At 37.3% G+C, this 72,089-nt stretch overlaps 1 long non-coding RNA gene, 1 other non-coding gene and 1 pseudogene across 3 annotated transcripts; 2 read left to right on the top strand and 1 right to left on the bottom strand.

Annotated features, from left to right (window-relative positions):
* The first annotated feature begins 39,918 nt into the window (after nucleotides 1–39,918).
* Nucleotides 39,919–57,255, top strand: LOC144454313 (uncharacterized). 2 transcript variants are annotated; one of them, XR_013482693.1, is made up of 2 exons: nucleotides 39,919–40,024; nucleotides 57,142–57,255. It is a non-coding gene; the product is annotated as an uncharacterized LOC144454313 (long non-coding RNA). The 2 variants fall into 2 exon arrangements; XR_013482692.1 differs by lacking the exon at nucleotides 57,142–57,255 and adding an exon at nucleotides 41,750–42,071.
* A 1,341-nt stretch (nucleotides 57,256–58,596) lies between these two features.
* LOC110198774 (large ribosomal subunit protein eL20 pseudogene) lies at nucleotides 58,597–59,265 on the bottom strand (annotated as a pseudogene).
* LOC144454726 (U6 spliceosomal RNA) lies at nucleotides 58,623–58,729 on the top strand. Its single transcript, XR_013483228.1, has one exon. It is a non-coding gene; the product is annotated as a U6 spliceosomal RNA (small nuclear RNA).
* Nucleotides 59,266–72,089: the final 12,824 nt, after the last annotated feature.

The raw sequence follows: 72,089 nt of genomic DNA, 5'->3' as shown, positions 1-72,089 counted from the left end.
AAGTCCTTGTTTTAAATAATGACAAATTCAAAATAATGTTACTTGTGATAAGAACCTTTTTCATAATAATTCTTTATCACCTCTGCTAAGCACCAAAAATATAATTATTTTAAGGAGAATGAGAACATATGACACTATCAATAATTTTCACTTCCTCAAAATACATCATAAGTAAAACTTCCATCAGTAGGTATTCTCTACACTGAAACACTACAATAATTTGTGGATTGGCAAAAATGAATGAAGAATTTTAGGAATCCGCAAAACCTGACAACATGAAGATAGCGCAAGAAAACCTGTTTCCCATAAACAAAAAAGCATGTGACCCAAAGGAAAGGGTTTTCTGTTATCAGGTAGGATTGTGTCATAGAATAGGGAGAGCTTTGGATTTTTAGAGAAAGAATAATGGAAAGAATATGTTAGAATTGGAAGGGATATCAGAATGTATTCATTGAGTCTAATGACCTCATTGGAACCTGAGACTACAAAATCCTAGTAAAGTTTAGTCACTCCCCAGAGTCACACAGGGTGTCACAGTAAGGGTCCTTCCTTCTCCGTGCCCTCCAGAATAGGGAACATTCCTGTCTCTTACCATGTGTATTTGTTTGTTTTCGCTTTAAATAGTATTTTATTTTCCCCCAATTATGTATTAAGAAAATTTTTAGCATTCATTTCTTTTTTTTTTTTTTTTGGTTTTAGACAATTGGAGTTAAGTGACTTGCCCAGGGTCACACAGCCAGTTAAGTGTCAAATGTTTGGTCAGAGGCTGGATTTGAACTCAGGTCCTCCTAACTTCAGGGCCAGCACTCTATCCACTGTGCCACCTAGCTGCCCCAGCATTCATTTCTAACAAGATTTTGAGTTCCATATTTTTCTTCCTCCCTATCTCCCTCCCCTCCCCTCTTCTGAAAAGACATGTGCTATTGTGTAAAACGTTTCCATATTCGTCACAATTGTGAAGGAAGAAACAGATCAAAAGGGAAAAAAAAACATGAGAAAGAATAAAGTTAAGTGGAAAAAAATATGCTTGGGTCTGCATTCAGAGTCTGTCAATTCTTTATCTGGATGTGGAAAGCACTTTCCTTCATGAGTTCTTTGTACACATCTTGGATTATTGTGTTGCTGAGAGAAGAGCCAAGTCATTCATAATTGATCATCCCATGATGTTTCTGATAATGTGTACAATGTTTTGGTGGTTCTACTCATTTCACTTTGCATTAGTTTGTACAAGTCTTTCCAAGTTTTTCTGAAACCTGCCTGTTCATCATTTCTTATTGTACCATGGTATTCCATTACATTCATATACCACAGTTTGTTCAGCCATTCCCCAGTTGATGGGCATCCCCACTACTTTGCCACCATGAACAGGGCTGCTGTAAATATTTTTGCACATGTAGGTCCTTTTCCCTTTTTTATGATCTCTTTGGGATACAGACCTGGCAGTGGTATTGCTGGATCAAAGGGCATACACAATTTGGTTGCCCTTTGGGCACAGTTCCAAATTGCTCTCCAGAATGACTGGATCAATTCACAACTCCACCCACAATACATTAGTCCCAATTTTCCCACATACTCTCCAACATTTATCATTTTCCTGTCATATTAGCCAATCTGATTTGTGTGAGATGATATTTCAGAGTTGTTTTATTCTTATGTTTTCTCTTCTTGATCTGTTCTCCAAATCAGTTGTTTTTCTTATGAGATGTTTCACATTCTCTTCTATTTTTTCATTCTTTATATTTTGTTTCATTTTTTCTTGATCTCTTACAACTTTGCTGGCTTCTCCTTGCCCAATTCTGATTTTCAAAGAGTCGCTTTTTTTCCCCCTTAAGATTCTGGATCTCATTTTCCAATTAGTTGACTTTCTTTTCATAATCTTCTTGTTTTTGTTGAATTGTTATTTTTTTAAAATTTTTTCCTCAATCTCTCTCATTTGATTTTAAAAGTCTTCTATGAATTCTTTTGGGGCAGGTGACCATTTGACATTATTCTTTGGAGGAGAAGAGGGTTTCTTTGCTTCAGTATCCCCCTTCCAAAGACGAACCCTGGTCTTCTCTATTCCCATAGTAACTCTCTGTGGTTGAATTCTTTCTCCTTTGCTTGTGCATTTTTACAATTTGTAGTAGCTTAATTTTTGTAATTACCGCTAGCCCTGGGGTATAGGTGATGTTGCCCTTGGCCTCAGAACTTCCTTCAGTTCTCATCTCTGGCCTGGGACAGAAACCAAGACCTCCAGCCTCCTGTGAGTGCCCACAGCCAGCTGCGTTCTTGCCCTACTGCTTCTGAACTCACTGGGCATGTGCTGGTTCCTTCTCATCCCTAGCCACATCTCCACAGCACAGTTGTATCTGGCCTTCCTTGTCAGCAGAAGTTCCCTCGATCTTCCCCAGCTCAGATAACCAACTCCCCTCACTGTCCCAGGGATAAAAGTTCTTGTGGCCAGGGCTGAGGCAGCCTTCCAAAACAGCTAACCCCAGGGCTTGTTGCTTGTTGAAGTGGTCCTTAGTTTGGAGATGTTTACTCTTCACAGAGACCAACTCTCGTCCTGGCATTCTTCTTCAGATCCTCCCAGATTGACCCAGAAAGACCACTGTTCTGTCCCTACTCTTATTTATTTTTGCCACTCTATGTTCACCCTGAGGCTCCATTTTATGTTTTGTGATGGAATTTTCTGACCTACTCTGCTATCTTCCCAGAATCCTCTCAGCACTTCCCTTTTCAGGGGACAAATAGGTCAGTATGCAAATTCTCCTCCTATTGAAAAGTACCCCCAACCACAGAAATCTAAGGTCTGCATAGCTCAGTGATACTGATTTCTTCTCTAATATTTATGATGAGGAACATCCTGGAACTGCCAATGGATTATAAACATAGTGTGTGGGATAAAACATTGTAAGATGATTCTCTATTATTTAAAGTGTGTCTTAGGCCTAAGTATCTTCAGTACCTTGTGAGTACAGAGTTCATGGAAGGGACATGGAGTCATGAGCCTGAGTGAGGAAGAGAAAAGCCCAAAAAGATTAGAAGAGAGACCATCCAGGAACAGTTCTGTGATTCCAAGGGAACTGGGCTAAAATAAGTTGTCTCAGATATAAAAAGAGAAAGTAGATCTCTCCTTTAAAGTATAAAGTTTAATTGTGGATATTTTTCTTTTTTATTTCAACATTGTGAGCTAAGGAGCCAACTGACAGAGTGGTTTATTTTCTTTGAATGAATTCAGAAACCTTTCTTGAAATGGATAAGCGTAATGAGATCTATTTCTGTTGTATGTTGCAACCTCTCCTCATAGCCTAAAGTATATGAATGTTGGTCAATTTACTGGAATTTTATAAAGAACCCTTTCCTATAGCAGATGCTTTGTGGGGTTTAATAATACAACCATGCAGGTGAAGTTGTATCCTCTCTGGTCAACAGGTTCTTGAATTGAAGAGTGATTCAGGAGCATAATTGTAACCTGGTCATTTCCTAAGCTTTCCATGTCAAGACCCACTGGGCTCAAACACTTTAGTGAGTGACATAGCTATTTTATACATTCTTCTTGAACACTCAGAATACTTTGGAAATATATTGACTCAGAACTTTAATTTCAATGAACAGACTGACCATAGAAATGGCCTGAAAACTGATCATCAATAAAGTAGAGGCCTCCTTTGCAAGAACTTTTAAAAAATGGAATGGGATAGGTGTTATGTGCAATTGCTACCATTATAGCAATGACCTCTCTGTTTTATTACAAATATATTTACAAAGGTATTCTATTTTGGATTTTATGCCTTTGTGATTGTTGTTATATTTTGATTTTTTTTTCATAATGCACCTGTAAAGTGTTTAAAATGGTCCGATTCAGTATGTATCTTGGGCCTCAGTACAAAGTTAATTCTAATTAATTTAGAGGGTCAATTAGAAGCTCACCTTTCATATTCTTCCTCTGTGCTTTCCTCAGTAATGACTTGGTTCGTACCTTTGTCTTTTTCATATTGATATTTTCCAGTGATATCTAGATCTACTTCAATCTTATCTGCAATGAAAAATAGTTTAAATGTGGAGAAAAATGAAATTTCAGGCAACTGCCTAAAGTAATAGATCTCTGAAGTGTCATGCAGTGGATGAATTAAGGGAGGAATTTTCCACACTGGGAATTCCTGACACTGATGTCCCTGAACTAAAACCAATAAGAAAAGATTGTTCATTAATTAACATAAACATAAATCAATTACAGGCAATTTCCAATGTAACAAAGGGTTGAAATCTAGAATTTTCTAAGTCAGCACTTTGTAACCAATAGCAAATATTAACAAATCAAAATTGTGGTCATGGATACTGGAGAATTAAAGATAACTAAGGGCACATCCATTGTCTTCAGGCAGCTTATACTTTACTGCTGAAAGTCTCTGGATGATCTACATACTTTTTCCTAATCTATACTATACTGTCACATAATTATTTAGAGTTCCTTTGTCTATGGAAAAGGAAAGTTGCAAAAGGGACCTCTGATATGAGTAGGTTTGAACACTTGTGTGGATCTGGGATAGCATAACAGCATCTCTCCTTGAGAAATTAGAATGAGTTTTCCTGATATGGCAAAGGGTGGCCATTTTAGGGGCAGCTAGGTGGCGCAGAGGATAGAGTGCCAGCCCTGGATTCAGGAGGACCTGAGTTCAAATCCAGCCTCAGACACATAACCCTTACTAGCTATGTGACCCTGGGCAAGTTAACCCCATTGCCTAGCCAAAAACAAAAAAAAGTGGCCATTTTGCATGTTCTAGTGCATGGATCTTTCTTGTTGAATATTCACATGTTAGATTCTAAGTAGAATTATATATTTACTCAATTACAAAGAGACATCCTAAATTTATCATTTTGAAACCTTTTTATAAATTGGACTGATTCTAGCAAGAATCATTTTCCTTAAAATATGGTCGTCTCAACATTGCTCAAGTGACTATAATGTTATGAAAAGTATTACATATGAAAATAAGTTTCAGAAACTCACCCAATGTAATAGGATATTGGGACCTTGAGCATTTTTCCAGAGATTTCTCTTGAGACTCATCACAGATTTCTTTACTAGAATAGAAAGTCAATATATCTAAATGGAAATTCTGGCATTAAATGGCAAATCTACATTAATCTTATTCAAAATAAGGTGGTTTTTTTAAAATTAAGCTTTGTCAACTCTGGAAGGCCCCTTGAAAAGGAATACAGTTCATCTAGGTAATGTCAGTGCTTATGTATACATATCCTATGTATAATCTCCATTTATAGATACATATACATTTGAGATATTCCCTTAGTCTGTGAACATTGCCAAAAATGTTGGCATTTTTAGCAATCCACAGAAGCTGACAATGTACAGATTAATAGCCCAGAAGGCTTGTCAACTATAAAGAAAAAGCATGGGAATCAATATAAGAGGTTGTCTCTATTAGGTAGCACCTTGTCAAAGAGTAAGGAGAGCACTGTATTTGAAGAGATAGAAATATGGAAACCATAAGAGAATGTAGGCAAGGATGTCAGAAAGTGTCCATCGTGCCTGACCCCCTCATTAGGTCAGAAGCCCAGAACAATTAATGATGGCCCCCAGAGTTACATAGAGAATAAGTGTACATGTCCACCTCTGAGGTCCATAGAACACTTCAATTTTATTGATAAAAGGATTTTTTCAATCCAGGAAGAATTCCTCATTCCTGGGCATATTTCCCATCAACATGTCAGATATCTTTTTCTCTCCAAAAGGTGAATTTCTCAAGTGTATCCTTGCTTTTTTCTGCCTGCCAAGCCCTTCATTTTTTAGGAGGTGCCTAGGTCAGTACTTATTTTAGCCTTCCTCACAACCCCTTAGGCTTTGGAGAGCTCAAAGGCATCATTGATTTCTTCTCTAAAACCAGGGTCCTTGTAATGAGAAATATCCTGAAACTGCTCACATATTTTAAACACACATTGTGGGATGGGAAATGGTAGGATAATTCTCTTGTACATATGAAGTCTTTAGTACCTACTAAGCATGAAGTCAGTGAAAGACTCCAGTGAGGCAAGGATTGTAATGAGACTATGAGGGTGGAAACAAATCTGAATGCGTTATTGAACTAAATGCTCTCACACATTCAAATAGTGAAAATAGAACACCTCTTTCAAGCATAAATATTAATGCCTATTTTTTTCTTTTTATTTCAATCTTGCAATGTAAGGAGTAAATTTAGAGAGTGTTTTTATTTTCTTTGAAGGAATTCAGAGCTGTTTCTTGAACATGGAAATATAAGAAATATAATTAGATACATATATTTCTGTTGATAGTGGCTAAATCTGTGATATTTTATACCATGATATTTGTCCTCATATTTAAATTTTACAAAAAAAAAAATCTTTCCTAAGAAAACACATGATCCTTTTGTATGACTGTTAATACACTGTGGGTAGAGATGGCATCCCTCTGGTCTATGTCTGTTGTTCCAAGAGCATGATTAAAGCTCAATCACATTCTAATTAGCTTTCTGACATGAGATGTAATCGACCCAGTCTCCATGATCAGGGACAGGGCTATTCTATATTTTCAATGAACTCTAGGACTATGGAAGCAACACTAGCCAAAGCAATGAGGTCCTATAGAGCCTTGTAATTAATTGATCACTTTATAAAGAGAGGCCCATTTTAATAGACCACTAAGAAATGTCATTGTTGAGATGATACGTCTCTCTGCAGTCCTTAGAGCAGGGTTCATTCCATTTTAAAGGCTAATATTATTTTAACATTACCTCAAGCTGTAAATTTTTCCAGATCATTTACAGAGATCTGGTTATCTTGATCCATATCATACCATTGGACCTAGAGGGCTCTGAAGGAGAGAGTGAGGCTGGTGACTTTGCACAGCCCTCCCTCACTTAAATCCAATTCACTTGCATGTCATAGCATTACCTCCCTGATATTGTGATCCTCTTCAAGAACAAAGGACAAACGACAATCTCTGGGAGCAGTTATAGGAGCTGCCCCACTGGGGACTCAACTGGAACTGGCCAGTTGGGAAATACAGTTCTTTCCTTCTTTCCTTTCTTCCTTCTTTCCTTCCTTCCTCCCTTTCTCCCTTTTTCCTTTCTTTCTTTCTTTCTTTCTTTCTTTCTTTCTTTCTTTCTTTCTTTCTTTCTTTCTTTCTTTCTTTCTTTCTTTCTTTCTTTCTTTCTTTCTTTCTTTCTTTCTTTTCCTTTCCCTTTGTCAACATAGGGTATTATATCCTTACCTGTAGGTGCTCTGCCTAAAAGAATGTAAATTTGATCACTGAAACCTCACAAGCTATCTTAGGGTTTATAGGCTAGATTTCTTTCTTAAGGACCATGCCTTAAACAAAAATCACTCTGGCTTTCATTGATTGGTCAACAGTAGGTCACAGGCCAAGGCCCACTTGCTCATTGTTTAGGCCCCGATTGGCTCAGGGTGAATGCAAATAGCATTTTTTTCTGTTTCAGCCAGAAACTCTGAGGGTCAGTCTTCCCCTTCCAGACTGATTTTTTTTTCACTAGGTAAAAGAAGCCATTATTTGCCTCATTTCTTACCTATCCTTAATCACTGAATGGACATTGCCTCAGTCAAAATAAGACTCATTAAAGACCTTAGCTTAAAAAGGCCAAGGTCTCCCACTACATCCAAGGCCATCTTCTGTCATCCTGCTTTGTATTTTGCCACTGGACCCAGATGGCTCCAGAAGAGAAAATAAGGCTGGTGACTTTGCACAGCCCTCCATCGCTTCAATCCAATTTACTCGCATGTCATGCCATCAGCTCCCTGATGTCATGGTCCTCTTCGAGAACAAAGGACAAACAACAGTAGGAAGTATAATAAGATACATAAATGTCTGTCAACAGCGGCTAAATCTGTGATCTTTTATGCCATGATATTGGTCAGTATATTTAAATTTTATTTAAAAAAATGTTAAAAAAAAACACATGATCACTTTTTTTTTTCTCACTGTGGGTATTTCTGCTCTAAGTTGTTTCAAGGACATAATTAAAGCCCAATCAGATTCTCATTAGTGTTCCATCATGAAAGGTAATTGACCCAATCTCTACAATCAATGACAGGGCTTTTCCATACTCATTGAACTCCAGGACTATAGAAGCCAACTCCAGCCAAAACAATGAGGTTCCATGGAACCTTGTAATTAATTGATCAGCATATAAAGAGTAGTCTATTTGGACAGACCACTAAGAAATGTAATTGCTGGGATAGTACATTCTGCAATCCTTGTATCAGGGTTCATTCCATTTGAAAGGCTAATATTATTTTGTTACCTCATGTTGTAAATTTTTTCAGAAGATTATTTACAGAGATATTCACCCTTAGATTTTGGGGAGGATGAAGGGGTACATCTGTACACACACACATTCAAATGATCTTTTACACTTTGTACTCAGAGGACATTCCTGTCTCATAACATGTATATTTCTTACTAGAAAACTGAATAACTCATTGACGCTGTACATGCTTTAGGCATCTATCAATATAATTTGGTGCGAAGATAACCAAATTCAATGAAGAAGGGAGTTTTGTAATATGGTAATTCCTGATATCAATGCAATCAAGCTTAGCCCATCACCATCCCTAACCTTTTTTCTCTTTTAAATTTTTTTTTCTGACACCTGTTTTAGGGTTTTTCCACCTGCCAAGCACTTGTCTTTTTAGGAGACAAATAGGTCAGTATTTAAACCCTCCTATTAAGGAGTATAACCCCTCCACACACACACCAGACACCTAGGGGCTCAATGATATTGATTTCTTATCTGATACAGTGTACTTATGATGAGCAATTTCCTGAATAGCCTGTCAATTATAAACGGAATGTGTCTGATAGAACAACGTAGGAGAATTCTCTTCTATTTAAAGTATGTCTTGGGCTTAAGAAGTCTTCAGTGCCTTCTGAGCACAGAATCCACACAAGAAACCCGGAGTATTAGCCTGAGTGAGGGAGGAAAAGGACTGAGGAGATTTGAGGAGGGACAATCCAATAACAATCTTGTGACACCAAGCTAATCGGGCTAAAATAAGGTCAGGCTCAGATATAAATAAATAGAATGTCTCCCTTAAATATTAATTCTGATTTTTAATTTTTTTAATATTTTGAGCTAAATAGCCAACTTCCAGAATGATTTGTTTTTGTTTTCTTTTCTTTGAGTGAACTCAGAAAAAAATTCCTGAACATGGACATTCTAGTAAGTATAATGAAATCCATTTCTGCTGTGTATGGCAACCTCTCAGAGTCTTCATGGCCTAGAGTATATAAATGTTGTTAATTTTTGGAATTTAACAAGGAATCATTTTTTTAAACCAGATGCTTCATGAAGTTTAATTGTACGACTATTTAATTGTACCACTACCACAGGTAGAAGTTGTTTCCTTTCTGGTCAACTAGTTCTTGAATTGGATAGTGGTTCAGGAGCATGAACCTAGTCATCTCCCAAGCCATCCATCTTTTTGCACAATGTGTCTATAACCTATTTAAAATGATCTTATGCAGTATGTATCTTGGGCCTCAGAACAAAGTTAATTCTTTTTTTTTTTAAACAAAGTTAATTCTAATTAATTTAGAGGGTCAAATAGAAGCTCACCATTTATATTTTTCTTCAGTGGTTTCCTGAGCAATCACTTCATTGATGCCTTCACTTTTTTTCTGATCATATTTGTTAACGGCAGTTACACCAGCTTTATAATCCTGCAATGATAAAGAGTCTAAATGTGATCTAGAAAATCATTTAGAGAAAATTGAAATATCAGAAGATTTCCTAATATGTTTCTGAAGTGTGGATGAATTAAGTGGATGAATACAGTGGATGAATTAAGGGAGAAATTTTCCACATTAGAAATACCCTATGCTGATATCCCTAACTAAAAGATCAAAACTAATAACAGGAAAGGATAATTCATTAATTATCATAACTGTAAGTCTATTACAGGCAATTCCCAATTTAAAAAGGTGTTGAAACCTAATACTTTTTATGTCAGCACTTTGTAAATCAAAGCAATTATTAAAAAGTAATAATTGTCCTCCAAGAGCTACATTCTATTCCCTAAAAAAAACCAGTTACTCTGGGTGATCTACATTTCCCTAATCTATCATTGTTGTTCAGTCTTTTCAGTCATTTCCAACTCTGTATTACCATTTGGGGGTTTTCTTAGCAAAGATACCGGAATGATTTTCAATTTTTTTCTCCAGGTCATTTAACAGATGAGGAACTGAGACAGAGCAGATTAAAGTGCCTTTGCCCAGGGTCACACAGCTAGTAAATGTCTGAGTATGGATTTGAACTCATGAAAATAAGGATTCCTGTGTCAAAGGCCAATGCTCTATCCACTCGACCACCTAGCTGCTTTTCAACTCCAACAAAATCTGTGATAGAAAGTTCAAATGTGAATCCCCAAATCATTTAGAGCAATGAGAAATGTCAGGCAATTCCTAAAGTAATTGGTCTCTAAGGAGTTGTTCACTGTATGAATTAGTAGGGGGATGTTTCACTGCAGTCTTTTTACACTGATGTCTTGCGGTGGTGTTACCAAAAGAACGCCACTGCCAGCAGAAGAGTATTACTCATCAGTTAGCACAAGTATAAAGCAAAAAAAATTGTTAATTCTCAATGAAAAAGAAAGCTAAAATCTAAAACTTCCTATATAATTATTTTGTAATTCATAACCAATATAGATAAAGCATCGACAGATGCCTTGTTATGCTAAGGAATCATTGAAGAATAACTACAAAGTCTTAGTCCTCAAGCAGCTTGTAGTGCAGTCGTACAATGCTATAAGTAACATTTTACTTGGTTAATCTACAATAGTCTACTTAATCTATACTATCACTCATTATAATCATTCACAGTTCCCTGGGAGTCCATCGCCTATTGATACTGAATTTTGCAAAAGGACCTCTAGTGTGGATCAGGGATTGAATAGCAGCAACTTTTCTTTCAGCAATTCAGAAACTGAAAACTGATAATCATAAAAGTGGAGGCCTCTTTTGAAAGAAATTTTTAAAAAATGGAATGTGATAGATTGTTATTTGCAATTATTCTCATTGTAGCAATGACCACTCATTTTTAAATACTTGCTATATTTTACCTTAATTTTTGAGGGTTTTTTCCAAATATATTCATAGAGATATTTTACTTTGGATTTTGTATTTTGGTGATTGTTGGTTTATTTTGAGTTTTTTGCACAATGCGCCTATAAACTGTTTAAAATAGTATTATGCAGCATGTATCTTGGGCCTCAGAACAAAGTTAATTCTTTGGCCAAGGGTAGCCTTTGGATATTCCAGTCCATGAACTGTTTTTGTCAAAGATTCATCTCTTAGAGGCTAAATATGATTATGTATTATTATTTTAATGAGTCTTAAAGCATTTCACTTTAAAAACATTTTCTAGATTAAGCTGCTATTGGCTAGAATCTCTTTCACTAAATTACAGCTGACTTTTAGTATTGTTCCCATGACTAGATAGATATAGAAAGATACAGATATAGATGTAGATATACATATATACATGAAATCTGTAAATGTAAATATCATTTTAATAAACTCACCATTTTTCTTATGCAGAGAGATGTTTAAATCTTTTTCCATCCTGTGTACACACGATTTTTTCACAGACCTTCTTTGAAATGGAAGTAAAAATATTTAAATAGAAATTCTAATTATAAAATTAGATGAGAAAAGGACCTATTTTATAATGATTCTGTATTATCTCTTGAATGCCCCTTGAAACATAGTCAAGTTCATTTTGAGACAGTCAGGATTTTTCACTCCAAAATAAGTTTGTGCCACTTTCTCTACCTATATCATATGTTTCTCTATTTCTAGGTTTCCTTGACATTTGAGAAATGAAATGTGTGTGTATGTGTGTGTGTGTGTGTGTGTGTGTGTATTATATATATATATGTATATATATATTACATACACACATATATGTGTATGTATATATGTATATATACACATTAATGTATGTGTATAGTGTGTGTGTATGTGTGTGTATGTGTGTGTGTATATATATATATATATATATATACATATTATATGTATATATAAAATCAGTCCAGATTTTGAGAAATCTAGTCAAATGGGCAATGTAGAGATAGCCTAAGAAGTACTCCTTACTATTAAAAAAGAGAAAAAAATAAAAAGCACAGCAACCAATGACAAGATTTTTTTCTCCTGTCAGGTATCACTCCATCACAGAATGGGGATAGCTTTAGATTTTTAGAGGTATGCAGAATGGATATGATTTGCTAGAGATATAAGCGATGTCAGAAAACGTCCACCAAGTTTGACACCCTCATTGGATTCCTGAGACAAGTGAAGTAGAGAAGTTAAGGGACTCCCGCAGAATCATGTAGGAAGTAAATAAGGGTCCACTTCAGTCCCAAAGAACAGTGAGGGACATGTATATTTGCTGTTTGAAATACTTTTGCTGTTGAATAAGTTTCTGAAACTCTGTATGGTAGGCATCTATCAGTATCGTTTGGTGAGAAGCTGCCTGTACTGCATTTGTAAAGGGAGTTTCCTGATCTGGCTATTCCTTATATTGATGCAGTCATACGACCCATCCAAATCCATTATCTTTTTTTTCCTCTTGTTTCCTGTTTCCCTGCCTGACGCGCCCTTCCTTTTTCTCTGGAGTGCTTGGGCAGAAACTACTTCCTGCTCCTTTCCACCATCTCTATTTGGTGTCTCCCTGTATATCACAGATAGGAAACTAGACAGAGCTGCCTAAACAAAAGTTTGTTCTTCCCTGTAAACCTTTTGATCCTCCTCTGCTATGAATTTAACACCGCTTTTCTGAGCTGCAGTTATGAATGGAATGACCATATGAATCAAGAGAGCTTGGTGGAAAACTGATCAAGCTGCTCCCAGGGCCATAATTCATTCACTCACTTCTCCTTCCTTATCCTGAAAAAGAAGAATCCCATTTATTGCACTACTGATTCCTTTCCTTGGTTTTGGTCCTAGGCCTTTTGGCTTGTCTACCACATTTCCTACTTTAGAGTAGCTACTTTAGAGAATAATTAGCAGGATGTATATTCTCAGTGAGTTCACCATGCAATTTTGAAAAATCCTTGAGCTCAGTTAACTGAGGAGGGAAGTTGCTCCACCCTGAAAAGAATGCGAGCAGAGAAGGAAATAACAAAAATATGTTGCCCAAATAATAGTAGAAATGCAATTAGTAGAATCAGAATCATAAAAATCATTTGAAAAATATAGGAAACTGCAACCTCATAAAGCTTGCATGGTTCAGTGACATTATTTTACTCTTCTGAATAATGATCAAAATTGTGAGCAACATCTCGAAACTATAGCTATACTATAAGCATAATTTAAAGAAGGTGACCCCATAGGATAATTTTTTAACCTATTAAAGGATGACAGATACTGAAGAGATCCTCAATACATTTTAAGTATATAAAATCTTGGCTACTTTATTGAAACCATCTGAGGTTCAGTAAAGTCATCTGTAAAATGAAGAGGACTAGATTAGATCATAGATATCTTTGGGTGTTTCTGAATCTAATCATTTTATTAATAATGTCTCCATCCCTCTGTCAATGTCTGTTTATGTCCTCTTTCTTTCTCTGTTTCCTACAAAGATTTAATAATTGAGGCTTGATAGGAACAGAACATACTAAAAACAACAATGAGTCTACTACCATGTGTATACCAAGGCTGAGATCCTTTATCTTATGCTTACTTTTATCATCTATGTCACATTACATATCAATTAGCCACCTCCTTGGGATTTAGTGTGAAATAAAGGCATTGTTCTTGGTGCACTGAATTCTGTAATTTCTAACATATTTCCCTTAAAAGACCATAACACAGGGGGTGGAGCCAAGATGGCTGTGTAAAAGCAGTGATTTACTTGAGCTCTCCCCCAGACCCCTCCAAATACCTCTAAAAAACAGCTCTAAACAAATTCTAAAGCAGCAGAACCCACAAAAAGACAGAGTGAAACAAATTTCCAGCCCAAGACAACCTGAATGATTGATGAGAAAGGTATATCGCACTGGGCTGGGAGAGGAGCACCATGCAGTGTGCCCCAGAAAACCTGGAGCAGGCCTCAGGGGACTGAATCACAGGCAGCTGTGGCGGCTTCCAGACTCCTCAATCCACGAATGCCAAAGTCTGTTTCTGAGGTGCTCAGAGAGGAGCTCAGGGTCTCGGATCCAGTTCCCTGAGAACTTGGCCCTTGGGGGGCAGCTGCCTCCTGAGCTTCCGGCCTACAGACTTAGGAAGGAATCCAGTGGCTGATCAGAGGGAGATTGCAGGGATCTCTTTGCCAGTGCTGAGGCAGAAATCTCTCGCTTTGCCCATGCTTGGATCTGGGTCACAGTTCTGGGTGGCGGTCCTGGGGTGAGAGGGAGTGTTGGTGTGGGGGAGCTTGTACTGGCTGTGGAGAGGAAACCCTCCTCACAGTTCCAGGACAGAAAGGAGTGCTTGTGGTCACTAATAGACCAGAGCACAGGCCAGGAAAGGAGTAAACACCTCACCCCTTATCATACCACCTTGGAAGAACTGAAAATTTACAGGTCCCTACAAGTATCTCTGAAAACAGCTATACAAATTCCTGAAGCTTGGGACACTACATTCTCCACATTGGAAGCAGACTCTTACCCTAACAAAGAGTTTAAAACTCAAGTAGTTAGCTAGGATCATGAGTAAACCTCAAAAAAAAGAGTCAGACTATATTATCTTACTTTGGTGACAAAGAAGATCAAAACATACAAGCAGAAGACGACAAAGTCAAAGCTCCTACATCCAAAGCCTCCAAGAAAAATATGAATCAATCCCAGGCTTTGGAAGAGCTCAAAAAGGATTTTGAGAAGCAAGTAAGAGAAGTAGAGGAAAAACTGGGAAGAGAATGAGAGTGATGCAAGAAAATCATGAAAAACAAGTCAACAGCTTGCTAAAGGACACCCCCCAAAATACTGAAGAAAATAACACCTTAAAAAATAGCCTAACCCAAATGGCAAAAAGGCTCCAAAAAGCCAATGAGGAGAAGAATGCCCTAAAAAGAAAAATTGGCCAAATGGAAAACAAAGTCCAAAAGATTACTGAAGAAAATATCTCCTTAATAATTAGAATAGAGCAATTGGAGGTTAGTGACTTTATGAGAAATCAAGACACTGTAAAACAAATCCAAAAGAATGAAAAAATACAAGACAATGTGAAATATCTCATTGGAAAAACAACTGACCTGGAAAATAGATCCAGGAGAGAGAATTTAAAAATTATTGGACTATCTGAAAGCCACGATCCAAAAAAGAGCCTAGACATTATCTTTCAAGAAATTATCAAGGAAACCTGCCCTGATATATTAGAACCAGAGAGCAAAATAGAAATGAAAGAATCCACAGATCTCTTCCTGAAAGAGATCCCCAAAGGAAAACTCCTAGGAATATTGTAGCCAAATTCCAGAGTTCCCAGGTCAAGGACAAAATATTACAAGCTGCCAGAAAGAAACAATTCAAGTATTGTGGAAACGCAATCAGGATAACTTCTACATTAAAGGATCATAGGGCATGGAATATAGTATTCTGGAAGGCAAAGGAGATAGGATTACAGCCAAGAATCACCTACCCAGCAAAACTGAGCATAATCCTTCAGGGGAAAAAATGGTCACTCAGTGGAATAGAGGACTTTCAAGCATTCTTGATGAAAAGACCAGAGCTGAATAGAAAATTTGACTTTCAAGTACAAGACTCAAGTGCAACATGAAGAGGTACACAGGAAAGAGAAATCATAAAAGACTTATTAAGATTGAACTGTTTACATTCCTGCATGGAAAGATGATATTTATAACTCATAAGACCTTTGTCAGTATTAGGGTAGTTGGGGGGGGGGGGAAATTATATGTATGTATAGATAGATAGATAGGAGGTAGATAGATAGATAGATAGATAGATAGATAGATAGATAGATAGATAGAGGGCACAGGGTGAGTTGGAGATTAAGGGGTCATATCTGGAGAATAAAATTAAAGGGTGAGAGAGGTTTATACTGGGAGAAGGAAAAAGGGTGAGGTAGAATGGGATAAATTATCTCATATGAAACAGACAAGAAAGGGCTCTTACAGTGGAGGGGAAATGGGGGAAGGTGAGAGAGAATGAGTGAATCTTATTCTCATAGGATTTGGCTTAAGGAGGGAGTAACATACACATTCAATTGGGTATGGAAATCTGTCTTTCCCTACAGGAAAATAGGGGGAGAAGGGGACAAGAGAGCAGGGGGATGATAGAGAAGAGGGCAGATTGGGAAAGGGGATAATCAGAAGCAAATCCTTCCGAGGAGGGACAGGGTCAAAAGAAAGAATAAATGAGAGGGCAGGATAGGATTAAGGGAAGTAGAGTTAGTTTTTCACAACATGTGTACTACGGAAGTGTTTTGCGTAACTGCACATGTATAACCTAAAAAAAAAAAGCATAGAGGGAATAATTTCTTCTCTTCATAATTAGGAATCCAGAACCAGACAATCACCTCCAGTTATCAGTCACATCAGCAATCCCTTTAGCTCTTCTATATACATCTGGTCATTTGTGATTGATTATATTTGAGTTCATATTTTTCCCATTTGTGTTCATGTGGATTTATTTTGATTAGTCTGGTCTGTGTGGGCTATTGCTTCTAATTCGTAATAAGAGAAACCTGATAAGGCAAAAACAAAAAAAAGACCATAACACAATCAGAGTAGTAATTCAAGGGGTACCAGCAAATTATATATTAAAATGGAGCTGAATCATGAAATACTAAAGAGGTGACTCAAACAACAACTCGTAGAAACAATTAATAATGATGTGAAAGGTAATGATGATAATGAAATAGCATACCAGAATTTTGAAAATGAAATCACAGGAATTCTCAGTGGAAAAATTGTTCTAAAACCATGCATTGACAAAACAAAAGGAAAAGGGGAAGTGGACAGTGTTGGAATACCAACAAAAAGGCTAACAAAACACAACACACACTAAAGTTTATAATTAGAAGAGACACAGAAAAATTTGAAAACAAAGTGCTTCAAAAGTGGATAAAATGGGAAGCTAATCCTTCCAAATGTCAGAAAATTGTTAAATATTTTTAGCAAACCTAATCAAAAGGTGGAAAATCAAATTAACATCATCTAAAATACGAAGTGAAATTGAATAAGAAACAGGAACAGGAATACTAGAATCCATAAAAAATTCCTGCATAGTTTTCTGCCAGTACTAAAAAGGGGAAGATTACCTACAATGTAAGTAACCCAAACTAACATAATACCAGAGAAAGATCTGACATAATCTAAACTCAGAAAAGAGAACTTATCTGTAGAGAAAGCACAAAAGATAAAATTTCCTATTCCAAAAACAGTCTTATCTTATCCAGATGAATTTTTATGTGACAAATATAGTTTTTCCAGCTAACTTTAGGAATGATAAACCAAAGAAAGTGAGTTGTAGACTAATGCTAAGTATATTAGATTAAATTCTGAAAAAGAAAAAGGACTGTAGCATGTAACCCCAAAAATCATTGAATATGATTAAGTTGGATATGTAACTAGTATACAATTGGATTCAACATTTAAAAAACAATTTAAATACCAAAACATTAAAAATACAAACATCCAAATGATATAATTATCTCAATAACCATTAAAAAGCCTTTCACAAAATATAACACTTGTGTATGAGTTCTTTAAAAAATAAAACAACCCTGCACAGTAAAAGGTATATGGTATTTTTAACATGATAAAATAGTATTTAAAGAGTAGTTGGCTAATATAACACAAGGAAATCCTAGAAACTTATCCAATAAATATGAGAGAAATGCAAAGGTGAAGACTATCTAGTAATCTATCTATCTATCTTTCTATACAGGCTAGTAATATAAAGGGGAGAGGAAGATATTTAAAAGGTATTAGATGGGCAAAGTGGAGAGGAAAAAACCTAGACCCCTTTGTTGATTAGAAAAATGTAGCCAAATAAGCAAACCTAATTGAGGCAATTAGTAGTTTCAAAAAGATTATGAGGTACAAAAGAAATCTAGTAAGTCAGTCAGTCACTCAACAAATATTTAACGAATGCCTACTAATTTGCTAGCCACTCTGCTAAGTTGCTGGGGCCAGAAAGGAAGATCAAAGGCAATCCCTGCTTAAAGATTAATAGGGGATGCAACATGCAAACAATCATATATGAACCAGCTATATGCAGGATAAATTTGAAGTTAATCAACAGGATAACTCTAGAAATAAGGAGGATAGTAAAGGGATTCTGTAGCAGGTACCTTTGGCTGGATTTTGAAATCAGGGAGATCTGTAGGCAGAGATGAGTGTCTTGTTTGAGGAACAGGACATAGGTCAGTATCACTGGATGACAGAACAAATGAGTGACAAGGGCTTGTGGATGGACTAGAGAGTTAGGATGTGGGGCAGCTAGCTGGCACAGTGAATAGAGCTTTGGCCTTGGAGTCAGGAGGACCTGAGTTCAAATCCAGCCTCAGACACTTAACGCTTACTAGTTGTGTGACCCTGGGCAAGTCACTTAACCCTGACTGCCTCACCAAAAAGCAGAGAGAGAGAGAGAGAGAGAGAGAGAGTTAGGATGGAAGAAATCAGGAAAGAAATATATAGGTGGTGGTAGGTGGGATACTGAAAGTCTTTTAATGTACAACAATATTTTATACTTAATCTTGGAGATGATAAGGAATTATTAGAGTTTGTGGAGTAGAAATGCAAGCATGAGGAGAAGTACACTCTGGAGGATTACTCTGAGAGCTGAGTGGAGCAAGAACTGGAGTGGGGAGAGACTTGTGACAAGCAGAACAACTAGCAGGCCATTGGCAGCAACAGTCCAGGCTTCAGTTGACGAAGACCTGCTCTAGAGTTTGGGCAGTGTCAGAAAAGAAAAAGGACATATAGGAAAGCTGTTACAAAGAGTAAATCGACAGCAGGCTTTGGCAACTGATTGGATATGAGGGGCTGAGAGGGAATTGGGAGTGGAGGAAGACAGCTGGGTTGTGATCCTGTGGTGGTACCCTCAACAGTAAAAGAGAGAAGTTAGGGAAAGGTGATAACTTGGGGTGGGGGTTGAAGAAGAGAGGAAAGGAAGAGGAATTACATTTTTGAAATCTTAAGATTCTGCTGTCTGTGGGACAAATGGTAAATTAGAAAAAGCAACACCTACCAAAAATTCCAAAATGACAACTGGAAGAAAAAGGTCAACATTATTCCACCTTGGAAAGCTAACACTGGAAAGACTCTGAAAACCAGTGACCACAGACAACCTTTTCACTGACCTCTCATCAGGACTGATACTCCTTAACAATTCTGCCCACTCCTGATCCCTTGGAGACAAAGATGCTTTATGATGTGAGTGACATGAAGCATTAGCTGTGGGAAGTGGGGCTCAATGAAAACCTGAATGTAGTAAAGGATCCCAGAGCAATTCAGCTTAAACATTTTTTAAAACTAACTTTTGCTGTATGCTTTTAAAATGCACAAGGGGTTTTTTTGTTTGTTTGTTTGTTTGTTTTTCCCAGATGTGTGGACTGACGGTCCACACTTTGGAAAGAAAGTTGAAAAGGTTATTTGCTCTTTAGAGGGCCCTGTGTATAATCCAAGTCTTCCAACTGCATGTGGAAATAGTTCTCCAAGATTTATCTACTGTTTATACATGCATCACTCATCTATCAGTGTTCTACAGTTATATGCTCAAAGCACTGAGAGTTGAAAAGAGAGCATCCCCTCAATTCTGTCATCAGTGAATTTACCCTCAAAATCTGTAAATAGATTCATAGTGAGTCTGTCTTTTTCTGACAAAGAATTGGAAACTGAGAAGCCCTGAGAAGAAGCAACTGGAAAATGGCAAAACAAATTATGATAAATGAATGCGATGAATATTACAGCATAAACCTATCATACTATAAAAAATGTTACAGTAAATATCTTAAGAAAAATCTGAGACTTAGATTAACTGATACAAAGAGGATTGAGCAGAACCAAGGGAACAATGTACACAGTTAACAGCAATATATATATGTATGTGTGTGTGTGTGTGTGTGTGTGTGTGTGTGTGTATAAAGACTGTGAAAGACTTAGTAACCCTGGCCAATATAATGATCCACCACAATTGCAAAGGACTCATGATGAAAAATGATATCCACCTCTAGAGAGGAAACTGATAAACTCTGCATGAAGATTAAAGCACATTTTTTTTTCACTTTGGTCTTTTTTTTTTTTTGCTTATTTTCAACATGGCTATGTAAAAATGCTTTGCATGATTTATATGAATATATTAATCATATTTCTTGCCATCTCAATGGATGGGGGATGGGGTGGAGGGAGGAAGAAAATTTGAAACTTAAAATTGAAATAAAAAAGAGCAAGAAAACAGCAGAAAGTCCTTTTATAGACCGAATACAAAGGGATGGACTAAATGTCCTCTGAGGACCTTTCTAGCTCTCAATATATCATCTAATTGTAGCAATGATTCTCTAGTTCCCACTGCATATTGGCCAAAGATGGAACATTTCAACCCCTACTTTTAAGGGTCAGTCTCCTGAGCCCCTGTGAGGGGGAGGATTGTCTCCTATCTGACTTTTGCTCAAGCTCCTACATATTGGGTTCCCTCAATCAATTTTAAGGGCCTCCCAGAAACCTACTTCCATTTATTCAGTCAGATAAGTTTTTACTGACTAATATTTATTTCAAGTGCCTAATAAGAACAAACATGCTAACTACCAGGTCTATATACCAAAGAGATTTTTAAAAAGAAAAGGAAAAGGACCCATATATACAAAAATATTTATAGCTCTATGGTACCAAAGAATTGGAAATAGAGAGGATGCCTACCCACTGGGGAGTGTGTAAATAAGTTATGGTTTGTGAATGTGCTAGAATAGTATTATATGGTAAGAAATGATGAAGGGATGGTTTCATGAAAACATGGGAAGACCTGTATGAACTCATGCTTCCATGAGATGAGCAGAACCAGGAGAAGAATTCAAAAAGTAACAGCAGTATTCTACAGGTAACCAACTGTGAAAGACTTAGTAACTGATCAATAAAATGATCCACCACAATTCCAAAGGTCTCATGATGAAAAATGCTATCCACTTTTGGAGAGATAGCAGATGGAGTCAGAGTGCAGACTGAACCATATTTTTTTTCTTTTTCTTGTTTACTTCTTTTAAAAAAAAAACAGGGCTAACAATATAATTTTCATAACTTCATATGTATAATGGATATTGTCATTCCTGCCTTCTTAATGTGTAGGGAAGGAGCCAGGGAGGAGAGAATTTGGAACTGAAAAGAAAAATAAATCTGAATTAAAAAAAGAGATGTCCTTACTTATCTCTACTGATATGGTAAACTTTTTTTAGCTATATCTGACAGCATAAGTGCAACTGTTACTTTTTTGAAATCATCTGATGCATACTAGAAAAAAAAATTAAAACAAAACCCCAACTCCCCTTCTCAGCTGGGTACTCGGAAGCTATTAAACTGAAAATAACTAATGCCTGTATTACACATTTTCTCAAAAATGGAGAAAGAAAACAACATTCTACCAAAATCTTTTTATGAATCCAATACAGTCCTAATGCTTAAACTTAGAGCATTAAAGCTTATTAACTGTGACCTGTGTGACAACTTCTCTAGGCCTCAATTTGCTAACATATGAGCTGGGGATATTGAGCTAAATGTCCTCTGAGGTTCTTTCTAGCTCTCACTGAATGTATGATCCAATTATAACAATGACTCTCTGGTCCTACTGCCTGTAGGTCAGGGAGGTTACATATTGCTCCTCCCCCTATGGTTCTCCGGAACCTCTCAAAGTGGTGGGCTTTGGAGATGTTAAGTATCTGCCTTTGGCTCAAGTCCCTGCCAATAACGTTTCCTCAATCAATTTTAGGTTCCTCCTAGACTCCCCATTCTATTTAGTCCAGGGGTGAGCAACCTGTGGCCTCAATGCCACATGTGGCCTTCTAGGTCCTTGGGTGCGGCCTTTTGACTGAGTCCAAGTTTTATAGAACAAATACTTTTATAAAGGTATTTTTTCTGTGTAGTTTGGATTCAGTCAAAGGGCTGCACCCAAGGACCTAGAAGGCCACATGTGGCCTCGAGACTGCAAGTTCCCCACCCCTGGTTTAGTCACTAAGATGAGTTTGTACAGGGTGACATTTATTTCAAATGTCAAACACGCCAACATTCCCCTGGACTCCCTTCGGATCTCACCTCACCAGTTCAGTCTCTGGGGAAAGGGGATTGCTTGCCTCAGTTCCTGTATAGCCTAGTCCCACAAAGCTCCAAGTACAAAGCCTCCCTTGGGTTTTATTCCTGGCACCCTGGCTTCTCAGGGCTTCCTGTGTAGCTCAGGGCTACTACATCCACCCTGGAATCCTGGCTCAAGGTGCTTCATGACTAGAACTACCTAATAACTCACATCTCTTTTACATTTGCCTAGAAATCAAAAGAAACAATCCAAACAGAATAACACCCCAACTCCAGGATTGTAAAGTGTTCATAAACACAAATAAACATAAACGTAGTGCTGCAAATCACTAAGAATGAAAGAAATACAACACAAACCATTGGTATTTATATCTTCATGTTCCCATACCTCCAGATAGTTATACCATGGTCAGTTGTATAAGGACTGCACTGGGGGTCAAAGAAAGCAAAGAGGTAGTCTTTGTGGAAATCCTTATCGCTATCAGCACCTCTTTGCCCCCTGGGCTTGGAATCTTTTGCCCTCAAACAAGTCCAAGCACCTCTGTCTGGCATTAGTAGCCTCATTAGCAAAGACAGGAGCTCAGGAACAGATGAACTGTAAGCTTTAAGGACATTCTTTCCCACGCTAAATTTTTTGATCTCTGAATTTAACCTCAGCATCCATAAATCAATTAATAGTGAGTTTTATCACATAGGTAAACACGAGGTCAATCAGTCAGCTCTTTCTAGCTTCTGTACATTTTCTGCCTGTAATCCTACATTTATAAAAATCATCACCGCATGTTTGCCTGTTTCGATTCTCTTTCATCAAGTCTAATTTGTGTTGCCACTTCCTCCGCAAAGCCTTCTCTGAAATCCCCTACTCAGAAGCACTGCCTCCTTCCTAGAATCTCTCATGTGATTTTGATCTCTTGGGTGCATTCCATAATATTCTTTTTTGTCATAAATTTTTGTAGATGTCTTGGCCTCCTTACTAAATGGTAATCCTCCTGAGGACTATGACAGCTGTATTTTTGGTTTTGTATTTGCTGTTTCTCAATAACTTACATCTTAACATCACGATACGATGATGATGTACAGATGTGACAATAATAGTAATAAATTATAAAAATGGTAACACTGGCAAGTCTTTCCAAAGTAGTAATCACTCAGTGTACCTGAACGACATTAGGGTATGTAGTTCTACTGAGGAAAAATTAAATAATATTTAAATACCTTGCTCATTCAGTAGAAATTTTCTCTGACATTAGTATGTCATTTGGACTTAATCAGTTTCAAAATTTTTTAAATTAGTGTCATTAAAAAGGAGTCTGAAGGCTTTGAAGTTGAATCCTGAAGTCTGAGTGAACTAACAGACAAATGCAGGTGTCCCCCTCGGAGTTTTTGTTGTCCAAGTGCTTCTGGTACTCTCCAAATGAGCTACATTGTGCTTAAAGTCATTAAGGGGGAAATTGAGGCTATGCACATCAAGCAACTCAATGACAATCTAAGTCAAAGCAGAATGGGAAGAAAAGGCAATCAACAATTTCACAATACCTGTTAATGCTTTCGTTTGAAAAAATAAAAGAGATGACAGATTAGAAACTTCCAAATCAATCCCACATATAATATGAATGAACCAGAGAATTCTGTCCCTATAAAGGATTAACACTTGCTCATTTAGAAATAATAGGATTTTTGGTTGTTCTCAGATTATACAATAAATAATTTAAAAATATGCAGAAACACTTCTTAAATAAGCAGACATCACTTCACTGAGTCATACTAACATCTGACAATAAGTACATGGCCTTGATTTATCTAATGTATTGTTAGCAACAACAGGTGGCACAGTAGATGGAGTGCTGGATAGAGCGCTTACTGATTCTAAGATCTCAAGAGTACATCTGCTCATCCCTGCTTGGCCTGCGTAATTTCCCTCAAGATTTCAAGGAGTCTTGTCAGTTTTTAATACTTCTTCATCTGCTAACATTTGGCACATGTACCATCTGTAGACAGTGATTAAGGTTGAATGCTAACATCCCATAGCCTCCAGATAGGGGGTAAGCCACCTGCTCCTTGCTGTTACTGTCCCTCTGGGTTTATCACAGATTTGATCCTCAGGAATCCAGATTCCACATAGGTCAATATGTTTGTCAACTGCTTTATTATCTTGGTTTGAGAACTGGTCATTCACATGTGATCTAAAATGAAAAGTTTCTCTGTAGGCATACTCTATCAGTCTCTGACTACTGATCTCCCTGGCTTCCTTCAAGTCTCAACTGAAATCCCACCTTCTACAGGAATCCTAAAGGAAAAACAATAGATAATAGTAGGCACTAATTTCCTCACCTTTGTCAGTAGTCAGGAGAGTGTTCAAGGCAGTAGGGACAGCCAAAGAAAGTGCCCAGAGTCAAGAAACAGAGAGCCTGTTTATGGAATAGCCAGGAGACCAGATATTGGATCCAAAGGTACGCGTTGGGGAGTGGGGTGTAAGAAGACTGGAAAGACAGGAGGGAACTAGGTTATGAAGAGATTTGCATGCCAGGCAGAGAGTGTTGTATTTAATCATGGAAGTGACAGGGAGTCACAGGGGAATTAAGGGGGCATATTCAAGAAATTTTGGAAAGGTAAAATTAACTGACCTTAGCAACAGCTTGGATATGGGGGAAGCAGGGTGAGAGATAGTGAGGAATCCAGGAAAACTTCTAGGTAGAAAGCCTGAGGGACTGGGAAGATGGTGTTGCCCTCTACAGTAATAGGGAAAGGAGAGTTGGAGAAGCTTTAGGGGGAAACATAATGAGGAGAGAATAGTTTTATAGCTGCCCAGTGGAAGGGTGTACTTTATTTTCCCCTTAGTGTTAATATCTTATTTTTTATTTAATTTTTATTTTTAGTTCCACAGTCTCTCCCTCCTTCTACCCCTCCTCCACATTTTGACACAGCAAAATATATATGATAATCATTATCCTTAGGAAGTCATGCCAAAAATATTTCCACATTAGCCATGTTCTGAAAGAAAGAAGGATAAAAGAGGAATAAAAAATATTCTTCAATCATCATCAGGAGTGCACCAGTTCTCTCTCTGAAGGTGGATTGCATATATCATTATGAGTCCATTGTAGCTGTGGTGGATCATTGTGTTGATCAGTTACCAAATCTTTCACAATTGATTATTTTTACAATATTGCTGTTACTATATAAATTATGCTCCTGGTTCTGCTCATTTCACTTTGTATCAGTTCATGTAAGCCTTTCAGGTTTTTCTGAGACCATTCCCTTCATCATTTCCTACAGCATAATAGTATGTCATCACGTTTATATACCGTAATTTGTTCAGCTGTTCCCCAGTTTATGGGCTTTCCCTCATTCTTACTAATTCTTTGCCACCACAAAAAGAGCTGCTATAAATATTTTGGGTGCATATGGGTCTTTTTCCTTTTTGATCAGAGTGGAGTATGGCTGAGTCAGAGGGCATGCACAGTTTTATAACCCTTTCAGCACAGTTCCAAATTGCTTTCCAAGATGATTGGACTGGTTTACAGCACCATCAACAAGGCATTTGTGTACCTATTTTCCCAAATCCCCTCCAACACTTGTCATTTTCCTTCTTAACCAATCTGATAGATGTGAAATGTTACCTGAGAATTGTTTTAATTTGCATTTCTGTAATTTTTTAGTGATTTAAAGCATTTTTACATGTGATTATTCATAGTTTTGAATTCTTTTGAAAACTTATCATTCATATCCTTTGACAATTGATCAATTGGGAAATGGCACTTATTTTTGTAAATTTAGAGACTTTTATCAGAGAAATTTGCTATAAATATTTTCCCTCAGTTCCCAACTTTTTTAAAATTTCAGCTAACGCATAATATATTCTTTACTCTGTGTTTATCTCTGTGCTTCAAATATGTTTCATATAAACAACATATTGTAGCATTCTGGTTTTTAATCCATTCTGCTATCCACTTCCTTTTTATGAGAGAATTTATCCCATTCAAATTCACAGTTATGATTACTAACTGCATATTTCCCTCCTTCCTATTTTGCCCATTTATTCTTTTTTTCTCTCCTTTCACCCTCCTCACCAGATTTGCTTCCGACCACCACCTCCCTTGATCTGTGCTTTCTTCTATCAGCCCCCTCCTCCCTTTTCTTTCCCCTTTCCCCTCCTACTTCCCTACAGGTTAAGATAAATTTCTATATCTAACCAAGTGCATATGTTATTCCCTCTTTGAGACAAATCCAATGAGAGTAAGGTTCAAAAACTGCTCCCTCCCTCCTTTCTTTCCCTCTACTGTAATAGGTCTTTTGCCCCTCTTCATGTGATGTAATTTACCTTATTCTGCCCCTCCCTTTTCTCTTGTCCCAGCACAATCTGTTTTTCACCCCTTAATTTTTTTTTAATATCATCATATCAAAGTCAATTTATACCCCTGTCTATGTATATTCCATCTAACTGCCCTAATAGAGATACCATTCTCAAGAGTTACAAGCATCATCTTCCTATGTAGGGAAGGCAGTTTAAATCTTATTAAATAACATGGTTTTTTTTTCTTTCCTGTTTACCCTTTTATGCTTTTTTTGAGTCTTATACTTTCAAATCAGTTTTTCTGTTCAGCTCTGCTCTTTTCATCAGGAAAGTCTGAAAGTCCCCTATCTGAAAGATCATGCTCAGTTTTGCTGAGCAGTTGATTCTTGGTTGTAATACAAGCTACTTTGCCTTCCAGAATATCATATTCCAAGCTCTCTTATTCTTTAACGTGGAAGCTGGTAAGTCCTGTATAATCCCAACTGTAGCTCCTTGATAGTTGAATTGTTTCTTTCTGGCTGCTAATAATAATAATGTATTATTTTCTCCTTGAACTGACAGTTCTGGAATTTGGCTACAATATTCATTGGAGTTTTTATTTTGGGATCTCTTTCAAAAGATGGAGTCTTTCAATGACTATTTTACCCTCAGGTTCTAGGATACCAGGGCAATTTTCCTTGATAATTTCTTGAAAGATGCTATCCAGGCTCTCTCTCTCTCTCTCTCTCTCTCTCTCTCTCTCTCTCTCTCTCTCTCTCTGACCATGGCCTTCAAGTAGTCTAGTAATTCTTTATTTTTTTCCCCTAAATCTGTTTTCTAGGTCAGTTGTTTTTCCAATGAGGTATTTTACATTTTCTTCTATATTCTGATTCTTTTGATTTTGTTTGACTGATTCTTGATGTCTCACAGAGTCATTAGCTTCCACTTGTCCATTTCTAATTTTTAAGGATTTATTTATTTATTTTTGTTAGCTTTTGTACCTCCTTTTCCATTTGGCCAATTCTGTTCTTGAAGGAGTTGTTTTCTTCAGTCAGTTTTTGTGCTTCCTTTTACAAACTGTTGACTCTTTTTTCATAATTCTCCTTCATGACTCTCGTTTTGTTTCCTGTTCTACTTCTACCTCTCTTACTTGTTTTTTAGATTCTTTTTGAGCTCTTGCAAGAGGACTTTTTGGGCTTGAGACCATCTCATATTCCCCTTTGAGGCTTCACATGTAGGTATTTTGGCATTGTTGACCTCTTCTGAGTTTGTGCTTTGATCTTCCCTGTCACCATAGTAGCTTTCTATGGTCGGGGTTGTTTTCTGTTTCTTACTCATTTTTTCCAGCCTATTTTGTGACTTTTAAAGTTGAACTCTGAGGGGCAGCTAGGTGGTGCAGTGTATAGAGTACTGTCCCTGAAGTGAGGAGGACCTGAGTTCAAATCCGGCCTCAGACCAAACGCTTGACACTTATTAGCTGTATGACTCTGGGCAAGTCACTTAGCCCCAATTGCCTAAAAATTAAATAAATTAAAAATAATAATAAAGTTGAACTCTGTTCCTGGGGCACAGGGGGCACTATCCCAAGCTTCTTATGCTAAGGGCCAGGAGCCTGGTCACTGGCTTTCTGCACCAGGGTCTCATGTGCTCATGCACTGGGGGTGGCCTGGCCTACTCGTGCCTATTGTGCTGGGGTTCTAAAGTTCACAATTTGCCTTCTAGGCTGAGGCTAGAGGCTCTACTGCTGGCCTGCTGAACCAGGATCAAGAAGCCTCAACTGGTAACCTGTGCTTCAGCTAAGAGCCTCCCACTGGCCTGCCCAGACACTTTCTGCACTGAGCTATGCTCCTTTTTTACCAAGTGAGACAAGCATTTCCTAAAATCCTTCTAAGTTATCTTAAGCTGGAAAATTGTTTCACTCTGTCTTTTTGTGGGTTCTGTCACTCCAGAATCTGTTTAAGAGGCTTGATTTAATATTGTTTCCAAGAGAAACTAGGGAGAGCTCAGGTAACTTCCAGGCTTGTCTCCACCATCTTGGCTCCACCAAAACTCTATTATAGCTTTTACTGGAATTGGTGACATGAATCATAGAAGGATTGAAAAAAAACTTGCCCATGAAATCATGAGGGAACAAGCCAGAGGGTAAGCAGCAAATTTAGCACATAGTTGCATAAAAATTAGCTTTCTACTAAGTGCAAAGTATAAAAGACTATTTGAACAGTGTGTGTACAGAAGTATGAAACACTCACAATCCCCCCAAAAATGTTGGGGTGTACATCTCTGTAAATGATCTTCTGGAAAAACTTTACAACATGAGGAACATTAAAAATAGTATTAGCTTTTAAAATAGAATGAACCCTGCTATAAAAATAAAGAGAGACATATTATCCCAACAATTAAATTTCTTAGTGGTCAGTCAAAATGGGCCTCTCTTGTTAGGCTCACCCATTAATTACAAGGCATCACGGGACCTCACTGTTTTGGCCAGAGTTGCTTCCATTGTCCTGGAGTTCAGTAAGAATGTAGAATAGCCCTGTCCTTGATTGTGGATATTGTGTCAATTTACATGTCATGAAGGAAACTGATTGGGCTTTAATTATGCTCCTGGAACAACAGGGAGAGAGTAGAGAGATGCCATCTCTATCCACAGTCTGTTAACAGTCATAAAAAATGATCAAGTGTTCTCTTAGAAAAGGATTTTGTTTAATAAAATTTAACTATACTGACAAATTGGGCAGCTAGGTGGCATAGTGGATAGAGCACTGGCCCTGAAGTCAGGAAGACCTGAGTTCAAATCCAGCCTCAAACCAAACACTTGACACTTACTAGCTGTGTGACCCTGGGCAAGTCACTTAACCCCAATTGCCTAAAAAAAAAAAAAAGCTATACTGACAAATAGCATGGCATAAAAGATCATGGATTTAGCCACTGTCAACAAAAATATATGCATGTAATTATACTCCCCATATGTCCATGTTCAAGAAACAGTTCTGAGTTCCTTGTAAGACCAAAAAAAAAAAAGCCACTCTCTACATTTACCCCTTAGGTGGCAAGATTAAGCTTGAAAGAGATATTCTACTTTCACCGTCTGAACGTGTGAGAGAATTTAGTACAATAACCCACTGAGGTTTGTCTCCACCCTTGCCTCATGCAAGTCCCTGCCTCACACAGGGTAATGACTGCATGTCCCTTCCACTGAGTCCATACTTAACAGGTACTGAAGACTTTATGTGCACAAGAGAATCATCCTACCATTTCCTATCCCACTATGTGTGTTTAAAATTTATGAGCAGTTTCAAGATATTTCTCTTCATAATGACCATGGTTTTAGAGAAGAAATCAATGATGTCACTGAGCTCTCCAAACTTTGGAGGTTGGGAGAAAAATAAGTACTGACCTAGGCATCTACTGAAAAAAGGCTTGGCAGGCAGAAAAAGGCATGCATATATTTGAGAAACTCACCTTGAAGTGAGAAAAAGAGGTCTACAATGGTGATGGGATGTGTGATTGCATGGGAATGAGGAATTCTTCCCAGGCTGAAACACTCCCTTTACCAATGAAGTTGAAATTTAGGCATCTTCTTGCTGCTTCATGACAAATGTCTAAAACACATACAGTTCTGATGAGGTATCTGGTGTTCCAGAAGCAAATATGTACGTTAGGGTCGGGAACGCTTATTGTTCTTTGGACCTCAGAAGTGGGTATTTACTTTTTCACTGTGTGATTCTAGGGGTTGTTATTAACGTTTCTGGGCTTCTGAGTCAAATGAGGAGGTCAAACACAATGGACACTTTCTGACATCCTTTTCAATTCTATCCCATGATTTCCCTATTTCTGTCCTCACTCTTTGACAGGGTTGTACCTACCAGGAGAAAGCTTTTTGTTAATGGTGAATAAGCCTTTGTGGCCTATCAATCTCTACATTGTAAAGTTTCTGAGGACTGCTAAAAATGCCAACTATTTTTGGCAATGTTCATGACCTAAGACAATATCTCAAATGAGCATCTACAAATTGAGATTATAAATAGGGCATATTTTGAGAAAGCGGAAATTATTCGGGAGCCATAAGGATTGGCTCTACCCAGACTAAATGAATTCCTTTTCTAGGAGCCTTCTAGAGTTGACATTTAATGCCAGACTTTTCATTTAGATATGCTGACTTTTTATTTCAGTTAAATGATCTCTGATAAGAATATAGGAGACTGTGGACAAGAATTCAAGGTCCCCTCTGATTGGTCCTAGTGGCTTTTTTAAACATTTCCATACTTCCCAACTTTCATAACATTACAATCACTTGAGCAATGTTGAGACTTAACCACATTTAAAGGAAACAGATTCTTGCCAACATTCGTCCAATCTAAAAATGTTTTCAAAATGATATATTTAGGATGTCTCCTTGTAAATGAGTCAAAATATAACCTTAGCTTGAATTTAACCCATGAATCTTCAGTAAGAATGGACTGGAACATGAGCCATGCTTTACTATATCAGGAAAACTCACTGCAGTTGCTCAAGGGAGACATACTGTTATGCTTCGCCTGGTTCAGCAGCAGTGTTCAAAAGTAAGCAACCTTCTTCTGTCCTTAAAAAAAAAAATTAAATATGTCAAATGCTGGCTAATTCATTGCAATTGATTTTGTTTGTTTTAAACTACCAATGCAGCAACAAATTCAAGTATCTCAATAGTTATCTATCTGGTTACCCGATAAAGCTGAAATCAGGTATTTTGAAAAGTTATTCCCAACCAAGCCCAATTTGGTTTGTTTTATGCCCACAAGTAACCAATATAAGGGGACATATATTGATCCTATTACCTAATTTTTCCTGAGTCATTTAGGCATTCTCTTAAGTGTGTGACAAGGTAATCACAACATTCCTCCATGCATTTTCCTACAAATGTGCCATCATTCCACTCACAAGGCAGAACCAGCTCACAAGGCTTCATTCTCTTTCTAGGGGCCATTACTGAAGAAAATACTTTTTTAAAAAAGAACCGAGTGATCTGGTTTTTTCGGAGACCTTGGTGAGGAGAGATTTATTAGTTAAGTGCCACAGGTGAGGAAACACTGCTCTAGGCTGTGGCCAAGCCCCACAAAGGGAGCAGAAGAGGGCTCTGGCTTCCCCACCCCCTCCCCACCCCTGGGGGCTGACCTGGAGACTGACCTAATAACCTGAGGGCAGTAACTTACCCCACCCACCAGACCCCTCCCCACCCTAGAGGAACCCCCTGGAAGCTCAGACTCAAATGCAGGTAACTACTGGCACCTTCGTCATGTTCTGGTGAGAAAGCGATGGGGAGAGCAGCGAGGAAAGTACGCCAACACCAGCCAACGCCAGTGTGCAGCCCCACAAAAGGGCCCCAGCCCAGCCTTTGCTCTATGGCTGATGGGGGCCAGGCTGAGCTGGACCAGCCATCTTAGACAGTTATTAAAATATTCCAGGGAAAAGTGGTTGTCTGATCTCATCTAGACCAAAGTGTAATTGGGGACATCTAGATGTGTGTCCAGAAAGTTATTAATATGTTTGTGCATGATAATAATATTGATTTTTTAAAAGTTTGTCAAATTTTCACTTCACATTTTTTTCTGTACTTTATATCTTTTTTTTTTGTCCTATGGAGACTTATAAAGTAATCATAACATATTTGAAAGAATTATAAAGAAACAAGGGAGCATGTTGGTAGATGCCTTCTAAAAATATTTCAATGGGGAAAAAACATTTAAAATATCAAAACCAAGGCACTTATATAATGGCATTCATGAAAAAATATGTCTTTTTTTTTAAATTTTATTAATTTATTTTGATTTGTCAACAATCACTTCCATATGCTTTTGAGTTGAAAATTTTTCTCCCTTTTCATCCCCCCCTCCAAGACAGAGCACAATCTGATATAGGCTTTACATTTACATACCCATTAAACATATTTTCACATTAGTTAAGTTGTAAGTAAAAAACTAAAACCAACAGGAGGAACCATCAGAAAGATGAAACAAAACTCAACAGAAGGTAAAAATAAGTGATAGTGATTCGACTTCCATAGTTCTTTCTTTGGATGTGGACAGCATTTTCCATCCTGAGGCCTCTGGAGATGTCTTAGGTCCTCATAATGCTGAAAAGGGTTCAGTTTAACAATATTAGTCATCGCAAAATGGGGCTGTTATTGTGTACAAAGTCTTCTTGGTTCTGCTCACTTCACTCAGCATCAGACCATATAAGTCTTCCCAGGTTTTTCTGAAGTCAGCCTGTTCATCATTTCTTATAGCACAATAGTATTCCATTACATTCATATACCACAACTTGCTCAGCCATTCCCCAATTGATGGGCATCCTCTCAATTTCCAATTCTTTGCCACCACAAAAAGAGCTGCTATGAATATTTTTGTACATGTGGGTCCTTTTCCCATTTGTTTGATCTCTTTGGGATATAGCCCTAGAAGTGCTATTGCTGGATCAAAGGGTATGCACATTTTTGTAGCCCTTTGAGCATAATTCCAAATTGTTCTCCAAAATGGTTGGATCATTTCACAACTCCACCAACAATGTATTAGCGTTCCAATTTTCCCACATCTTATCCAACATTTATCGTATTTTGTCATGTTGGCCAATCTGATAGGTGTGATGTGGTACCTCAGAGTTGTTTTGATCTGCATTTCTCTAATCAATAATGATTTAGAGCATTTTTTCATATGACTATAGATGGCTTTAATTTCTTCATCTGAGAACTGTCTGTTCATATCCTTTGACCATTTATAAGTTGGGGAATGGCTTGTGTTCTTATAAATTTGTCTTAATTCTCTATATATTTTAGAAATGAGGCCTTTATCAGAGACACTGTTGTAAAATTCTTTCCCATTTCTACTTCCTTCTAATATTGTTGCATTGGCTTTGTTTGTACAAAAACTTTTCAATTTAATGTAATCAAAATTATCCATTTTCCTTTTCATAATGTCCTCTGTCTCTTGTTTGGTCATGAATTCTGTTCTCCATAGATCTGATAGGTAAACTATTCTTTGTTCTCCCAGTTTACTTATGGTATCAGCCTTTATATGTAAGTCCTGAACCCATTTTGACTTTATTTTGGTATATTGTGTGAGATTTGGGTCTATGCCTAGTTTCTGCCATACTCTTTTCCAGTTTTCCCAGCAGTTTTTTTCAAAGAGTGGGTTCTTATCCCTGAAGCTGGGGTCTTTGGGTTTATCAAATAATAGATTACTATAGTCATTGACTGCTGTGTCTTGCATATTTAACCTATTCCACTGATCCACTTCCCTATTTCTTAGCCAGTACCAAGCAGTGTTGATGATTGCTGCTTTATAATACAATTTAAGATCTAGAATTGCTAGGCCACCTTCCCCTGCATTTCTTTTCATTAGTTCCTTTGATATTCTGGACCTTTTGTTTTTCCAAATGAATCTTCTTATTATTTTTTCTAACTCTATAAAATAATTTCTTGGTAGTTTGATTGGTATGGCACTGAATAAGTAAATTAGCTTAGGTAGGATTGTCATTTTTATTATATTAGCTCGGCCTATCCATGAGCAACTGATGCTTTTCCAACTATTTAGATCTGATTTTATTTGTGTGAAAAGTGTTTTCTAATTGTGTTCATAGAGTTCCTGGGTTTGTTGCGGTAGATAGACTCCTAAATATGAAAAAATATTTCTAACTTTTAGATATGGTTCATTAACTTTCATATTTAAATTGTCTTGTCTATTTTTGTATTTCCTATTTTGAAGTGTTTTTTTGCCAAGTATTTACTTGCTGAATAAATTATATGAACAATTATCGGACTTCCCTCCCCAAAGTGTTACATTTTATTACTTTTATATATGTATTTTTTAACTTGAGTTCTGCTGAATGTTGGGGAAAATCATCCAGCTTTTCTTTTTCTGCTGTTCTATAACCTTAAAATTTCATTTAATAGCTTCCTTCTGTCAAATAGGAGTATAGCTTGAATTGATAATTCACATTTTATATAGTGCCTTTTCAATCTCACATTAAAGGCAATGCCACAAATTTTGTCAGTGGCTGGTTTTGATGCTTAATTCTATGAAGGGGAATAGGAATAGGGGTAGATTCTATTTAGGGGTAAGCAAGGTAGGCAGCCTAGAGAGCAACATCAGGAGTAAAGGGGAATTTAAGTCTCAAGGGACATTTTAAAAAATTAATATAAATATATATTTAACGCCACAAAATTCCAGTCTCCATAGCACATGGGCATTTATTTTGTAATTAACTGCATGTTTTATGGGCCAGGTTTAAATGCTTCTAATAGTCAGCAACATATTCAAGGATTATTTGTCCTCACTTAAAAAGGTGCACGGAAGCTTTGTGTCTTTTACTCTTTGTGTCTAATCAAAGTTCTTCAGATTAAGCTATATTCTCCAGCTTATTTTCAGGGGTAATGGATAACATTCTTTTTCTAGAATGGAGATTTTTCTTTTTCACTGAAGATTATTATGAAATTTAGATGTGAAAATTGTTTTAAACAGGGAACCTAGTTTAATTTACTAGAAGGGCCAGACTATAGATTACTTTAGGGGAATAAAGACAATTAGTAGTCGTCCTATGAGGGATAACTCATTCAGACTCAGGAGGGAAGAAGTTAAAAGCCCAGTTTATTAGGCAGTTGCAGCCACGGGTGTCCTATAGATTAGGACACATTGTACCAAAGCAGGAGTTCACTATTTATCCCTAATTCTGGGCACAAAGTCCTTCCTCTGTTTCCTCATTGCCTGAGTATTCCAGAGTGTACAACTTTCTGGTACTCCTATTATACATCTTGACATGTCATCCTCCTTCTTCATACATCCCATGTTCAGAAAATGGTGTCTTAGCCCCTCCTGGACGTGGAGAAACTAATATTTATAAGCCTATTAAGCATGCACACTCTAAGCAAAGCTTAACCTTTGTCCTACTTACTAATTTCTATCAGCAAAACAAAATAAGACCAGTTTTATCCCATTTTGCTTTTAGCAATTATTTCAATTTTATGGAATCTTTTGTTCTACTAACTTCTAACTGTTTGCTCCAAATGTATGGGAACAAACATTTTCATTACATCTCTCAGTTCAACAAATGAATTGATATACTCTTAGGCACTATGTGACCCTTAAGTGTTGTCTAATTAAATTATGTTTTGTGTAATTTTAGTTCTTAAATATATTTTGATTCTTTCAAAACTGGTAATACATGCATGATCTATCAGAGTACTCAGTTAACCAAAAAATGCATTCTTAAGTTATTTTGAATCAACATGAGCTTGCTTGTAAATTGAAATTTCAATGTATAAACCATTTGTTGTTAATCTGTAGAACACAACGACTTCTTCCTTTACAGTATGAACCATGATTCCGTGTTTTGTGTAAAAAGGGAAAAATAGAGGAATTGCCAGTTTCTCTAGGTACACTCCATCCTCTCTAGCTAGTACTTGTTTTCTTCTCTGTAAAATTAGATTATGCTTTAGAACTTGTAAGGTTCTTTCTGCCTCTAAATCTGTGATTCTGTGATTACTCTTATCCTGTTTGTAAAGGCTCGTTGCTACCTTCTACTTTTAGCTTGGATGATAGGAAAGTAGAAGATAGAAATGAACAGCCTGTGACCCCAGTATTTTTCTTTTGTATATCTATTTTTAATGCATAGCACCTGGATATGGTCAGATCACAATAGCAGTTTATCTGAATTTATATTTAATCCATGAAGTAATAGGGAGGCCCAAGGAGAGGACAAGATGCACTGAGCTGGGGAATTTCTTCTGTGGGCAAAGAGAGGGAAGAAAGGAGTGAACTATTCATAATTCTCTGATTCCATGAATTTCCACAATAGAATCCTTCTCCAGCAGCTGCTTGGGCAATGTCCAAGCTTGAGTACTCCATCTCTTTCTGTGATAATGAAAAAATGTTTTATACGTTACATTCTTGTGTATTCAGATTTTCCCAATCTGGAGCAAAGCCCTGGTTGTCTGAAGTTAGGTACTGTTTTTGCTACATTCCCCCTCTTCTTGTTAGCTCCCTGCTGAGTAAAGAGTGAAACTCTATAAAGGCTCCTCTAGCTTTTGTTATCACATGTGCACAGTAACATTGACTCCTTATCATTCTTGTATTTATGCTCTACTGGGTTCAAATCATTCTTCTTCTACCCTCTACTAGCTGCTCTGTTAGCTGGACAATGTGTTTTGGGCCAGCTCCTTAGGAAGCAGATATGGTTTCTACTAATATGATATCAGAGCAGTAGAACCTTCCTAAAGGAAAGCTTGACCCAAAAAATTTGTGAGTGGTCCTCTTGGGAAAAGCTCCAAAAACGGTCCCCACAACAATAAAGTTATCTGACCTCTTCTGCTGGTTGAAACCTGCCAAGAGGGTAATACTAACTTTCACTGCAGAGACTTTCTTCAATCTTTACCCTTGAACATCCTATCAGCAAAAATATCCTACAATTTTTCCTCCTGGTGCCCCTGATGTACATACTATCATAGATTTTAATGCTGAGATGAGGGAACTTAATTTCCTTGGAAGAAGATAATAAATAAAGAAGATAAAGCATGGGTTCCTCTGGTAGAGACCAGTAGTTTACATCCTATAGCACACTATAGTATTTGGTGCCTCCTCCCACTAGAATGAATTTTTCTGAAATACCTTAATTATTTGTACATCATAAATTGCAAAGTTGATTTGGAGGTACTTTCAGACTGATTTTTCACCCCCTTCCCCTCCTCACCCTGGGCAAAGAGAATTCTAAATTCTAGGGTTCAGGCAGTGACAAGATGGTTGTTTTCCAATGATGATGCAAAGACAGAATTAGGATACTTGGGGAAAGAGGTAAAAAATAAAGTTTTAGGGCAGGTGGATAAGGAAAGGTGAATAATGGCTGTGTCAAAGGGAAACTACATATGCATTCATGGATCAACTTTCTCTCTTTTTTAATTAACAGAGATCCAAAATCTCCTGAGAACAGCTATGACATGAGTACGAATGTTCTCTTAGGATGGATTGGTAAGTCAGAGGGTGTGGAGGAACTGTGGTAGATGAAGACAGGGAGATAGTGAACTACTCGTTGAAGACAAGAAACTGCTTTTGATACAGCTGAAAGCCAGAACTGCTGATGTCTAGTATTAGCAGCACTGCCCGTAAGACACCATCTTTTTTTGTTGTTTTGTTTTGTTTTGTTAAGGCAATTGGGGTTAAGTGACTTGTCCAGGGTCACACAGCTAGGAAGTGTCAAGTATTTGGTCTGAGGCCAGATTTGAACTTAGGTCCTCCTGACTTCAGGGCTGGTGGTCCATCCACTGTGCCACCTAGCTGCCCCATGAGACACCATCTTTAAGCTGCTCCCAACTTCCAATCAACAACTAAGTCTCTGAGAGATGGTTGGCACAACTCTGACTTCAGGTTGCTTTGTGACGTAGGGGAAACCCTAGGTCTCTATCTGTACTAAAGGTCTGTGGTGCACGTATGGGTTTTTTTGGTATCCCAGGGCAAAGTCCTCTCAGCAGAGAGAAATATTTTTCTTACCCTTACTGCTTTTAATTTAAGCTTCTTCGTTTTTATTGGGGATACAGCCCCCAGTTGGAAGTTTGCAGATATGGAGATCTCAAGCTGGAATTGGGTTGGCCTATGGTTCCTGAGCATAGAAGCATTTGAAATGCCTTGTTTGCTGATCTTCCTGAGGTTCTTACTGGCACTTTGTACAGAGGAAAGGAGGTCAATATTGGGATTTTCACAAGATCCCAGAGACAAATAAGATAGGAATTATCTATATGGTCTTGGGGCAGTTAGGCGGCACAGTGGATAGAGGTTAGAGTGATAGGACTGAAGTCAGGAAGATGCATCTTCCTGAGTTCAAGTATGGCCTCAGACACTTACTAGCTGTGTGACCCTGGGCAGGTCACTCAACTGTGTTTGCCTCAGTTCTGCATCTGTAAAACGAGCTGAAGGAAATGGCGACCCACTCTAGTATCTTTGCCAAGAAGACCCCAAATGAGGTCAAGAAGAGTCAGACATGACTGAAACAACTGAACCACAACAAAAATTATCTTAACATTAAACATTAAAAGAAGAAAAATTGCTGAAGTATGTGTAGACTTAACAATGAAAAAGACACAGTTAGCCCAGGGTCATCTTTCAGTACTCAACAGGATAGGAATTCAGAACTCCAGGAGGTTTAACTTATGTTTAAAAAAGTCTAAAACATTTTTTTTTAAATTGGCTAACCATAACTCACTATAATTTGTTTCCTTTGTCATCCCATGTATATGTATTTGTGCATTTCCAAAAATATTATTCTGAGGAAATCCACAGGCTTCACCTGGCTGCCAGAGGGCTCCATGACACAAATAAGGTAAAGAATGCCTGCATTAGAATTTCCAAACAGCAATCCAGAATAAGAGAGAAGTAACTGAACTGATGTTTACATTGGGTTGAAAGTATGAAGACTGTGTTTTGAGACCATCAGATGGAACTTCCCATTAGAATCTCAAACTCAACCAGCTACAAAACAGAATGCATTATCTTTCCTTCAATACAACCCTTCTTAATTTCGCCATTTCTGTCTAGGAATTAACATACTTCTAGGTCAGAGGTTCTTTGGACGACTGTGAAGTTTTTTAAAATACATTTTGTTAACTATTTCAATACAAGTGGTTTTCTTCATAGTGCTATTCATTTTATTTTTTGTATTTTGTTTTATGCTGTGTATTTTATTTTATGAACCTTAGGTCAAGTCTTCATTACCTCCCACTTAGGCTATTGCAATAATTTCCTAATTGGTCTCCCTGCCTCAATTCTCCCCATTCTACTCCATCCTTCACATAGACATCGATGTAATTTTCCCAAAGCACGTTAGTTAACTCCCTTACTTAAGATTCTTCAGTTGTTTCCCTAATATGAATAATATGAATAAATATGAAAATTTCATGGCTTGGTTCAACTTAACTTACACGTAACTCTAATTTACATATACTGAAATCTAGCCAAACTAGGCTTTTTATAATATAGTCCCTCATCCATTGTACTCCATCTCTCATCTCCATGACTCTGCACTGGCTGCCATGCTATAAATGTATTGTCTCTTGAACTCTAGTTAGAATTCAATGTGAGATAGTGGTTAAGATGCTAGATTTGAAACAAGGAGTCCTGGGTTCAGATCTGACCTCTGATACTTGCTAGCTGTGTAACCACGAACATCATTGTTTCACCTTCATGAGCCCCAGTTTCTTCCATCTGTAAAATGAGAGGGGTGGGACTAGATGGCATCTATGGGTCTTTCCAACTCTAGAACTATAATCCTTAAGACCCCATGCTCAAACACTACCTTCAAAATTGATCTTCCTATCTGCTAGTATTTCCCCTTCCAAAAATGTTAATTTGTTATCCATTTTGTGTATGTACTTATATGGAGATGTTGTTTTTCTCAATTAGACAATATACTCCTTGAGGACAGCGATGATTTCATTTTGTTGCTGTATTCCCAGGGCCCATGCAGTGCCAGACACATCAGAGGAACTTCATGAAGACTTGTTGATTGATTGGTTAGTATGTCAGCTATCACCTCTGGACCAATTGTTTTCAATGTTGTTTGTGATATTCTAAAATGGCATTGGTTTAGGTTAATAAGTAACTGAGGGTTTCTGAAAATGAAAAAACACTTTAAATTAGAACAATGTCTTTATGGACTGGGAGGAAGTAAGGGGTTGGCAAGCTGTACAGAGAAACTGAGTCACCAAATAAAACACTGAGGGAGCCCAACCTCAAAAGATGAGTTAATCAGTGGTTCACAGTAAGGTTTGTAGAGCACTGGTTTGGTGGGTTGACAGCTTAAATAATGAAAAGAGCACAGAGTTTACATGGATGGCAAATATGGTTTTGGGTGGGAAAAGAACTAAAACTTTGTGCATATCAAGAGAAATATTAAGTCTTATATTGTTATGAATGAACAAGACATTCCATTTTAAATATAACTTAAACGTCAAGCTTGTTTTAGACCCACTATCACGAAAGCCCATAGAGTAAATATTCTCTCTTAAGTTCCTATTATATCAAATGACCCTGGGGACAATGGACATGAACTGTTCATGTTATTCATGGACTAAACATGTCAGGGTAATTTCAGAGTCACTGTCTGGGCTGCCACTGTAAAATTCAATCCAAAAATTTTTTTTTAACATTTTATTCCTGTATATAGACCATAATCTCCAGACTATGTCTCTGAAGAAACTGATTAATTGTTACTTTGCTTCTATTTAGTTTAGTCTTCACTTTTTAGGTAAGATATAAGACCACAAAGGTCAGGGGTGGGGACACTAGCTTATGAAAGGCCTTGAATGTCAAACAGGAGTTTGTTTTTTATTCTGGACATAAGGAGCCAGTGGAGTTTACTAAGTAGGGGGATGATAAGGTCAGAATGCACTTTATCAAGATCACTTTTGTGGCCAAATGGATAATGGTCTTCAGTGGGGAGAGGCTGGTGACAGGCAGACTAACCATCAGTTTTATCCTTCTTTACACTTCTACACCATCTTACTCTTGAATAAAAATAAAGAAAAAACAAAGTACTTAACAGGATTTGGCAGCAGATTGGATATGGCTGGGGTTGGACAGAGAGAGTAAGAAGTTAAAGATGACACAGGTTAGGAGCTTGGGCCACTGGGAGGATGGTGGCACCCTAAACAGTAGTAGTTAGGTAGAGGGGAGAATTTGTGGTACAAGATGATGAACTCCATTTCAGACACGTTGAGGTTAAGATGTCTACAGGACATCCAGTGTGGAGATCACTTCCCATTAGGAGGATCTCAGGTGAAACCTTATGGAGGAGTTGGCTTTCATGGAAGGATAAGATTTGAATACATAGAGAGTGCAATTAAAGCATTCCAAGTAAAAGGAATAACATGAATAAATGTGTCCAAAAGGCTATAACAGGAAATGTTTATGTTAAAGCAAATACATCAGAAGGACTTCAATGAAAGAAATAAGTACTGGCATAATTACTGGAAATGTAATTGAAGTCAAATTCTCGAGGCCCTAACTTGGAACTTCGTTCATACAAAGCAACATGTTGGGCATTCCTGAACAGGGATCTGAGACAACATAAAGATACAGAACGATAGCAAATGTAATGGTAAAACCACTACCAACAATGTGAGAAATTATGTAGCCTGTTGTTTTTGAGGCATTTTCAGTCATTTCTGACTCTTTGTGACCCCATTTGGGGTTTTCTTTGCAAAGATAATGGAATGGTTTGCCATTTCTTTCTCCAGCTCATTTTACAGATGAGGAAACTGAGGAAACAGAGTTAAGTGATCTGCCCAGTGTGACACAGTTAGTGTCTGAAGCCAGATTTAAACTTAAGTCCTCCTGACTGCAGAGGGGTACTCTATCCATTGTGCCACCTAGATGCCCCAGAAAATAGCCTGGATAGGAGTAAATGCCTCCATCTTCCTAAAGGGAGAGATCTTCCTTCCACCTACAAAAGAAGTTCTAGAAACAACAGACCATGTAAGCTTGACCTCAGTTCACAGAAAGAAATCATATGTACACATAAACATGTCTATATGTGCATATAAAAGTCTTATTTCTCTATTGATCTTGTTATATTGGGAAAGCTGAGGAATGATAAAGACAAAATCATAGAATCTCATCAGGAATTGACTCCAACCCATCCCTAAAAGGAAATCCCCTCTACAAAGTCCCTGAATGACAAATTTTTCTTTCCAGGTTTTTCTGAAGTCAGCCTGTTCATCATTTCTTACAGCACAATAGTATTCCATTACATTCATATACCACAACCTGTTCAGCCATTCTCCAATTGCGGGATCAAAGGGTATGCACATTTTTATAGCCCTTTGGGCATAGTTCAAAATTGCTCTCCAAAATGGTTGGATCAGTTCAACTCCACTAACAATGCACTAGTGTTCCAATTTCCCCACATCTTCTCCACCATTTATCATATTTTGTCATGTTGGCCAATCTGATAGGTGTGATGTGGTACCTCAGAGTTGTTTTGATTTGCATTTCTCTAATCAATAGTGATTTAGAGCATTTTTTCATATGACTAGAGATGGCTTTATTTTCTTCATCTGAAAACTGCCTACTCACATCTTTTGACCATTTATCAATTGTGGAATGACTTGTGGAATATGATATTCTCGAAAGCATAAGATGTAGGCTTACAACTAAAAATAACTTATATGGAAAAACAATATAATCCTAGAAGGAAAAAAGAAAAAAATACCAAAAAAAACCAGTTTAATAAAATAGAGGATTCCCAAGCATTCCTGGTGAAAGGACCAGCCTTGAGATGAAAATTTGACATAAAAACAAAGGAGTCAAGAGAGGCATAAAATGGTAAACATTAGTGGGCCATCATAAAGGACTAAATTGTTTACATTCTTATATGGGTAGAAGGTAGATGTATCCTTCAGAACTTTATCATTGCTGGAGGCAGGAGGGGGTCATAAAAGTATTAAACAGAGTGCCTAAGAGTGATATGTTTTGATGACTTAAAAGAATGGAAAAGGAAGGGAAGAGGAATACAGTAGGAGGTGCAGGGGGGGGCAAGTATAGGAAAATTATTGCACATAAATGAGATGTCCAAGTAGAAGTCTATAAAACAAGAAGTGGACAAGGTGATACTTGAACCTCACTCTCATCTGCACTGATCAAACGAGAGAAGAATACACACACACACACACACACCACACACAGAGTTGGGTACAGAAATGTTTTTTACCCAACTAGGTAAAATGGAAGGAACTGGTCAGAAGTGAAACATACTCTTGAAGAGGGGACAAGAAATAAAGAAGAAGAAAAGTACAATAAGACGAAAAGAATAAGACAGAGGGAAATACACAATTATCAGTAATAACTGTGAATGTGAATGGGATGAACTCATACATAAAACAGAAGAGGATAGCAAAATGTATTAGAAACCAGAATCCAACAACATGTTGTTTACAAGAAATACTTGAAGCAGAAAGATATACACAGAGTTAAAATAAATAACTGGAGCAAAATCTATCATGAATTCACTGAAGTTAAAAAAAATAACTAAAGCAAGAGTAGGCATGATCTCAAACCAGAGCAACAGCAAAAATACAAAAGATTAAAGGAAGTGAAAAAGGAAACAATATTTTGCTAAAAGATATCATAAATAATGAATATCAAAACATATAGTCAACAAATGTCATGCCATCTAAATTCTTAAAAGAAAAGTTAAATGAACTACAGGGAGAAATTGACAGTAAAAGTATAATATTGGGGGGGGAGAAGCTAGTTTGTGCCTATAGACAGCTAGATGACACTGTGAATAGGGTGATGGGCCTAAAGTTAGGAAGATCTGAGTTTATATGCAACCTCAGATACCTACTACCTGTGTGACCCTAGGCAAATCACTTAACTTCTGTCTACCCCAATTTCTTCAACTGTAAAATAGTGATAATACCAGCACCAACCTACCATAGTTGTTCTGAGAATGAAATGAGACAATATTTGTAAAGTGCTTAGCACAGTGACTGATGATATGGTATGGTAGGCCTTAGCAAATACTTGTTTCCTTTCTCCTTTTCTTCTCTCTCAGACCTAGATAAGTCTAGCCAAAAATTAAATGAAAAAATTAAGAACCTGAATAGAATTTTAGGAAAAATAGATTTGATAGACTTCTGGAGAATGTTGAATGTGAATGGAAATTAATATGCCTATTTCTCAGCTGTGCATTGTACCATCACAAAAAAAATGACAGTGTATTGGGTCATAAATACCTTACAAATATATATAAAAGCAGAAAATATAAAAAGCATCTTTTACCAACCAAACAGGCTTTGAGGAAAAAAATTATAAATTAATTAAATAATCCTAAAAAATTGGTACAAATCAAAATAATCAATAATTTCATTAAAAAGTGACAATAATGAGACAACATACCATATTTTTTTAGTATGCAGTCAAAGTTGTACCAAGGGAGGAAATTAGATCCCTAAATGCTTTCATCAATAGAAGAGAAAGAGTAGATCAATGAATTGGACATGTAACTAAAAAAAAAAAATTAACAAATTAGAAATCCCCAATACAATACCTAAACGGAAATCCTAAAAATCAAAGGAGAAATTAACAAAATTGAAAGCAACAAAAAATTAATAAATAAAATTAGGAGTTTTTTAAAAATCAGATTGAATCAGATTGAAATAGATAAGCTATTAGCTAACTTGATTTTTAAAAAAGAAAGAAGAAAACCAAATTGCCAGTACCAAAAAATATAAAAAACAAATTCAGAACCAATGAAGAATAAATAAAAACACCTATTTGCAGGTATTCTATCCAACTATATGCCAATAAAAATAAAAATCTAACTAAAATGGATGAATATTTCAAGAAATAGAATTTGCCCAAATCAACACAATAGAAAATACTCATATAACCCTACACTAGAAAAAGGTATCAAACAAGCCATAGATGAACTCTTTAGGAAAAATTAAAACAAAAAACAAATACAGATGAATTTACAAGTGAATTCTACCAAATATTTAAGAAACAATTCCAATAGTATATAAACTTTGAAAAATTGGGAAAAAAAGGAGTCCTAGCAAATTCCTCTTATGACATAAATATGATCTTGATCATGGAGAGACAAAACAGTATACACCAGTGTTCCTAATGAATAATAACTGAAAATTTTATATAAAATATTATCAAGGAGACTACAAGTCAAATCTCTCCTCTAGATAATAGCCTTTTAAACACACAAAGACAACTAACATGTTCCTCCTCCAGGCCTCAGCTCTCCAGGCTAACTATACCCAGTTCCTTCAGAAGGTCCTCATGCCTATAGCAATGGTCATGCCTATAGCAATAGTCACCACACCAAGTAAAAATAATTTACCTATTCCTGGCTTTAGGTTTTCTCAAGAACACTTAAATGAACTGTGGGGTAGAAGATAAGAATGACTATCTTGATGACAGGAAGGCCTTGCCTTTGTTGTGTACCCCTGGGCAAGTTGCTTAATCTTTAACCTTTTAGTGTGCCAGGTTATCTTTCTAAGACTCTTCTCCAGAGCAGGTGATGATCTTGTTTGGCAGGAGGAGTTTCCTCACCACAGATTTTTCAATGTAGTAAAGTCACAGATCTACCCCCTAAATAATCTTGGATTCTGACAACAACCATGTATGTTGGCTCTGAATAAGTTATGTCCCACAGAAGCCATCTCTAGTTTCATGGTTACAATGTCTCATCATTTACTGTCCTGGTAGTGGGAGGTCTGTGTAATGGATCTCTGAGCCTAATGGCTCCTATCTCTGTAATCAGGCTAAATGCTTTACAAAGTACTATCTAGAGGTTAGCATCTCATGCCTCACACTATATCAAATAGAATTTCCCCTCTCTCAAGAAGTTCAAAGTGTTTTCTTATCATATAAAGAATAGATAGTCCTAGAATAAATAGGAAATAGAGTAGTCATGTTTATGAGCTATGATCCTACTCACTTCTCGCTGGCTCCCTGTGGAATAAAGAATGAATCACTATATAGGCTCTTTGAGCTTTTATTATCACCCTGAGCACTGTCACATTGTCATCTTATCACTCCTCTACTCATGCTCTGCTGGGTTCAGATAATCCTTCCTCTATCCTCTGCTGGCTGCTCTGTCAGCTGGTCAACAGGTTTTGAGCCAACTACTTAGGAAGCAAGTATGGTTGCTACTAATATGATAGCTTGGCCCAAACAGCTTGTGAGCATTTCTCTTGGAAAAAGCTCCGAAAATGGTCTCAGCAACAACAAAGTTTTCTAACCTCTTCTGCTGGTTGAAATTTGCCAAGATACTAAATATTAACTTTCCCTCCAAAGATTTTCTTCACTCACTGCTCTTGGAATATGATGGGCAAAATAATTCACAGACTACAATTGCTTCCTGGTGACTGCTTGTAATGATCTGCTTACAATCATAGGTTTAGTGTTGGGATGAAGGAACTTAATGTCTGTACCAAAATTGTGGGCCTCCCTGGCTTATAGATAGATAGATAGATAGATAGATAGATAGATAGATATAGATAGATAGATAGATAGATAGATATTGATATTGATATTGATATCTAAGAGTAGTTTTTAGAGAGGACTTTTTTGGTCCTAGAGATTTTTTTTAAACTATATTTTATTTTTTCCCCAGTTATATGTTAAAACAATTTTTAAATATTTTTTAAAAGTTTTGAGTTCTGAATTCCCTCCCTACCTCCCTTCCCTTCTCCAATATAATTTATGCATATACAATCATGTAAAATATTTCCATATTAATAATTTTATATGAGAATATGAAAAAGGAAGGAAGGGGAAAATAGCATGCTTCAGTCTATTCAGACAGTATCAGTTTTTTTTCTCTGGAGGCAGATAGCATGTTTCATCAGGAGTCCTTTGGGATTGTCTTAGATCATTATATTGCTGAGAATAGCTAAGTCATTCACAATTCTTCATTATAATGTTACTGTTACTGTGTACAATGCTCTCCTGGTTCTGCTTACTTCACTTTACATCAGTTCATTTAAGTCTTTCCAGGTTTTTCTGAAATCATTCTGCTTCTCATTTCTTATAGCACAAAAATAGTTTATCACAATCATATACCACAGCTTGTTTAGCCATTCCTTAATTGATGGGCATCCTTAGAGAGGACTTTTTAAGGACTTCTTAACATATTCCCTCCTTTTGGACCCACATATTCTCCTTCCTTCTCCTTAAATCTATTGTGTGGCTACTGCCTAGCAAATATTTAAAAAACCTTAGTGTTACTATTATAAGATGATTAACATTTTGTTTAAAAGACCAGCAATACTTAACCCATGTATTTAAATAATTGCTACCTTGATTAAGCCTCTCAAATCTTGATTTCCCTCATCAAACATATAACTATCACCTTACTTTTAGCTCCTCTACTGGACCTGTTCAAATAACCTTCTAATTGGTTTCCATGTTCTTTCTCCAACCTGTCCTCTACACAGCTGTGGAAGTGATATTCCCAAAGCACAGGTTTGACCATGTTTTTGTCCTTTTCTATAAACTTCAGCAGCTCCTTACTACTTCTGTGATATCTCTGATCCATTATATTTCTGATACACTTCTACCTATTAAACTGATGCATACAGTTCAATAATTTCACCTGATACTTGGATTCCAAAACACAGAACTTAAATTTAAGTAAACCGCAATATCAGCATTTGTGTACCAAAAGGACAATTGCATTCATTTCCACATTAGAGAGAATGATAATACTTCAGGGTTCTATGATGATATCATGGTTATAATTGCTTAGCTTGCTCAGATATAGACTGAAAAGTCTTAAGTATTTGATAGGTGTTCTTTGAGGGTTGCTATGGCTGAAAAAGTTCATTGACATATGAACAATTGTGGTGTTTGGCCATTCCGAACTTAGCTAAGTTGTTCTAAGCATAACCTTCCATAACCAGATGAATACTGAAATATTTTTCTAACTAGGATATCAGAGCTTAAAAAGTGCTGATGGTCTTTGAGAATCATGGTCAATTTCATTCCTCATGGAGTCACAAGAATAGTATTTTGGAGGTGAATATAGTAAACCATTGACAAAGTCACATGAAGTCAACACTGCCCCCCTAAAAATCCAGGTATTTTATAAACCTTATTCATTTTTAAGCACAAATGCTAAATCACTCAAAATCTTGCATTGGCAGATTGGATAAATCTTTCCCATGAAGTAGCCTTCAAAACCTAACGGTCCTGGGAGTTGTGTCAGCAGAAGAATGACTCTGAAAGAACCCCCAGCAATGGAAATCCATGAAGAGGGAGCTTCAGGAGACTCTGAGCAGGTTTTTTGCCTTGACAAGGACAAGGAAAAGGAAGACAATTCTGTATATGAATGGAAGAAGCCATATTAAGTATCTGGCCATGTCCGTGGTACACAATTAGAAAAATAGTCCACTTCATAGATTTAAAACTAGAAGGGAACTTAGATGTCACAGAAAGGAAGCAGCCTCTGAAAGGTAGGGAAATATCTGAGAGAATTGGAACAAAGACCCTCTGGAAATTGTTCCTCCTGGCTCACTTTGTTGGGATAAAGAGGAATTCTATCTCAAATGTAGCTTCCACATCTAATTGAAGTTCTATTTTAAGCAACGAATTTAATATTTTTAATACTTAGTTTGTTTTCAATTTCAATGTTGGGAGAAAGAGTAAACTCATAGAAAATGTTACTTTCTGGGGACAGCTAGGTGGTGCAGTGGATAGAGCACCGGCCCTGGATTCAGAAGGACATAAGTTCAAATCCAACCTCAGACATATAACATTCACTAGCTGTGTGACCCTGGGCAAGTTACTTAACCCCAATTGCCTAAAAAAAAGAAAGAAAGAAAGAAAGAAAGAAAAGAAAGAAAGAAAGAAAGAAAGAAAATGTTACTTTCTTCTATAGAATACAGAACTTACTATGAACTTGGATATATAGCCAATATAAATTGCTAGTATTTATGTTGTATGGAAACTTGATCCTATGAATATGTGACAATATATTGGAATTTCTAAGGAATCCTTTCCTGGCAGAGTTGGTTCAGAATTGTGCATAGTAATTGGAGGGTCTGTTCATTTCTTTATGTATTGGTTCATACTCCCCAGGAATGATGCCCAAGATTGTTTAAGAGATAATCTAAAGTAAACTCTTTGATATTAGGTCTTTTCTTACCTTTTTTTTTTAATCCTTCCTTTCAATATCCGGAAGTTTAATTTTACTTTTAGCTATTCCCTCATCAGTTTAATTAACCACTTCTCCCACCCTATCCTCACTCGATTTCCCTGTTGGTTTGATGTATTTCTACAGCAAACTGATTTGGTGACCATTTCAGATAAAAGTTGGGTTCATATGATGTCTGCCTCATCCTGTCCTTTTCTCTATGTTTGTATATTCTTCTTCTCATGTACCCCAATTATAAGAAATAGCAAGTTCCACTCCTTTCTTCCTTTTTACACTACTGTAATCCACTTATGCTCTCTTCTCTTCCCCTTCTCAAAACCCTTAGAACAAAACCAATCTGCTGCCAACATCTTTACTTAAAAAAAAAAAAACTTTAACTCAGCTCCATCAATACCCTTCGAAGATATTAACATTCTGAAGTGACACTGGTTTCTCATACCTCCTTCCAATTGCTCAAATAAATTTTCTTTTGTATTTTTCTCTTTGATCTTGTGTCTACTTTTCAAAGCAATTACTCAGTTCTAGCGTTTCATAAGAAATTCTTGAAAGTCCTCTATTCCATTAAAAGTCCACTCCCCCCAGTCTCTACAAGGTTGCTATGTAGTCCTTTTAGAAAATCTTCCCCACCCCACTTTGAGTCAGTGCTTGCTTTTTTTACAGATTTATTTACTCTTTAATTCTTGCGAAGGTGAAAAGCTCTCTAATACCACCATAACTTTTTAGTTTTTTTTTTTGTTTTAATTTGCTTATCCCTCCAGCTTTAGTTCCCCAGTTAGGGCTTTGTGGGAAGGCGATGCTCTGCCTCTAAGTCTGCTTTTGGGCAGGGTGTCCTGTGCTGTTTGGTGTCAGCTTGGGTTCCTTTGCTGCATTCTATCTTCCAGAATTAGACTTCTGGATTTTTTAGCTTCAGAGGACTGGTCGATTCTGGAGTATACCCTGGAGGTTTGGCCATCAAATATTCTCTGAATTGTGTATTTATTTTGAATGGAACTTCCCTTTCATTGATTATTTCTGGATTTTTGTCAATTTTTTAGCAAATGCGATTCTAAAAGTGCTTAGCACAGCGTTTGGTACATAGTAAGCATTATATAAATGTTTATTCCCTTTCACCTATTTTATTATTGCTATACAAAAATTAATTTTTTCTTGTGTATCTTGCAACTTTGTTGCTCCTATTAATTATCTCTATTTGTTTCTTTGCTGGTCCTCTAGGATTTTTTAAGCAAACTATCAAGTTATCAGAAAACAGATATAACTTTGTCCCCTCTTTGCCTATGTTCATGCCTTTGATTTCTTTTCTTCTTACTATTTCTAACATTTTTAGAAGTATGTCAAATTAAAGCAGGTTAAGTATTCATCCCTACTTGAACCAGAGGTGATTTTGTTGGTATGGAGAATTCCTTATCATCAAATTCCCTCTACTAAAGCAGATTTACATCTTCTCCACAACTTTTAGTCTTTGAGAGCTGCCTTGCCTAGAGTCATATAATCAGTATGTGTCAGAGGTGAACTTGAAGCATGCTTTCTTGGGTTCCAGATAAGGGCAACCAGATAGTAAAAGGTCTCCAGTGTATGTCATATAAGGACCACTTAAAGAAACTAGACATATTTAGCCCAGAGAAGTAAGGACTCAGGAGGACATTACAGCTGTGTTCAAGTATCTGAGGTCCTTGAGAAGAGGGACAGTTTTGTTTTTTAATTTAATTTTGCTTTGTTTTCACTTCTTCGGTAGCCCCAGTTCTTATCACATTGTCCAGCACACAGTAGGCAAAGCTTGTTGACTGGCTGAGTGACTCCTGTACAGGAGGAATTAGACTTGATCTTTTTGGCCCAAAGGGCAAAACCAGGAACAAACAATGGATAAAAGGTGAAAAGAGGCAAATTGAGGCCAGGTGTCAGGAAAAAATTCTTAACGTTTAAACCCATCTCAAGAGTGGAATGGTCACCTGTCTTTGGAAGCCTTCAAGCAAAGATGGGATGGCCACTTGCAACTTACAATGTAGCCAAGGCTCCTTGATTTTATGAGTTGACCTGGATGGCTCTTGAGATCTCTTCTCAATCTTAAATTCTGTGATTCTGTGGGTAGTTTCGCTATGTCAGACATGATTATAACTCTTGTTTATTTTTTACTTACTTGATAAGTAGCATATTTTGTTCCAGGCTCTCATTTTCATTATCTGTCTTTTCTTTTAAAGATTTTTTTTTCTGGTATACAGTAGACTATTGTGGTTCTCTCCTCCCCACTCACCCCCATTCTATCATTCAATGATATTCTTAGATTGTTTAGTTAGTTAAAAATTAAAGTTATGATTGTTTAACTTTTATTTTTCTTCTATGATAAATGTTGTGTTGTTTTTGTTTTTGTAACTTTCTTCTTATTAGTCACTTCTTTGCCTCTGCATTTAATTTTGCTTATACTCTCTTTTGATTTTATTCTATTCCTTAAGCTGTCACCTTGTCCTTCACTCTTATTTGTCTACCCTCTATCCAGCTTCTTTAAGTATAATTAAATTGTTCTTTCTCTTTCTTGTTTTAAATTCATTTAGCCATCTACTTTCTCCTTTCTGTCACCCCTTCTCTTCCCATACCCAATTAAGATATTAGTTAAAAATTTTCCTTACTTTCTCTCTAACTTCAAGTTTTTGTCATTTTCTTTTGCTCTTCCTTTTTCCAAAAAACGTTCCTTGGTTTTGTCCTTTTCATGATTTCCCTTACTTCTAGTATGTTCTGAATTTTGTTTTCTATATAACTAACTGTTATTGATTCGATGTCCTTCAAGGAGTTAAAGCTTCCAATCATGGTGTTTATGCTCCTTCTATCCTATATCTTTGTTATTGCATTTATTCATTTTGCCTTGTCCTCCTTTTAATTTTTTCCTGCTGGGTCTCAGTCTAAGAAACAACAATGCACAAGTAACGTCATATATAGAAGCAGCACCATTTGTTAGGATTGTTCTGAGTCCCACGGTGTTAATGCCTAGAACTCTCCATTATCAGCCTCTGTCCTAAAGGACATAGCAACTTATCTTTTTTTGTATGTGTTCTTCCCCTATCTCCACTATTCTGGGTGTCAAGATATCCTTAGAAACTCAGACATTGCTACTTCTATGCTAGGATGCTGACCATAGAGAGGCACCACATTCTCTCATAGAAGGCAGACTCCCAAGGTGTACATTTCACCCCCTTCTCCCTCGCCCTCACCACATACACACCCAGTATAAGATTGCCATGAACTCTTCAACTTCCACCTCAAACACACACTATCTCCTACCTGAGAATTATCTTCAGCAACACCACACTGTAGGATAAGACATTTGTCCTTCCTATGGGGCTCCTGATCTCAGGCCATGCTGTTGAAAAGTAACATTGATGATGATTTTATTTCAGTACTCAACAATACTTAAAATTATTCACCCAGTGGCATAGCATAAATATATGAAAAAGAAAGATGAAAGGAATTACAAGGAGAAATAAATTTTAAAAAAACTATAATAATGGGGGACATAAATTTACCCCTACCAGCCCTAAATAAATGAAAAAATAAAAAAAAATTCATATGGGGAAGAAAAGGTCAAGAATCTCAAAAGAAACAATGAAAAGAAATGGGAATAAAGAGAGCTTAGCAATGCCAGATCTCAAATTATGTCACAGATATTATTAAACTAGTTTAATACTAGTTAAGAAAGAGATATTGATCAATGGCACAGATTAAGTATACAATATAGAGAAGCAAATGTATCTAATACCCTAGTATTTGATAAACACACATATCCTAGCTATTGTTATAAAGAATCACTATTTGGCAAAACCTTCTGGGAAAATTGGATAGAAATATGGCAGAAATTCATTTTAGACCATCTCACAAACTGTACCAAGATAAGCTCCAAGTAGATTCATGACCTAAATATAAAAGGGCACATCATAAATTTAGGGAAATATGGAGAAAATTACCTATCAGATCCACAGACAAGGGAAAAGTTCATGACCAAACAAGAGATAGAGTAAAACATCATTTCAATGACAAAATGATAATGTTTTTGTAGAAACAAATGTAACACTAAGATTAAAAGGGAAACAACTTGGGGAAAAATCTTTACAGGAAGTTTCTCTAATAAAGGTCTCATTTCCAAGATATATAAGGAACCGATTTAAATTTATGAGATGAGGAGCCATTCCTCAATTGACAAATGGTCTAAGCATATAAACAGACAGATTTTGAACTTCTCGAGGGTAGAGGCTATCTTTTTCTTTTTCTTTTTTGGTATCCCCAGCACTAAGTACAGTGCCTGGCACATAGTAGGTACTTAATAAATGTTTACTAATCAGACAAAAATAAGGGAAGCAATTCAGGCTATTTATAGGCATATGAAAAAATGCTCCAAATCCATACTAATTAGGGAAATGTAAATTAAAACAGTTCTGAGATTCTGCCTCATACCCAATAAAGTGTCAAAGACAACACACGCACAAAAAAGGAAAATTATACATATTGGAGGGTCTAAGAGAAAATAGGCACATTGATATACTACTGGTGGATCCATAAATGGGTACACTCATTCTGGAAAGCAATTTGGAATTATACACAAAAAAGTATCAACAGTGAATTCTTTTTGACCCAGCTAGCCTAGTGCTAGGCTAACACAAAAGAGAAATAAGTTCTTTATGCACAGAAATATTTACAGCAGATACTCTTACAGTGGCAGAAAAGTGCAAAATAATAGGATTTCCAACAAAGGACTGAATAAGTTTTGGAATATGAATGTGATGGAGAACTATAAGACTGTAAGAAATGAGGAAATTGATTATTTCCAAAAGACATAGAAAGACTCATATAAACTGAAGCAGAAGTACGCAGATGCTGAAGGATAATTCATACTATAACATGAATATTTTAATGGCTTTTATAAACAAATGAAGAATAAGGTCAGCACAACCAGGCCAAAAAAAAAATGTATGACAACAACATTGTAAAGACAACTTCGAAAATTGTAAGGACTATAACCAATACAATCATTGATTCTGAGATTACTCTGGGATCTTACTTGAGAGATTCCTTGGATTTTCCTTGGATCACTTATTTTCAAAAGAGAGGTAATTAAAATATTTATTGAAAGCAGACTTACTACAGTGTTATGCACAAACTGCTTGAAGAGCAGTTCTAAAGGAACACTGCTACCTGTCCTAATGCCAATTTCTTAAATACCAAAAGTACTTTTGGAAAACCTCAGTATTTCTGAGTCAACTCATCAGTTGAGTCAAGGATCCTTACCTAGAATGGTAACCTGTGAAGTCTCAAACTGTCCTAATGATATAATGGCTTTCATGTTTTCTTTATCTCCCTCAGGTTCAAATCCATATTAATTTTGTTTTGTTATTGTCTTTCCAAGTTGTGCTACCTGTTAGTTTTTAAGCCAGAAGCGTCCTGTCACTTTCACAACATTCTATTGAATTTTTCTCCAAGATTTTACAACTTAGATTCCTGAGTACCTAACTTGTACCTGATAATTCTACATTTACACTGCCTATTCTGCAATTAACACATTATGATTCATTCACTCAACAAATACTTTTGTGTAAGGTACTTTTCTAGGTGCTGCGAGGTATATGAAACTATAAAGATATGACCTCTGCCTTCAAGGAGTGAATAATTAAATAGGGGACTAGAAGAGGTAGACAAATAGCTACAAGAAGACTATATGTCTTATGAATTCTGCAGATTCTGTACTATAGGAAATGATAATGAGATGCTGTCTTCCATTTGGGAAAAGTCTCAGAAGAGACCCCAGGAAGAAGTTAAAAGTTGAAACTGGACTTGAGAAAAGGACACAATTTGAATAGGTTGAGGAAGCACATAAGGCATTTCTGGTGAAGGGAATAACATGAGTGAAATTTTCTCAGTGGGTCAGCACAAGGCATATTTGTGTAAAGGGAATCCATTTGACTGGAGTGTAAGTTTGATAGCTGCTCAAAGGGAAATAAGCCTGGAGAGCTGACAGAGGCCAGATTGTGGAAAGCTCCAGCTGTGGACTTTCTTCCTACTGTGGCTGTTCAGTCGTTTCAGTCATGCCTGACTTTGTGATTCCGTTTGGGGTTTTCTTAGAAAAGATACTGGAGTGATTGCCATTTCCTTCTCCAGCTCATTTTATAGATGAGGAAACCGAGGCAAATAGGATTAAGTGACTTGCCCAGTGTCACATAGCTACTAAGTGTCTGAGGCCTGATTTGAACTCGGGAAGATGAGGCTTCGTGACTGCAGGCCTGGCACTCTATCCACTGTGCTACCCAGCTGCCCCTTTATTTGTACTGGGCCAAACGTTTCTAGTTTTTGATCAGGCATTGTAGTCATTGTTTATCATGTGTAGGTTCAAGAAGAAACAAAGAACCTTCTAATATGACAGCAGAATTACAATAATCTTCCAGAAATCATGGAGAATTCAAATGTTCCAGAAAGGCTGGGGTATAAACAAATATCTTCATATTCTAAGAGGCCCTAGAAATAGCAGACCAAGTAAACAAGATATCAGTCAGTGACAAAATTGGACAAATGGCATATGAGCATGAAGAAATGGAAAGTCCTAAGCACCGTGGGCCAACATGATTTTATTTAAAAGGTGATATGCATACATATACCTAAGCACATACCTAGACACATACACATAGATACACATACACGTAAGCAGAGTTTAATTCCTTTTGATAGAATTATTAAACCAAGAGAGGTGAAGAATGTTTAAGACAGAATCATAGATTATCACCAGGAATTGATTCCAACCCATCGCTGCATAAGAATCCCCTCTTTACGTAATAGATATCCCTGAGAAGTTGTCACCCAGCCTTGGCTGGAAGACCTCCAGGGAAGTAGAACCCACTCCCTCCTAAGGCTGCCCATTCCATTTTGCAAGAGACAGAGAAGACATAAATATCAGTTTTTCAGATAATCCAACAGAGTTTTCTGAGTGAAATTTAAGGTCTTAATATACGTTTGTCTTCCTGTCTGACTCTGTGAGCACTGGCACCTGGGTGGGGCTAGTTCTTCTTATCTCTATTACATAAACCTTTTTAATCAAAAGGAAACATGGGTTGCCAGTTTCCAACAGCTTTCATTACAGGAAGAACAATAATATGTCCTCAAATCCGGAATGAATGAATGAATAAAATACACTAGAATTATACTGTCTTACCTTATCAATAGGTAGTTTTAGCTTTTGTTTACATTTTTGCTCTTTTCCTTTTGAGTAACATTCTAAATCTTTAGAAATAATAAGAGAGAGACAAGATGGCAGGATGGTAGGGAGCAGTAAATACAGATACCCCAGCCCACCCCCCAAAAAAACTCTTTTAAATGGCACCTAAAAATCCCCCAGGTCAGAACCTGATAGGGAAAACAAACAAACAAACAAAAAAGTCAGAGTGAATCATTTGTCCAGTCTAGGTTGACATAGAGAGAAAAGAGGCCTGTGGATGTGGGGGGCTGGGTCAGGCCCGGAGCACGCTGCTTGAAGCACTCCAGAGCCCAGGCCAAGAGAAGGTTCCGAACTCTTATGAGGGCATTACCAGACCCATACTGGAGCACTGTGGTAGGGACAGATGCAGACTAGAAGCTTTGTAGCCAAACACTCAGTCACAGTTCCAGAGTTGATTGAGGGGACCTGCAGACAGAAGTGGTATTTCTGGAAACACAGGGGCTTTGAGCAGACACTGAGGAAGGAAGGCATTTGGAAGCAAGCAGCAGCAGTATGGCCAAGACCTCAGGAGCAAAGCAGGGTCTCAGTTCCATCATCAAACTCGGCCTGCAGAAGAATCACCTTGGCAGGAATCCCAGACTGAAGAGAAGAGCACCATTCCGCCACTCTAAGCCAACAGAGCTTTTTAGCAAGCTGATAGGGACTGCTTGGCAGGTTGCTCAGCTGGGCTCCCAGGTTCTCCTCTGTGGTCTGACTCTGTTTTCTTCCCTCAGGTGACTTGTCTCTATCTGCATCTGTCTTGAACGTGTGTCTCTACCCCCTGATGCAGGTAATGACTGCGACTGATCAAGTAGCTCCTTTCAAAAGTTACAAGGCTGACATTAAAGGTATGAGGAGTAACAATTTCCCTCCTTCCCCTCCTCTGACATGATTCTCTTCATAGGCACCTCCAAGCTTGCAATTTTTCCCTACTCTTACACTGCTGAACTTGAACCAGAGCTTACCAATTTAAAACCTTTAGTGGCATGGGTAATCATTTTGCTTAGCCAAGTCAAGTCAACACACATTTATTAAGCACTTACTATTTCCCAGGCATTATGCCTGGCAATATGAACACATGGCCTAGGAATATGAATACAGGCCAAAAAAAAAAAAAGTCACTACCCTCAAGGAGGAAACATTCTAATAGGTAAAGACCATCCATCAAAGGAAGCTGAAAAGCACATAACAGAGAAGAAAAGGTTCCCATGTTGGGTTTAGTGGAGAAAGAATTCCAGAGAGTCAGCAACAGAGTCCCATGAAGACGGCTAGCTATGATAATATCCTTAAAATGGTAGTATCCATTCTTCATAAATGGATTAAATGACCATTGTATTTCTTCCTCACATGACTGCTCTGCCCTGCTCATGGCTTTATAGATTCTAATTAGAATAATATATTTGAGCTCTTTTGATGGGGTTGCATCATGGGAGAAAATGTTCTTTAATGAATAACTAAAAGTTGTTCATTCATCTGCCAGCATGTTGTGACTCCAATGTATGGAACATTCTTTGTTGTGTGTTTGTTTTGTAGAAAACAGACCATGGATCCTTGATGGTTGGGACTATGTTCTTTATGTTTTATACTTCTACCCAAAGGTAATATCATACCTTGCAATCTGGGCTTTCAGATAGGAGAATTTCAAAGTATATGATGTCTTAAGAGGATTTATTAAGAATCTGACCATTTTAACTAGGGTACAGGAAGCCTACATATCTACATCTTCAATAAACCTAGACACATTACAAATTTGGGTCAGCATTGCAATGAAAGAGTAAGCCTCTTTTTATTATTTATTACAAACTATATCCACCCCAAATAAGCCTATTTTATAACTATTTACATTTTAATAAATTTCAACCTATAAATTATCTACAAGAATATATTGATTTTATTTCTGTCCTCTTTATTTTTGCCATTTACCTCTATAGTTTGAATATAAAATTTCCCATTTAATTTATTGTTCTTTTCGTAAAATTGCCAATGTGTACTCTAATTCTGGTTCTACTTTCTTTTCTTCACTACGAAAACATTTCCTATGATAGTCTCCTGCGATGCAGACTGTAAATGATTTCCCTGAACAGTCCATAGAGCTGTTGTTAATCTTTCATTCTTTTTTTTTGGGGGGGGGTGGGAGTTCCAATTGAGAAATTTATTTAAACAGATCAAATCAAATAGGTACCTCCTTGTCTCTGCACTTAGAAGAACATGTTGGGTGCTCACTTCGGCAGCACATATACTAAAATTGGAACGATACAGAGAAGATTAGCATGGCCCCTGCGCAAGGATGACACGCAAATTCGTGAAGCATTCCATATTTTTAAAAATTAAAAAAAAAAGAAGAACGTGTTGGGCCTCTTGGTAGTAAATCGTGGTTTATGCTGGCGACTCAAACTCTGTGGGTCAGAGGGAACTTGATTTTAAAGTCACGAAATTGCTTGATTACAGGCTGGGGGCACTTGCTGGCAGGAATTTCCTCCACTTTCATGATCTGGATGGAGTGGGCCCGGGCACGCTGATGGGCTCCAATATCTCGGTAGCACTGAGTGATGGCAACAGCAGTGGTCTGGTCCCTGTACTCCCTGTACATGTTGTGGGTTCCACTCCTGGAATCGTAGCGCAGCCAGATGCCAAAGTTTTCCACCCTAAGAGGGGACTTTTCAAAGACCTGTCCATAGTATACAATTTCTCTGGAAGACTTCTTCATCTTTTTCAACAAAGTACCAGAATTGGGACTTTGACACAACATGATTAGGAGCAAAGATCCGCATCTGATAAAGAGGTGGCACTGGACTCTTGGGAGTAGGCAGGCAGCGTCCAGCTACCTTATATTCTCTCAGAGTGCCCAAGGACTTCATGGTGTTGCCACCTCCCACAAAAGGCTCCTCCATCATTCTTAAAGGGGACCAATGACATCATGAGAGTGATATCTTGACTCACGCATAAATTGGATTTGAGTGAGGTACAGCTGCACAAAGTTGTCCATCTCTTTCCTCTAAAGTCACCAAAGTCCAATGGTAAGACAAAAGTCAAGATAATTGGCAATGGCCCAGGATGCAGTGGATGACCTTGGCCTTTCTTTCTAAATTAAGGTCTTTCCCAAGCCTCAGTTTGTCTGAGGCAATGCCCATTCTATGACTAAAGGCTAGGGAAGAATTGAGACAAAAGATGGCAATGAGCACTCTTAAGGTAGTGATACATGATAGCCAATGAAGGAAGATGCTGAGGGCACCTGACCCCAGAAATATAGTAACTTGACCACTGAATCATCAGACTGTGGGTTTTACCTAGTTTACTGTGAGAGACCAAATGCCATCCCTACAGAGGTGAGAGAGTATGACACTTATAGACCTTGCAGCCAGCTAACTAAATAGCATAGTTGTGAGGCAATGGCTCCTTATCCACTACCACATAGACCCTTTGTGAGTCTGAGATGAAGTTCTCGCAGAGTTCTAAAGACCTGTCTGTGGATGGAGTGTTCAAGCTGATAGATGTGGCTACAGTTTGAAGCCACAGAAGCTTAAAAAAAAAAAGTATAACAGAAACTGGTATTGAAGGAGAAATTTCATCTGAGTAAGATGTAGTATGGTTAAAAATGTGAGAAAATTGAAGTGTTCTGGGACTGGAGGAAGAGTCACAGTAACTTTTAATCCTTTCATTTTTGATTTTCATTTTACGATAGACTCTAATTTAAATGTGAATGAGTAATTCCTCTGGGTCATATTGATTGAGAAAAGAGACTAAAATCACAAGAGTGGGGGCCTAGAATCATTTGAAGGATTATTGAATCATTAGAATTATCATATACCTGGACAGAGAGTGTAAGAAAGCCAATTGGTGGGGAGAAGGGTTGGGAATGTAAACTGAATATAATCTGCAGGGGACACCTTTCTTTGCTCCTTTAATAGAACCATGGAACTCTCTCCTACATAGTGAAAGTGAGCTGATGAAGTTTGAGCTTGGAGTGCCACTATATAGTTCGAATAGATATCACAGTCCAAGTTAATATTGCTGCCGTGTCCCCTCAAAGGCTATTCCTGTATGTGGGCATGTGTGACTTTATAAGCCTATATAACTCCTTTGAATGAAGTCATTCATCTGTTAGAAACTTAACTATACAGTTTGTTTTTTTGGAGGAGGTTGAACTTAAGAAAATTTTCTTTTAGCTGAATATTATTTTAAATTTTACTTTTCTTTGCTATATTTTCTTCCCAGTCTTGTATTTGTATTTCTGTTTTCCATTTTGAGGACTTCTATTACTTCTGACCAGCTCAGTGTTTTCTCATAGAATTCCATTATGCCTCAGACTACCAATGTGCTTACACTGATTGCTCTTAATCATTACTGCTAAGAGTTGTGTATTATTCACCACCCCACTAGTTAAATACATGTGGTATTGAATTCAATCTTGTTGTCTTACTCAGGGTATCCTAATTACTAGCGTATGATATATAATTACATTATAGTTTCTTTGCATTGGCTTGATTGTTCTACAGAGCAAAATTGTACCTTGATTTTGAATAATGCAGAGCAAAACTTTAGAAATGTGAAGTATAGTATTTAGCATAGAAACGCATAGAGAAACTGTAATTCTGAGACTTGGCCCTGAGCATAAAATTAGGGACATTTAAAAATATTGCATCTTACTCTAGGATCTGGAGAAACATGGAAAAATCATAAGGAAGCAAACAAGACCCAGTTTGCTTTTTGTAAATTATCATTAACATGAATGAATTTCGATGGTTACCTGGGCTCCATTAAAAAATTCCCTTTGGGATGGGAATGGAGACAATATTTGAAAATGAATCACTAAAACTCCCTCTGAAGATGAGGGATTACATGGATAAATTAAAACCTTAGTGGACAGTGTCATTTTGCCAGTGATTAAACTCAAACAACTGACTAACCGAAAACATATACTTAGAAAAAAAGATACTGAGACTAATCCACAGCAAAGGACATAGATTTTCCCCCAGGTATCAAAGCCTGGATTTCTAAGGAGCAGGCCTTATATCCCCGCGCGGAAGAAGTAGCCAAGTCTTGGATTGGTCATGGAACTGAAACACAAAGTAGCTAATGAGGGTAAGGACACTTTTAGAACAATAGAGTTGCTGAACCCCAGAGAGTAGAAGGGACCAGGGACTGGGATGCCTGCCTAGGGGCTCTGAAGTCACTAGCTCTCTGTCCTAAGACACTCTAGGGGTCCTGACAATCCAGACCTCTGAACCTCAAAGGTGGCAGATCACCTACCTTCTACATACTTTTGCACCAGACTGAATATTGACTAGGAAATCCAGTGAGAAACTGGGGTACTTCTATCCCAAAGCTGCAGGAAAAAAAAAAATCAGTGCACTAATGACAGGGAAAGGAGCTGCCAGCAAAGCCAGCACTACCATAGGGAAACGGAACCAGACTCCCAGTTTTTGCTGATATTGGCCGGAAATACATGCAGCCAGTAAGATTTAGGGTCCAGAGGTAGCAAAAACTAAACTCCTCTCCCTCCTCTTTTCCTCCTCACCACACTTCCAAAGATCCAGCATGGATTTAAAGCCCCAGGTTGGACACCTTGGAAACTCATGAGAAAAGCAGGAGTACTCTTCAAGAGAAGACTAGGAGATGGTTCCGCTTCCGGGAGCCAAGATGGCGGAGTGAAAAGGTAGTCGCTCTCACTCTCCCCTATCAACCTCTGAAAACCCAGAAAATATCACCCCAAAAAAAAAAACCCTGGAACACCTGAACTAGAAGAAAGACAGGAGCAGCAGTGCAGCAGCCCAGCAAAGGGTCTCCCAGTGCCTCAGCAAAAACAAGGGGCCCCAGGCAGATAAGTACCCTACTGCATTCATCTGGAAGGAGGTGAAGAAAACAACCTAAAGGCTTCCTAAAGCCCGGACCTTGCTGATTCCAACCCAACACCAGGTGAGCTGTAGGAGCCCTGAAGCCTCCAATTGTGAAGAAATCCTGAAGCCCAGGTGGTAGAGCAGGCAAACACCAACACCTGGACCTCGAGTGCCTCAGTGAGGGCGGGGAACGGTGGAAACCAGCTCAGAAAACCACCAGGAGCCTCGGCACTACCACAAAGGAATCTCCCAGTGCATTAGCAGAAAGAGGGAGACAACACTGCAGGGGCCCCAGGCAGATAAACACCTGCAGCACCCATCTAAAAGGAGCTGAAGAAAGCTAAAGGAAAGGAAAAGCAGGCAACCTAGAATTGCCTGAAAGTTCCAGCCTTGCTGATTCCAGCCCAACACAAGGTAAGCTGCCAGAAACCTACAGCCTCCAATTGCCAGCATAAGAGGCCCCAGACACAAAGCCAGTGACCAAGACCTAGGCTCCCAACACAAGAAGCTTGGGTCAGTACCCTCTGTTCCCCAGCAGGAGAGCTCAATCTCTTTAAAGGCCAGGGAATAAAGAAACACCATGAGTAAAAAGAAACGTACCATAGATTCATATTATGAGAAGAGTGAAGATCAAGACAGAAATTCTGAAGAGGACAACATTGTCAACAAACCCACATCTGCAACAACAAAAGGGAATATGAACTGGTCTGAAGCCCAAAAAGCCTTCTTAGAAGAGCTCAAGAAGGATTTTAATAGTCAAATGAGAGAGGTAAAGAGTCCTTCAAAAATACAATTGGCAATTGGAAAAAAAATACACTGAAGAAAACAAGTCCCTAAAAAACACAATTGGCCAATTGAAGAAGGAAGGACAAAAACTAACAGAAGAGTACTGAAGAAACAAGTCCCTAAAAAACACAATTGGCCAGTTGAAGAAGGAAGTACAAAAACTAACAGAAGAAAACAATCTGTTAAAAACTAGAATTGGACAAATGGAAACTAATGTCTCTATGAGAGAGCAAGAATCAGTCAAACAGAAACAAAAAAATGAAAAAATAGATGAAAATGTAAAATACCTCATCAGTAAAACAACCGACCTGGAAAATCGACTCAGGAGAGACAATTTAAAAATTATTGGACTACCTGAAAATCATGATGAAAAAAAGAGCCTGGACAGTATCTTTCAGGAAATCATAAAGGAAAACTGCCCAGAAGTCCTAGAACCAGAAGGGAAAATAACCATAGAAAGAATCCACCATCACCACCTGAAAGAGATCCCAAATTGACAACACCAAGAATATAATAGCAAAATTCCAAAATTACCAGATGAAAGAGAAGGTGCTGCAAGCAGCCAGAAAGAAAGAATTTAAATATCATGGAACCACAGTCAGGATTACACAGGACCTTGCAGCTTCTACATTAAAAGACGCAGGGCATGGAACATGATATTCCTAAGGCAAAGGAGCTTGGAATGCAGCCAAGGATCAGTTACCCAGCAAAAATGAGCATCATTTTTCAAGGGAGGAGGTGGATATTCAACGAAATAGAAGACTTCCAAACTTTCCTGATAAAAAGACCAGAGCTCAACAAAAAATTTGATCTTCAAGTACAGGACTCAAGAAGGACTTAAAAAGGTAAATGGGACAGAAGGATACAATATGTTGTTAATAAGGGGGGGGCTGTTTAAACCCCTACAAGGGAATATGAGACTTGCAACCCTTGAGAACTGTATTGTTATTACACCTTGTTAAAGGAGTATACATAAAGAGGGTGGATATTAGTTGACTTTGATGTAATGATAAAAAAAAATCTAATCAAGTGGGTTAAATGGATCCAAATAAGTGGATCAATCTGATCTTAGAAAATGTACTGAGAAAGGAGGAGGCAGACAAGGGTAAATTACATTACAGGAAAAGACACAAAATCCTATTACAGCAGAGGGAAAGAAGGGGGGGGAGCATTGTTTGAACCTTACTCTCATCAGATTTGGCTCAAGAAGGGCATAATATAATCAGTTAGGTATAGAAATCTAACTTGCCCTATAGGCAGTAGGAGGGAAAAGGGGAAAGAAAAGGAAGGGGGAAAGAAAAGGGAGGGGGGAAAGAAGGGAGGGAAGCAGCAGTAAGACTAAAGGGGAAGAAAAGGGAAAGGGATAATAAAAGGGGGAAGGGACTGAAGGAGGCGTGGTCAAAAGCAAAACACTAGTGAAGGGGAGAAAGGAAAAAGGAGAAAGAAAAGCATAAATAGGGGGAAAAGGATGGAGAAAAAGACACAGATAGTAATCATAACTGTGAATGTGAATGGGATGAACTCTCCCATAAAACGGAAACGGATTGCAGAATGGATTAAAAACCATAATCCTACAATATGTTGTTTACAGGAAACACATTTGAAAAAGAGTGACACATACAGGGTAAAGGTAAAAGGCTGGAGCAGAATATATTATGGTCAGCTGAAGTAAAAAAAGCAGGGGTAGCAATCCTGATCTCAGAAAAAAAAAAAAATAGATCTAATCAAAAGAGATAAGGAAGGAAACTACATCCTGCTAAAAGGCACCATAGACAATGAAGTAATATCATTACTAAATATATATGCACCAAATGGTATAGCATCCAAATTCTTACAGGAGAAGTTCAGGGAGTTACAGGAAGAAATAGACAGCAAAACTATACTAGTGTGGGACCTAAACCTCCCCCTCCCTGCACTAGATAAGTCTAACCACAAAATAAACAAGAAAGAAGTTAAGGAGGTGAATAGAACATTAGAAAAGTTAGGTATGATAGACCTCTGGAGAAAACTGAATGGGGATAGAAAGGAATATACTTTTTTCTCAGTACATGGCACATACACAAAAATTGACCATGTACTAGGGCATAAAAACCTCACAATCCAATGCAGAAAGGCAGAAATATTAAATGCATCCTTTTCAGATCATGATGCAATAAAAATTATATGTAATAAAGGGCCATGGAAAGATAGACTAAAAAATAATTGGAAACTAAATAATCTAATCCTAAAAAATGATTGGGTCAAACAACAAATCATAGAAACAATCAATAATTTCATTCAAGAGAATGACAATAATGAGACAACATACCAAAACCTATGGGATGCAGCAAAAGCAGTTCTTAGGGGAAGTTTTATATCTCTAAATGCTTACATAAATAAAATAGAAAAAGAGGAGATTAATGAATTGGGCATACAACTAAAAAAACTAGAAAAAGAACAAATTAAAAATCCTCAACTAAACACCAAATTAGAAATATTGAAAACCAAAGGAAAAATTAATAAAATTGAAATTAAGAAAACTATTGAACTAATAAATAAAACTAAGAGCTGGTTTTATGAAAAAACCAATAAAATAGATAAGCCTTTGGTTAATTTAATTAAAAAAAAGAAAGAAGAAAACCAAATTACTAGTATCAAGAATGAAAAGGGCGAAGCTACCACCAAGGAAGAGGAAATTAAAACAATAATTAGGAATTATTTTGCCCAACTATATGCCAACAAATTTGACAATCTTAGTGAAATGGATACATATTTACAAAAATATAAATTGCCCAGATTAACCGAAGAGGAAGTAAAATACTTAAATAACCCCATCTCAGAAAAAGAAATTGAACAAGCCATTGATGAACTCCCTAGGAAAAAATCTCCAGGGCCAGATGGATTTACATGTGAATTCTATCAAACATTTAAAGAACAATTAATTCCAATACTATATAGACTATTTGGGAAAATAGGTGAAGAAGGAGTCTTACCAAATTCTTTTTATGATACAAATATGGTGTTGATACCTAAACCAGGAAGAGTCAAAATAGAGAAAGAAAATTATAGACCAATTTCTCTAATGAATATAGATGCAAAAATTTTAAACAAAATACTAGCAAGTAGATTGCAGCAACTTATCACAAGAATAATACACTATGACCAGGTAGGATTTATACCAGGAATGCAGGGTTGGTTCAATATTAGGAAAACTATCAGCATCATTGAGCATATCAACAACAAAACCAACAGAAACCACATGATCATCTCAATAGATGCAGAAAAAGCTTTTGATAAAATACAACACCCATTCCTATTAAAAACACTAGAAAGCATAGGTATAAATGGAGTCTTCCTTAAAATAATAAATAGCATTATCTAAAACCTTCAGCAAGCATTATATGTAATGGGGACAGGCTAGAAGCATTTCCAATAAGATCGGGGGTGAAACAAGGATGTCCATTATCACCACTGTTATTCAATATTGTACTGGAAACCTTAGCTTTAGCAATAAGAGAAGAAAAAGAAATTGAAGGCATTAGAATAGGCAAAGAAGAAACAAAGCTATCACTCTTTGCAGATGACATGATGATATACTTAGAGAATCCTAGAGAATCAAGTAAAAAACTACTTGAAATAATAAACAACTTTAGCAAAGTTGCAGGCTATAAAATAAACCCACATAAATCATCAGCATTTCTATATATTACCAACAAAGCCCAACAGCAAGAGATAGAAAGAGAAATCCCATTTAAACTTACTGTAGACATTATAAAATATTTAGGAGTCTACCTCCGAAACAAACCCAGGAACTCTATGAACACAATTACAAAACACTTTTCACACAAATAAAATCAGATCTAAATAATTGGAAAAACATCAGTTGCTCATGGGTAGGCCGAGCTAATATAATAAAAATGACAATCCTACCTAAGCTAATTTACTTATTCAGTGCCATACCAATCAAACTACCAAAAATTATTTTATAGAGTTAGAAAAAATAATAACAAGATTCATTTGGAAAAACAAAAGGTCCAGAATATCAAAGGAACTAATGAAAAGAAATGCAGGGGAAGGTGGCCTAGCAATTCCAGATCTTAAATTGTATTATAAAGCAGCAATCATCAACACTGCTTGGTACTGGCTAAGAAATAGGGAAGTGGATCAGTGGAATAGGTTAAATATGCAAGACACAGCAGTCAATGACTATAGTAATCTATTATTTGATAAACCCAAAGACCCCAGCTTCTGGGATAAGAACCCACTCTTTGAAAAAAACTGCTGGGAAAACTGGAAAAGAGTATGGCAGAAACTAGGCATAGACCCAAATCTCACACCATATACCAAAATAAAGTCAAAATGGGTTCATGACTTAGATATAAAGGCTGATACCATAAGTAAACTGGGAGAACAAGGAATAGTTTACCTATCAGATCTATGGAGAACAGAAGAATTCATGACCAAACAGGAGATAGAGAACATTATGAAAAGCAAAATGGATCATTTTGATTACATGAAATTGAAAAGTTTTTGCACAAACAAAGCCAATGCAACTAAGATTAGAAGGAAGGTAGAAAACTGGGAAACAATGTTTACAGACAGTGTCTCTGATAAAGGCCTCATTTCTAAAATATATAGAGAATTAAGACAAATTTATAAGAACACAAGCCATTCCCCAATTTATAAATGGTCAAAGGATATGAACAGACAGTTCTCAGATGAAGAAATTAAAGCCATCTATAGTCATATGAAAAAATGCTCTAAATCGTTATTGATTAGAGAAATGCAAATCAAAACAACTCTGAGGTACCACATCACACCTATCAGATTGGCCAACATGACAAAACAGGAAAATGATAAATGTTGGAGAGGATGTGGGAAAATTGGAACGCTAATACATTGTTGGTGGAGTTGTGAAATGATTCAACCATTTTGGAGAACAATTTGGAACTCTGCCCAAAGGACTACAAAAATGTGCATACCCTTTGATCCAGCAATAGCACTTCTAGGGCTATATCCCAAAGAGAGCAAACAAATGGGAAAAGGACCCACATGTTCAAAAATATACATAGCACCTCTTTTTGTGGTGGCAAAGAATTGGAAATTGAGAGGATGCCCATCAATTGGGGAATGGCTGAGCAAGTTGTGGTATATGAATGTAATGGAATACTATTGTGCTATAAGAAATGATGAACAGGCTGACTTCAGAAAAACCTGGGAAGACTTATATGGTCTGATGCTGAGTGAAGTGAGCAGAACCAAGAGGACTTTGTATACAATAGCAGCCACATTATGCAATGACTAAGAATGTTAAACTGAACCTTTCTCATCATTATGAGGATCTAAGACATCTCCAGAGGCCTCGGGATGGAAAATGCTGTCCACATCCAAAGAAAGAACTATGGAAGTTGAATCGCTCTCACTGATTTTTACCTTCTGTTGAGTTTTGTTTCATCTTTCTGATGGTTCCTCCCATTGGTTTTAATTTTTACTTACAACTTCACTAATGTGAAAATATGTTAAGCCTATGTCAGATTGTGCGCCATCTTGGGGAGGGTGGAGGGGAGAAAAAGGGAGAAAAATTTTCAACTCAAAAGCATATGGAAAAAATAAAAAAATTTAAATTAAAAAAAAAGACTAGGAGAGTACTAGTTCATATCCAGACACCTTTCTAGAGTCTCTAGCATTCCTAAAACTCTACCCTAAGACATTCTAGAGGGCCTTGAAGATCCAAGCTCTTTTAACCTCAAAGATTGGGAGGGAAGTAGCTCTAGAAGGTGAAGGTCCACACAAGAATCAGGGAACAAGGGCACCCAGGACAAGACTAACTGAACTAAACGCCCCATTCAAAAGCGTAGCAGGGCCCTAGTCCAAAGTCCCAGCTTGGGAACTAAAGGTAAAGAGATGAGTAAATCAAAGAAAATACCAACAGTATAAACAAATATGTTGTAGATCTAGAAAATCCTCCAAAGGCAAAAAAATAGTAACTCTATAAGGATGTAAAGATGACTTGAAGAAAAAAAATAATTTATCTCAAGGATTATATGAATGTCTGGAAGAAATACAGCAAAAGATTTTAAAAGTGAAATAAAAGTCCCCAGGGCAAGTATAGAAAAAAAATTTGATAACTTAAAAACACTAAATGGCTTGGAAATAGAAAATAGTAAAAGTGACTCAAGTAACAAATTCACTGAAAAGTAGAATAGACCAAACAGAAATCAATGACTACATAAGACAGCAAGAAAAAAAAAAGTGCCACAGTATTGAGAAAATATATAAGATATCTGATATCAAAAACAACTGATGGGGCAAACATCAAAAATAACTAAAATCATTGTAAAAAGTCCTAGAAGAGGAGCTTAGATGGCAGAGTAGCAAGAAGTACGGCAGAGCTCTCCCCCACAACTCCTCCACATAGCTTCAGAAAATGAAACTAACCTAATCCTGATTGGGAAATCCAAGGGGAAAAAAATGCTAATTTTTCCAGTCCAGGTCAGCGAAGGGAGATAGGTCCACAGATACTAGAGACAGAGTCTAGCCAGAAACTGCCATGGGGAGAATTCCAACTGAGGGACAGGCTATTCCCTGAGGCAAGAAATGGTCCCAGATCCACACAGAGGGGCCTGATCTTCTACAGGATACCTTGAATAGGTGCCACCTGTCAGCTTTGTAACTTTGTACTCAGATCTGAATCATAGATCCAAGACAAACTGAGGAGGTGACCTGTGCTTACCGAAAGTGGACTGAGGAGGGGACTTCTGCCTACCAGTGGTCTTCCAGGATGAGCAGTAGTCTCAGGCTTTGTGACTGAGCAAGGAGCAAGTTCAGAAACAAGCAGCAGCTATGTGGCTTTGACTCCAGAAGCAGAATAGTGCCTTGGTCATATTTTCTAGCCCAGTCTGAAGCCTAAAATAGATTAATGAGGGAAAAATCCCAGACTAATCTTAGACATTCTTTCCAGAAGTGCATAGAGCCTAGGTCTAATGGAAATTCTTACTCAGAAAGTGGGTTGTGGAAGAATGTGCAAACAAAGAATTTTTTAAAAAATCTCATTTTAAAAAGATATTCTGGGTAAGGCAGCTAGGTGGCACAGTGAATAGAGCTCTGGCTTTGGAGTCAGAAGGACCTGAGTTCAAATCCAGCCTCAGACACTTAACAGTTACTAGCTGTGTGACCCTGGGCACGTCACTTAACCCTGATCTCCTCTCCAAAAAAAAAAAAAAAGATATTATGGGGACAGGGTCACTCAAAGAACAAAACCAGAAAAACAGAATGACTCTAAAACATCTATAAGCAAAGCCTCAAAGAAAAACACAGATTGAGCAAAAATTTCAATTAGAATTCTTTGAAGAGATGAAGCAAGAGTTCTTTAATAGCATTTTTTTAATATAAATTTATTTGTTTTTAGTTTTCAACATTCACTTCCACAAGTTTTTGAGTTCCAGATTTTAACCCCATCTCACCCCTCCCCCACCCCAAGATGGCATGCATTTGAATATCCCTTCCCCTAGTCTGTCCTCTTCTTCTCTTCCCCCCCCTTCTCTTATCCCCTTCCCCTTCTATTTTCCTGTAGGGCAGAATAGACTTCTGTACTCCATTTCCTGTGTATCTTATTTCCCAGTAGCATGTGAAAACATTTTTTTTAAACATATGTTTTTAAAACTTTAGGTTTCAGATTTTCTCTCTTCCTCCCTCCCACCCACCCTCATTGAAAAGGCAAGCAACTCCATATAGGTTGTACATGTGCAGTTATGCAAAACACTTCCATAGTAGACATGTTGAAAAACTAACTCTATTTTCCTTAATCCTATCCTGCCCTCCCATTTATTCTATTCTTTCTTTTGACCCTGTCCCTCCTCAGAAGTATTTACTTCTGATTACCCCTTTCCCAATCTGCCCTCCTCTCTATCATCCCCTGCTCTCTTGTCCCCTTCTCCCCCTATTTTCCTGTAGGGTAAGACAGATTTCCATACCCAATTGAATGTGTATGTTATTCCCTCCTTAAGCCAAATCCTATGAGAATAAGATTCACTCATTCCCTCTCACCTTCCCCTTTCCCCTCCACTGTAAGACTTTTCTTTTCTGTTTTTTTTTGTGAGATAATTTACCCCATTCTACCTCTCCCTTTCTTCTTCTCCAGTATAATCCTCCTCATCCCTTAATTTTATTCTCCAGATATGACCCCTTAATCTTCAACTCACCCTGTGCCCTCTATCTATCTATCTATATATACATACAATATGATTTTTTTCCTCCAACTACCCTAATACTGACAAAGGTCATAAATATTATCTTTCCATGCAGTAATGTAAACAGTTCAATCTTAATAAGTCTCTTATGATTTCTCTTTCCTGTTTACCTCTTCATGTTCCACTTGAGTCCTGTATTTGAAAGTCAAATTTTCTATTCAGCTCTGGTCTTTTCATCAGAATGCTTGAAAGTCCTCTATTTCACTGAATGACCATTTTTTCCCCTGAAGGATTATACTCAGTTTTGCTGGGTAGGTGATTCTTGTTTGTAATCCTATCTCCTTTGCCCTCCGGAATATTATATTCCATGCCCTGTGGTCCTTTAATGTAGAAGCTGCTAAATCTTGTGTTATCCTGATTGTGTTTCCACAGTACTTGAATTGTTTTTCTGGCAGCTTGTAATATTTTCTCCTTGACCTGGGAACTCTGGAATTTGGCTATAATATTCCTAGGAGTTTTCCTTTGGGGATCTCTTTCAGGAGGAGATCTGTGGATTCTTTCAATTTCTATTTTGCCCTCTGGTTCTAATATATCAGGGCAGTTTTCCTTGATAATTTCTTGAAAGATGATGTCTAGGCTCTTTTTTTGATCATGGCTTTCAGATAGTCCAATAATTTTTAAATTCTCTCTCCTGTATCTATTTTCTGGGTCAGTTGTTTAGTTTTTCATTCTTTTGGTTTGTTTTACAGTGTCTTGATTTCTCATAAAGTCACTATCTTCCAATTGCTCTATTCTAATTTTTAAGGAAGTATTTTCTTCAGTAAGCTTTTGGACTTCCTTTTCCATTTGGCCAATTTTTCTTTTTAGGGCATTTTTCTCCTCATTGGCTTT

This window comes from Phascolarctos cinereus, unplaced genomic scaffold (assembly GCF_003287225.1).
Source record: "Phascolarctos cinereus isolate Bilbo 61053 unplaced genomic scaffold, phaCin_HiC Scaffold_726;HRSCAF=1367, whole genome shotgun sequence".
Taxonomy (NCBI): Eukaryota; Metazoa; Chordata; class Mammalia; order Diprotodontia; family Phascolarctidae; genus Phascolarctos; species Phascolarctos cinereus.
Note: the sequence above shows the minus strand (reverse complement) of the source record. Positions and strands in the feature narration are given on the sequence as shown.